Source organism: Heterodontus francisci, chromosome 11 (genome assembly GCF_036365525.1).
Source record: "Heterodontus francisci isolate sHetFra1 chromosome 11, sHetFra1.hap1, whole genome shotgun sequence".
NCBI classification, from domain to species: Eukaryota; Metazoa; Chordata; class Chondrichthyes; order Heterodontiformes; family Heterodontidae; genus Heterodontus; species Heterodontus francisci.
Genome location: NC_090381.1, coordinates 73,725,084 through 73,797,172, shown reverse-complemented (window position 1 = coordinate 73,797,172; position 72,089 = coordinate 73,725,084).

Sequence of the window (72,089 nt, the reverse complement as noted above, 5' to 3'; positions counted from 1 at the left end):
CTCCCACTGCAATGTAGAATGCATGGATGGAATTTTATTGGCACACCATGGTTTCCAATGTCGGGACCCAATGCAGGTCCTGAGCCCACAAGGGTGAATGGTGGGACTGCGGTGGCAATTTTACCAGCTGTGGCCAATTAAGAGGCTGCCACTGGGACAGCGGTCTCATTAAGGATGACTGCCTGCCTCTCCAAGCTGCCGGCCCAATCAGAGGATCAGCAGCTCTGCAGCCTTGGCAGCACCACCAATAGAGGTGGTTGCTGTTGAGGCTGAAAGGGGAAAGAGAGGGTACTGCCATATTGACCTTGATGGGCCAGGGCCAGGCAGGCAGACTCCAGCGTTTTGAGGGATGAACCTGCCAGCGGCGGCTTTGGGGTCACCATTTCCAGGAGGTGGGGGGATCCTCTGGGGGGGGGGGGGGGAGTGGAGGGGCCCTCTGTGGGTCATGGAACCTCTGGGAAAAGAAGGCCTTACCCTTCCCCCCCCATCCCAGGCCCCGGGAAGCCGCATGGAGTCTGCCTCGATGTAGCTGGCGGATTCACCATGGCGGAGGGGGCATGGTTCTGATGCTCCTGTCGGCGGGCAGCCAAGGCACTGCTATTCCCACTGTTGGGAATATCCTCTGCTGGGGGGGAACATGTTGGGCTTGCCTCCCGATGCCATTTTATCACCCCTGCTGCCTCCTAACCTGTCTCCAATGGACTGGTAAAATTCCAGCCCAGCAGACCTCCAATACTTTTATGATTGGTAAATTCTCCTGGATGAACATGAATGGTGAATGTTGAAGTTGTTGCCAAGCCTGATCATGTCTTTATCCAATGCCTGTAGAGGTACACTTTATAATAGGGGCATTGGATAGCAATCAACAGCGAGTATCTTGAGTGATATTTTCTCCTCTCCCTAGACTGGGGACACTGAGACCCATTCTGATGTCAACATTTACTGGACTGGTTTAGGTCAGCATATGTAGCACTGTCCAAGAATCATAACCAAGTATGATTCAATAGTACACCACCTGGTCCATTTCCAATTGACCTGTGCGTTATTAGAGCACACTCAGGTTTTAAAAATTAAGCAGTTTTTTAATGTTAAAAGTAAAAATAAAATGTAGTGGCGGATATGATTGGGTTTTTAAGGCATCATTTTTATACCGTCACAGCTTTCTTCATGTTTAGATTATATTATATACAGTGGCTGCAGATAAATTTCAACAGTTTTTTGTGTTTATAGTAAGTGCAAAATTCTTTCTAGCTCAGGGACTCACAGGTAACACAAGCTTCATTTGGGCCTCCGCTAGTCCCATTAATGGAATATTTAATCCTTATTTGGAATGATTTCAAAAGAGGTAACATCAGCTCTCATTACATAATGGGGTGTGTTAAAGCACCCATTGTATACAAAGCAGCCCTTATTAAAAAAGAAATATTTTAAAAAGTAAATTACTTTCGAAATAATATTTAAATAATTGATCTAAATAAATATTGTCATGACCAGCTGCGGAATATGATTCATATTTCTATTGATGAGTCTGACCATAATGTATGACTTATCCAGTCAAGGGTATTTATGAACCATGGCTGGCCATGACTGATCTTCCAGTCAGACTATCAATAAGAATACAGAACAGTTCTCAATGGTTGAGAACCATGGCAAAGCCCTTGATAAACAGAGGACACGTCATGACCTTCAGTGGGCTACTATGGACATTCCGAGGGTGAAATTGACTGAAGAACAGATAATCAATTACTGACTCAGTAATCAGGTTTTTCTTAGATATGGGAATCAAATGCCATGAATTACATGAAATATCCTGTCTCATACCACACTGAAGAAAAATGTAAAATGAAAGTAAAAAAAAAATGCAATTCACTTTGTCTTGGGTATCATCTATCATTTATAGTTAAGTAATCTAATATGAAGTGCCTCGTTCCCTGCTTGTTCAGTACAGTTCTGCTGTTGAGGTTCTGTCCTGGACCACATTGTTTTTTTTTCCATGGACCTACCAATGTCCAAAATCTTTTTCAACTTCTTCCAATGATATCTCAACATAAGCTCCTTCCTAATTTGGTTTCCCTTATAAATTTGACTATTTTGTTTTGAACTTCTAAGTTTCAATTGGGAACCCTTTTAACTATGTATATCAGGTCCTAAGACAGAGTTAGGAGCCAGATTGCAATTTTAAAGGACACCTGCATGCTCAAGGAAATGAGGCCCGGGCCTCCCAGCAGCAGGAGGAGGGCAGCCAGCTAACCAAAAGTTAACATTTATCCTACTGCTATGGTTCACTTAGTTTCTTATTAATTCACAGGAATGTGTTTATGACATGTGTCTTGGGGAGATTGCATAAAAAGCTTTCCCATCATTGAGCTGATTTCAGTTACTTCAAGTTCAAAATGAATATACTTAGAGTAGAAGCACCTTAGATGATCTCACCGTTAAGGATCCTCTAGGGAAGAGTGATCATAGCATGCTAGAATTTCAAATTCAGTTTGAGGGTGTGAAACTGGAGTCCCACACTAGCGTTCTGGAGTTAAACAAAAGTAATTACATAGGCATGAGGACAGATTTGGCCCCAGTGGACTGGGCAGGAAGACTAAAAGGTAGGACAGTTGATGAGCAGTGGCACATGTTGAAGGAGATATTCAATTCCTCCCAACTAAAATATATTAGAGAGGAAGGAAGATTCTAAGAGGGGGAAAAACATCTATGGCTAAGCAAGGAAGTTAAGGATAACATAAAGTCAAAAACTAAGGCATACCATATTGCAAAGGCGAGTGGCAGGCTGGAAGATTGGGAAACTTTTAAAGATCAACAAAGGGTTACTAAAAAAGTAATAAAAAGAGCAAAGGTAAATTATGAAAGAAAGCTAGCGCAAAATATAAAAATGGATAGCAAAAGCTTCTATAAGTATATAAAAGGTAAGAGAGTAGCTAAAGTGAATGTCGGTCCTTTGGGGAGTTAATAGAGGGGAACACAGAAATGGCGGAGACACTAAATCAGTATTTTGCCTTAGTTTTCACGGTGGAGGACACTAGTACCATCCCAATAGTAACAGGAAATGCAGAGGTTATAGAAAGAGAGGAACTTAGAAAAATCATCATCACTAGGAAAAAAGTACTGAGCAAACTATTGGGATTGAAGGCAGACAAGGTCCCCAGGGCCTGGTGGCCTACATCCTAGGGTCTTCAAGGAAGTGGCAACAGAGATAGTGGATCCATTAGTTATAATATTCCAAAATTCCCTGGATGCGGGAAAGGTTCCAGTGGATTGGAAAAAAGCTAATATGAAGCCCTTATTCAAAAAGGGAGGGAGGTAGAAAGTAGGAAACTACAGACCAGTTAGTTTAACATCTGTCATTGGGAAATTGTTAGAATCCATTATGAAGGAAGTAATAACAGGACATTTAGAAAGTCAAAACACAATCCATCAGAGTCAGCATGGTTGTATGAAGGGTAAATTATGTTTGACTAATTTGCTAGAGTTCTTCGAAGATGTAACAAGCAAAGTGGATAATGGGGATCCTGTAGATGTAGTATATCTGGACTTCCAGAAGGCATTTGATAAGGTGCCGCACAAAAGGTTAATACACAAGGTAAGATCACATGGGGTTAGGGGCAATTTATTAGCTTGGATAGAGGATTGGCTAGCCAACAAAAAAAGAGAGTCGGGATAAATGGGTATTTTTCTAGTTAGTAAGATGTATCTAGTGGGGTGCCACAGGGTTCGGTCCTCGGGCCCCAACTATTACAATCTATGTTAATGACTTGGATGCAGGGATAGAAGGTACTAGAGCCAAACTTGCAGATGACACTAAAATAGATGGAATGGTAAGTTGCAATAAAGAAATAAGAAATTTACCTATGGATAGGTTAGGTGAATGGGCCAAAATTTGGCAGATGGAGTTTAACGTGGTTAATTGTGAGGTTATCCATTTAGGTCGGAAGAATAGAAAGGCAAATTATTATCTAAATGGAGAGAAACTTCAGAATTCTTCGGTGCAGAGGGATCTGGGTGTCCTTGTGCATGAATCACAGTAAGTTAGTATGCAGGGACAGCAGGTAATAAGGAAGGCAAATGGAATTTTGGGATTTATTTCTAAAGGAATAGAATATAAAAGCAGGGAAGTGTTGCTGCAACTGTACAAGGCATTAGTGAGACCGCACCTGGAGTATTGCATACAGTTTTGGTCCCCTTACTTGAGGAGGGATGTGGTTGCATTGGAGACAGTTCAGAGGAGGTTCGCTAGATTGATTCCATGGATGAGGGGTTTATCTTATGAAGAGAGATTGAGCAGTTTAGGCCTTTCCTCTCTAGAGTTTAGAAGAATGAGAGGAGATCTTATTGAAGTATATAAAATGATTAAGGGGATTGACAAAGTAAACGTAGAGAGGATGTTTCCTCTTGTGGGACAATCTAGAATGAGAGGTCATAGTTTTAGGATAAGGGATAGCAAATTTAAAACAGAGATGAGGAGAAATCACTTCTCTAAAGGGTCGTGAGTCTGTAGAATTCATTATCCCAGAGTGTGGTGGATACTGGGACATTGAGTAAATTTAAGGAGGAGATGGACATATTTTTAATGAGTAATGGGTTGAAGGGTTATGGAGAACAGGCAGGAAAGTGGGGTTGAGGCCGAGATGAGATCAGCCATGATCGTATTGAATGGCGGAGCAGGCTCGAGGGGCTGAATTGCCTACTCCTGCTCCTAGTTCTTATGACCTTATAACCAGTTTTTCACCTGAGTGCTGACAGAGTACTGTTGTAAAACTTCAGCGGGCAATTTTTCAAAGTCTTGCAACTTTCATTTTCTTTCAAATCCCTCTTCATCCTCAAATACTACCATAAATCAGGCCCCATATTCTTCACAAAATGAACATATCCCAATTCATTTGAACAGCTCCACATTCTACCCTTTCAATCCTCCCGTACTGCAATGCCCTTTTCTCCAATCATCTCAGATATTCTCACCTTCCACACTGTTTTCATGTGCTTTGACATTCCTTCCCCATCCCAGCAATAGTCCCAGATCACAGCACCCCCACCACACATGTACTTTCTGAATGCTCTTAGATCCTAATATGCTATGTCACTGTTCCCAAACAGCACCCTTCACTTCCCATTGCTCCCACAACAGACTTAAAATGTTCCTAGACCTTTCAATGTTCACACCCCAGGATTTTCCTCCAAATTACATTAACTTTCTCCTGCAATCATGTTCCCAGTCCTCCCAGACCCTGCATCAGCATGGGATCTGTCTTCCTAGTGGCATCACATTACAAGACCATCTTCTCACCATTATTGTCAGTCAGCAACCCCTTCTCAACACTTCATATCCCAACATATCACTTTCAGACCCTGCAATGCCCTCCCACTAGACAGAAAAACTCATCTCATCAATAGTCTGACATCCTAACACCTCCCAGAGCCCTGCAGCACTCTCCCAATACTACAAAACCACTTCAATTCCTCCACCATTCCCAGTACTTTAAATGCCTTCTCATTGCAATCTGGCATATATTCCTTATTTTGTAGATTGAAACATGCTTGTAAGTTTCAGGTTGCTGCTCTGAAGTGTCTAACATTTTCAGATTCTTTTACATCTGTAACAAAATTTGATGTTTGGAGAGTAACCATCTGGAACATGATAGACGTGTGGACTAACAAACCACTTTTTATATACAACTAATGGGTCTCCTGTGGCATTTGTCACCGTGACTTGGATGAGACACTATTTAATGTTTTATATAGTTTGACACTACTATCAGGGTCAATTATATAAGGTGATTTAATCAGTGAAATTTGTTTATTACAAAGTATTATGAGAATGCCAGTGGTATTATTACGTACAAGTTAAATGCATAGTTAAACAAATATATAATAATAAGCAAGGTGACTGGTTTGCATTTTCCTTGCAAATGTGGACGTAATAGCATCATTCATAGATTTCCAGCTGGATACAACAACAGCTGGCCGTACAATTGGCAAGCACCCAGTTGACTGGCACCTTTTAAAATTAGAGTTTGAATGAAATTGACGGTAAGTAAAGAATGTACCAACTGTACAAGCAGCTGTTATGGTAACGAGGTGGAAACTGGCTTCACTCTTAGGCAGATGGAGAGATGCAGAGCACTGGCACGTTAACACATACTGTTGATTAAAACTAAAGTTTCATGTTGACAATAATGTGAATTTGCTAACATCAGATCCACTGACTTGCTCTGAGCAACGCCACAGGACAGGATCTACTGAATATATAAAATGTCTTGGAACTAGGATGCATTTGTCACATGCCAAAATATCATCATGTATTTAAAAAAAAAAGAGAAAATAGTAAGTCATTTTCTACTAGTTATATTTCCTTAATAATGTTACCTCGAGTTGTGTGTTTATAAGCAACTGTTGATCTGTTGATGTTTCCCTTACCAATTAGCCCTTCGGTGGCCTATGGACATGCCTATTTAGACAACAGGGAATAGCCTTAAAGGGACTAGCCAGGTTTAAAAAAAGCTCCATTTTAACAACTGAACATAATAGTGTTCTAGAGTCCTAAGTACTTGTGAGCGATACCACAGGAATATTATGAAATTAAAAATGTAATTGCAAAATGTAGCAAGAGCTCAAACTCAGAATAAAGAATCAGCAGGACAATGATCTTTTTATTTTTTCACAAAATACAATCTGTTCTAATTACATGGAGCAACTGATATGCAGGTGTGGTCACAAGGCAGTTATCTCATTAAGGGACTTTTGATAAGCTAATAAGATCTCGGTCTTGGATCACTCCTATGTACAGCTTTGTTTTACAGTATAGACTAAGGGAATTTTGAAATCACTGGGCAGAATTTTCCCAGCCTGATGGAGACGGGTTCGGGAGCCAGCGAGGTGGGAAAGTCTCAAAAATTGATGTCTGATCAGGATCTGGATGTGATCCTGCCCTCTTCTGGCTTTCCCGATGGTGAGATTGAAGATGATCAGAGAACCTTCTTGGATCTGTCGGGTAAGTAATTAAGAAGTTGCTGAGGTTGTTAAGAAACCAATTATGAGCTGCTTTAAACCTAAATCCTGGATTTCCCAGGCAGAAAATCTCTTGCCCACCCTGTTGGCAATTGAAAATTTCCCAGGCCATTTTTTTTGAGCGGCCTCCAGTAGTCCCTTTCATCACCTGATACAATTAGGTGGAGCATGCACAGTGCAAGCTCTGCTCATTTGTGCCCAAGTTCACATTGTAGGAGCCCAATTGGAATATTTAATGACTCAGGCAAGTGCCCAATATGACATCTGGCACAGTTCAGGCATAGCAGATCACAACACAAAATTCAAAGGTCGAATGCTGATATTACACTGGAAAAACATTTCTCCCCCAGAAACACTTACATTTACAAGTTAGAGGGTTTACATATCCAAGACATATTTATTGAATAGCTGAAACTATATACTGCTGAGTACATTTAAAGGTCTACAAGATTCCTGCTATCATGCTGCATGTTTTCTGATTTTCAATATAAGGTTTAAAAAAGCTTTCAAATAGGAGAATTATTTTACTCATCTAAAGCTCTATTTCTATGTAACAACAACAGGAGAAAGAGTTTGTACTTGTACAGTAGCTTTTAATGCATCAAAACCTCTCAAGAAGTATCATGGTGATGGTTGGGAGTTGGGTGGGGTAGCAGAGAAAGAACCCAAACAATAGTTAGGCAAGATGATTGAATGTGTTCTTGAAAAGATACATTTTTATAAATGTGAAATAATGTAGCAAGGTAGAGGTGGTAAGGTGTTACATTTTTATGCTATATATTCTATGTGCTTCAGCATCACTGACTGCTCCCATAAGCAGACGTTGCACCTCATATATTCTGGGATGTGCTTTTTTTGCCCATTCTCTAGGTAAACAATAACGAGACTCAGATCAAACAGAGCTCTTAGGAGACCAAGGCTAACCTGCAGCTGGAATGAACCTTTAGGGAGGTTGTACAGTCAAAAGAATTGAAAATGATCTCATATTTATTTATTTATTCTGAAAAACCTATTTTATCCAAGTTGGATAATTTCAGGTTTTTGTTAGCCCATTTAAAACAGAGGCATAGACCTATCTCCAGACATATATAACACCATTTACTTTGCTCTGATTTGGCTTTCCTGTCATATTGGTAAAGACCCGGCAGAACTGGCACAGTGGTATACAGTCAGGAGGGAGTTGCCCTGGGAGTTCTCAATATCGACTACGGGCCCCATGAAGACTCATGGCATCAGGTCAAAGATGGCAAAGAAACCTCCTGCTGATTACTACCTACTGCCTTCCCTCAGCTGATGAATCAGTACTCCTCCATGTTGAACACCACTTGGAGGAAGCACTGAGGGTGGCAAAGGCACAGAGTGTACTCGGGGTGGGGGACTTCAGTATCCATCACCAAGAGTGACTCTGTAGCACCACCACTGACCGAGCTGGCCGAGTCCCAAAGGACATAGCTGGTAGACTGGGTATGCGGCAGGTGGTGAGGGAACCAACAAGAGGGAAAAACATACCTGACCTCATCCTCACCAATCTACCTGCCGCAGATGCATCTGTCCATGACAGTATTAGTAGGAGTGACCACCGCACAGTCCTTGAGTTTCACTGAGCATTGAGGATACCCTCCATCGTGTTGTGTGGCACTACCACTGTGCTAAATGGGATAGATTTCAAACAGATCTAGCAATGCAATACTGGGCTTCCATGAGGCGCTGTGGGCCATCAGCAGCAACAGAATTGTACTCAACCACAATCTGTAACCTCATGGCCCAGCATATTCCCCACTCTACCTTTACCTTTACCATCAAGCCAGGAGACCAACCCTGGTTCAATGAAGAGGGCATGCCAGGAGCAGCACCAGGCATACCTCAAAATAAGGTGTCAACCTGGTGAAGCTACAACACAGGACTATCTGCGTGCCAAACTGCATAAGCAGCATGCGATAGACAGGGCTAAGCGATCCCATAACCAACAGATCAGATCTAAGCTCTGCAGTCCTGTCACATCCAGCTGTGAATGGTGGTGGACAATTAAACAACTAACTGGAGGAGGTGGCTCCACAAATATCCCCATCCTCAATGATGGGGCAGCCCAGCACATCAGTGCAAAAGATAAGGCTGAAGCATTTGCAACAATCTTCAGCCAGAAGTGCCGAGTTGATGATCCATCTCGGCCTCCTCCTGAAGTCCCCAGCATCACATATGCCAGACTACAGCCAATTCGATTCACCCCGCATGATATCAAGAAATGACTGAAAGCACTGGATACTGCAAAGGCTATGGGCCCTGACAATATTCCGGCAATAGTACTGAAGACCTGTGTTCCAGCACTTGCTGTGCCCCTAGCCAAGCTGTTCTAGTACAGCTACAACACTGGCATCTACCCGGCAATGTGGAAAATTGCCCAGGTATGTCCTGTACACAAAAGCAGGACAAGTCTAACCTGGCCAGTTACCGCCCCGTCAACCTACTCTCAATCATCAGTAAAGTGATGGAAAGTGTCCTCGACAGTGCTATCAAATGGCACTTGCTTAGCAATATCCTGCTCAGTGAAACTCAGTTTGGGTTCCGCCAGGGCCATTCAGCTCCAGACCTCCTTACAGCCTTGGTTCAAACATAGACAAAAGAGCTGAACTCAAGAGGTGAGGTGAGAGTGACTGCCCTTGACAGCAAGGCAGCATTTGACCAAGTATGGCATCAAGGAGCCCGAGTAAAACTGATGTCAATGGGAATCAGGGAGAAAACTCTCCACTGATTGGAGTCATACCTAGCAAAAAGGAAGATGGTCATGGTTGTTGGAGGTCAATCATCTCAGCTCCAGGACATCACTGCAGGAGTTCCTCAAGGTAGTGTCTTAGGTCCAATCATCTTCAGCTGCTTCATCAATGACCTTCCTTCAATCATAAGGTCAGAAGTGGGGATGTTCGCTGATGACTGCACAATGTTCACCAGCATTCGCAACTCCTCAGATACTGAAGCAGTCTGTAGAAATGCAGCAAGACCTGGACAATATCCAGGCTTGGGCTGATAAGTGGCAAGTAACATTCGCGCCACACAAATGCGAGGCAATGGCCACCTCCAACAAGAGAGAATCTAACCAGCTCCCCTTGACATTCAATGGCATTATGAATGCTGAATCCCCCACTATCAACATTCTCGGGGTTACCATTGACCAGAAACTGAACTGGAGTAGCCATATAAATACCGTGGCTACAAGAGCAGGTCAGAGGCTAGGAATCCTGCGGCGAGTAACTCACCTCCTTACTCTCCAAAGCCTGTCCACCATCTACAAGGCACAAGTCGGGAGTGTGATGGAATATTCTCCACTTGCCTGGATGGGTGCAGCTCCAACAACACTGAAGAAGCTCGACACCATCCAAGACAAAGCAGCCTGCTTGATTGTCACCCCATTCACAAACATTCACTCCCTCCACCACCGACGTACAGTGGCAGCAGTGTGAACCATCTACAAGATGCACTGCAGCAACGCACCAAGGCTCATTAGACAGCACCTTCCAAACGCACTACCTCTACCAACTAGAAGGACAAGGGCAGCAGATGCATGGGAACACCACCACCTGCAAGTTCCCCTCCAAGCCACACACCATCCTGACTTGGAACTATATCGTTGTTCCTTCACTGTCGCTGCGTCAAAATCCTGGAACTCCCTTCCTAACAGCACTGTGGATGTACCTACCTCACATGGACTGCTGCAGTTCAAGAAGGCAGCTCACCACCACCTTCTCAAGGACAATTAGGGATGAGCAATAAATGCTGGCTTAGCTAGCAACGCCCACATCTCGTGAAGGAATAAAAAAAAAGTGTGCAAATGGTTGTGGCTGAAATCATAGCACTTAGAGTCAGTGTATTACTTATTTAGCCCACAGGAGACACAACAGATTCCTACTCCTCAAACAGGGAAACACTTTAATCTCTAGCTGTCTGCTGTGTGCCTGGTTTCTGAGTAGCATACATGGTTTAGGAATATATTGATGCTCTTTGACAGTATAGGAAAATGTATAACTTGCCCTTTGCGATCAGGATTGAATTTTCTTAGCAATATTTTTTAATGTGAAATGTGGGCTTCTGAAGATAGATTCAAAGCCAATTTTTGAAGAAAATTGTCTTCTAATACTAACCAAAACTAGGATTATTGATCTTTGTAACTTCACCTTCCTACTTGCCACTAATTGAGTAGGGAACTCCCATCTCCCATCAGGTAACACAGATACAATCTCTATTTAGATTAATTGACCTTTTAGATATGTATAAATCCACCAACTCTGTGCTCCCAGTAGGGAGCTATGCTCAATTGAGACAGAGCTACAACACAGTTCTGTCCATTCTCCATTTCATACTCCATTTAAGTGTGGCTCCCTCCTGGGTGTATGGGATTGATGAATTTACTCGATAGTGTTTTCCAAGTAACTGTGCTAAAGTCTAAGCAATGACATAAACCACATAATTTACAAGTTATTAAGATATTTCAAAACAGAAATTCATTTGCAAAAGTAAAGTGACATAGGAACATAGGAAATAGGAGCAGGAGTAGGCCATTTAGCTCCTCGAGCCTGCTCCACCATTCAACTAGGTCATGTCTAAACTTCTACCTCAATGCCATTTTCTCACACTATCCCCATATGCGTTAATATCTTTAATATCTAGAAATTTATCGATCGCTGTCTTGAACACACTCAAAGACTGAGCCGCCACAGCCCTCTGGAGCAGAGAGTTCCAAGGATTCACCACCGTCTGAGTGAAGAAATTCCTCCTCATCTCAGTTCTAAATAGCCTACCTCATTTTCTGAGTCTCTGTCTCCTGGTTCTATACCCCTCAGCCAGGAGAAACAACCTGCCTGCATCAACCCTGTCGAGCCCTGTAAGAATTTTGTATGCTTCAATGAGACATTTTTGTCCCTTCTCTCTTTCTTGAGGTTATTTGTGAGCATCTAAAGACACTGCCTCAATTTAAGGTGTCATGTGAAAGATAGCATTTCTGACACTGCAGAACTCCCCCAGTAATGCACTGAAGGGTCAGCCTGAATTATTTATCCAAGACCCCTGAGTGGAGCTTAAACACATGCCCTTGCTGCCTGAAAGATGTGAGTTCTCCCACTGAGCCAAGTTTGACACCTTAGTTAGTAGAATTACTAAAGCAACAGAAAAGTAATAAAACTTCAAACAATCAATATATCAGAAGAAAGTTACTACAGGATGACATATACGAGAGATTCAAATTACATCATATGATACAGATACAGTTTAAAAATTTCAGCTGAGCCACAAAGTGCATTGCTCTCTTTAAGAGTCTCTGAGGTATCTATCATTATATCTTGCTCACTATAACATGGACCTTTGCAAAGCATTGCAGAAGAAATAATTGTGTGATATGAAAAAATGGACATATGCAATCCAGCAGCCTTTTTAGCAGCCTCACAATTGGAGGATATTCAAACTGTAGGCTGGATTTTATGCTCTCTCCCACAGCCCGTTTGAAGGTGGGGAGAGCATTTAATCTGGCAGGGTCCCTGCCACCTTCCTGCCTCCCTCCCCTATTAAGTCCTGTGGACAGCTTTCCTGCCCCACTGCCAGTTGAGGCCCTTAATTGGGGAATTAATGCCCAATTAAGGGCCTCATCCCACTGCTGCCGGGACTAGCCCAGTGGCAGGTGGGCCTGTCACCACACGGGAAGCATGACAAGCAAACCCGTGCGGGTTACCTGCTGGCTCCTGGGGGAGGAGAGGGGGGGTCTCTCATTCAAAGGCTCTTGTGACAGTCAACATAGAATAGTAAAGAGCTGAAATAAAAACAGAAATGCTGTAAACATGCAGGCCATCCTGATGTGGGATAGAGGTGAAGAAGGACTGAAGATCCATGGTGTAAAGGAGAATGTTAGGCCATGAAACTGACATTTGTATTGTTGTGATTTGTTTTCTTTAAAGTAGAACTTTTAAGCAGTTCAGTGAGTCTTCTTAGAGACATAGGCTAGACATTCAGGTTCAACACAACACTCTTTATTCCTTTAACTATTTACATTGTCTGAGATCTACACATTACTCAGGTCCAGGTCTTGTTCATGCTGCTGTGTGTGCTCTGTCTGGAGGCCATGTGTTTAGTATCCCCTTCCGAGATGGCGTCTCCTGCATGGGTGACAACATCAGTTACATCAGCGGCTTGATCTCAAGGGTAAGGTAACTTTAAGGTGAGGTCATCACTACACTACGTTACAACATCATGAAGGTTCATGGATATAGGTGAGTAGGGAATGAACAAGGAGAGGAAAAAAATGGAGTCGAGATAGGAGAAAATAAGTTATGTGGGGCAAAAGCAGACTGAAATTATAAGCCTACTGGGATAGTCCTGTTTGTGGCTCTTTGGAGGAGGTTAGCAATCTGAAATATTAACCCTACCTTACTTTCTCCATTGATACTGCCTGATCTGTTGAGCATTTCCAGAATTTTCTGTTTTAATTCCAAATTTTCAGCATCTGCAATGCTTTGCTTTTTATTTTATTGTAAGGAGCTAATTGTGTTTGAGGGACTTAAGTTACGACAATAGATTGGAAAAGCCAGGGCTTTTTGTTGATAGTTGATAGAGGTGTTTAAAATCAAGAGGGGTCTGGACAGAGTAGATAGGGAGATACTGTTCCCATTGGTGGGAGGGTTGAGAACCAGAGTTATTTAAGGCAAATGGCCAAAGAACCAAAGGCGACATGAGGAAAAAGTGTTTTTTTTACGCGGTGAGTGGTTAGGATCTGGGATGCACTGCCTGAGAGTGCAGTGGAGGCAGATTCAATAATGGTTTTCAAAAAGGTATTGGATAATTATCTAAAGAGAAAATAATTTACAGAGCTGTGGGGAAAAGGTGTGGGAGTGGGACTAGCTGAGTTGCTCTTGCAAAGAACCGGCACGGACATGCCAGCTGAAAAGCCTCCTTCTGTGCTGTAACTGTTCGATGATTCTACGATACTGTTCAAAAAATGCAATGTAGTTAGTCTGGCGTGTTTACAGGTTCAAATGATAGTGTAACATGAGAGAATTATTGTGAATGTTAAGACCTATGGTAAAGCATAAAATTACAAAGAGATATTGATGCATTGGGCTGAATTTTTCAAGCTCGCTGCTGATCTCGATGACGTAGAGTGGGAGGGTGCTCTGTCCCTGGCAACGGCATCTGGCACCACCGCGCAGGCGCCAGCGCCATTTTTAAAGGGTTTCAAGCCCTTCAGTGAGATTTAAATTTTTAAAGGTCCCACTGTCCAAAAAATAAAATTAAAATTTTAGTTGCATTTGAATCCCCTCTCCCATCCCCCCCACAAATGAGTAATTAATATGTAAATTGCCCTCTTGCCCCCCCCCCCAAATTTCTTTTTGTGATCCTGAACTTTCCCCCCCCGAATTTCATAAACTTTGACCTCAACCCCTTCCCACCATCCCCGTAACCAATAGGAACAGTTTTCCCCGCTCCACTGCCCTGCCCTGAAAACTTCACTCCTCCCCTCTCCCCACCAGTGTTAAGCCTCAGATCTCCAAACGGCGATCCGAAGGTACGGGAGTTCTGGCATCCGGCCGGAATTGGCATGGGACGGCCATTGGGACAAGGTAAGTGATTATTCATTCATTAACATTTATTTGACTATTTAAATTAAGGTTCTTTCGCCGGGCCGGGGTGGGGAGGTGCTGCCAAGAGGCCTCGCTGCCGGTAAAATGTGGCAGGGCCTTCCCGGCGTCAAGGCCCATGGCAGGCCTCTCCTGGAGGTTTTTTCCAGGCCCCCTCACCATGACCCCTGACATCAGTGGGGCTGGTAAAACTTAGCCCATTAAGTAAAGATGCAAATCTGTGGCAAATGGATTTCAATGCAGGCAAACGTGAGGTCATCTACTTTGGCCAAAAAGGATAGAATAGGTTACATTCTGATAGACGAAAAGCTAGAAATATCGGAGATCCAAAGAGGTTTGGGGGACCCAGGGCAGAATTTTCTCTGTGGGCTTCAGGACCCTGCCATTAGGCGCAAATGGAGGCCAGAAACCCACACCCTGGGAACCAATTACTCATCTGTAGTTTTCTCCGGATTGGCCAATAAATAGTCAGAGGGGGGATTGCCATCCAATTAAGGATGGTGAGTGGGCTCTCTAAGCTGGAGGGCCAATAGGAGGCCCACCAGCTTGGAAGCAGTAGCAGGATGCCATGGCAGGTAAGTGAGGGAGACGGCCTCCCAAAATGGAGGCCACCCTCTCTCCAACTTAGTTAAATTTAAAATAAAAGATAGATCCAGTAACTGGGCCACCATTAAGGGGATGGAACACTTGCACAGGGTAACCTGCAGCTGCACGTGAACCCGGCAGGCTGGCAGAGTCTCTAAGCCTGCCTGGAGCGCTGACTCCCTGTCAATTCCTAAAATTGGCCTTAAGTGGCCATTAGCAGGGTCAATTGGCTACCCAACGCTTGCGGGTAGATAGCTCTGCCACCCCCATCACAACTCCTGCCCATCCCGCCTTCAGGAAAATGGCCGGGGGGGGGGTGTGTGGGATGGAGCTGGGGAACTAGCACTCCGACTGGTAGCACTATTTTTAGTGCCTGCCTACCTCTGTGCCTAGTCCCATTAGGGCCTAAAAATCCAACCCCAGGCAAATAGATTATTAAAATATTATGAGCTGGTACAGAAAATAATCAAAGTCTCATGGAATGCTGGTCTTTACATCTTACAGACGAGAATATAAGGGGGTAGAAGTCATGTTTCAGATATACAAGGCCCCGATTAGTACCGCACGTAGAATACTGTGAGCAGTTCCGGAACCACACTTTAGGAAGGAGATGTTAGCCTTGAAGGGAGCACAGCATAGGTTTACCAGAAAGATACTGGACTTTAAGGGTTGAATTAAGAGGAGCAATTGCACAAACTAGAGTTGTATTCCCTGGAATTTAGAAAGTTGAGGGGTGATTTGATTGATGGTTACAAGATATCAAGGTGAACAGATAGTTTTTCTCTATCTACCTACCCTATTGCTGCTTTTTGGGAGTCTAAGACTGAGGCATAGTCTAATAACTAGGGCCACACCTTTCATGGGTGAAATTAGAAAACACTTCTATACGCAAAGGGTAGTAGAAGTTTGGAACTCTCTTCTGCAAACAGCAATTGAGACTGGATCAATTACTAATTTTAAATCTGTGATCTAATGGATGTGCTCACAATGATGAAAGCATTTAAGAGAATAAATAGTGAAATTATTTTCACTGGTCAATGAATTGATAACAAGGGGGCATAAACTCAGGATAACTGGAAGCAGGGAGAGATGGTAAGAAACTTTTTCATGCAAAGGTTTACTAGGATATGAAATGCTTTACCACAAGCAAACATTAAAGCTGAATCAATCATAATATTTAAGGGGGAATTAGATAAACACTTGGAGAAACATGTTAAAAAGGTACAGGTAAAGAGCAGGAAAATGGAATTCCAATAGATAGAGTTGGTGGGGTGCAGAGAGTGGCACAATGAAGTCAAATGTCTTCTGTCCTGAAATTTCTATCATTCTATGAAACTCATGAACAAAGTAGTACACGTATGGCTTTTTGCTGTAAGAAAAGAAATATTACATGTCTCTACAAGGACCATTCTGCCTTAAATCAAACCCTTGGGTAACTGCTCAGCCTGTTGATTCAGCCAAGCATTCTGGCTTATACTGACTTATGTTCAAGTCTCAATTTAATCAACATTTCTTTTGAAACAGTTTGTTAGTCACTTGTTGATGCACAGTATGCTTTCAGGAAGCTTCCAAATTGTTACACAGTGTTGACTGCTATTTAACAGCACAAGATGTTCTCTCTGCTCACAAAGCAACACACTATAGTTTTCAATAAAATAACTTTATTCTGCCCCTGCCTAATTAACCATATTCATTTTGTTTTTCTTAATTTTTGTAAGTATGCAACGAGCCACAACGGAGTAATTCACAGAATAACATCTGGAAAATACAAGCCACAAGGTTCCTCCCAATGCTATAAGTTGATTTTTTTTTTTAAGAATACCACACATGAATAGCTGAATACTATTCCCAAGTCAATTATTATTATTTTAGTACTGTGGTAGTGTGGTTAAGGTCCTTTTTCACATTGATGGGGAGTTAATGGTTAAGATCTGGGATCTCATGATTTCATCAAAAGTGTTCCTTTCAGGTCCATATTATCTCATTGAGCATAACCCATCAGCAATTCCTCACATATGCTATAAAAACCAGTAGTGCTCCAAATTGATCCACAAGGGCGTATATTGTTGCTTAATTGGAACACATAATTTATTCCATTACACAGCTAACTGCTGTTTAATGACTTCACCGATGACTGTTGGATGTACCAGCCAGTGACTGATACACCTGAAAATTCTATTTAATGACATTTGAAATGTATTGATTCTGAAGAAAAATATTGGTCACTCAGGACACTGCTTAATTGACATAGCGGAAAAACAAAATTGATTGTACATTGTTTCACGTCTCGATTATCTTGTAAATTGATGCAGGATATGATCATCATGTAATTTTTTGCTTTGACAATGTTTATAAACTGTAATATATTGCACAGATTTAGCTGATGTGGTAAATAGTTGAAAATGTTCCCATATTGAAATTAAGCTACATGCCCTTACTTGTGCACAGATTCAGATGCAGCAAAAACCCACAGAAATGTTTGTATAGCTGTTCCATAAGTAAACAGAAATCCTAAAATGTCAGCATTTTATCTGGCTTTCTAAACTCACATCTTGCATTATTTATTGTTGACCAGTTACCTTCCCTGGCATGATATTTCCATAGCTCCAGCATCTTGGCAAACTTCATTTTCCATATAGCATTCAATCATCTCTCTGTATTTGCATTTATAACCCTTAATGCCTTTCTAAAAAGGTATTCATCCTGCTCTTATATTACTATTTAAAATAGAATTCAGTGGTATTGGCGCCTATTCCACATTACTCTGATATAAATAAAGCTTTATCTCAATTGTGCTGACGTATTTTAACATTATAAATTCATGTTCTCCAGTTGGACTCCAAGTTAAATAAACTGCATGTCTATGTTATCGACTCCACAAATATTCTAAAGACCTGGATCATGTCCTTCCTCAATGCTTTCCCAAATAAAATGAAATTCAGTTTTGAATATCTCTCCATTATTTATAGTTCCACCAGAAAAAGGATAGTAAAATATGTCACTCATACCTATACATGAGAGCAAGTATGGGATTTTTCCCCTATCTTGATACTGTTTATGACAAAAACATACTCTCATTTATGTCTTTTGATGTTATTTAAGCTACAAACCTTTCTGAAATTATGTGGGCATTTTATCATATTTCCTTTTACTGAGATATTTCTTTTTTTTTACTAATTTATGGGATGTGAACACTTATCCCAAGGATAAGAAAGCTCTTGCACAATTAGATTTCTTTTACCAAGTTACTGGTGGAAAAAAAAAGTTTGTATTTATAGATTTTATAAATGATGGTTTGCTTTCTTCCATACTTATTGCTTTAGGTCAATAGATATAATTTGAAAATGCAGAAAATTTAAACCATTGTTAACATTTAGCTATAAAATGTATGTTTGAATATTTCAACAAAATCATATATTGGACTAGATCTTGCTGAAAAAAATAATGGTGAGTGAATAATGCACAGGTTACTAATGTACAAGTCCACCAGCAAGCTCAGGGGATTAAGAAATATGCTGTGAGTTACGAATCTCCAGAACTTGACAATCTATTTCTGCTGCACCACCTTGCAAAAACAGCATCTTGCTCTTGGCCTTTCTATTATTGTTAAGAACTTGCTGGATCTGCACATTAAATGCCCATTAAACTCGCCACAGAAAATTAAATCTAGTAATTATAGTGTTAGTACCCTTTTAATGACATTGTTAACTATCAACCTCTGTACCCAGAAAGTGAATAATTTAAACTATGGAGTCTCATCCATTCAGGTAGCAAATTGTTGGAGATTTTAAAAATGCCAAATTTAATATTTTTACTTTTTTTTCCTTACTTTTTCTGTTCTCTTTTGTACTCTCTCTCAATCAACTTTCTTTCCCTTTCTTTATTACCCTTTCTGTACCCGATTTGACTTTAAATTACTTTCGCTAATTTACATTCCTTCTCAGTCGTTCCTCTGTTTATTTCCAATCCTTAAATCTCTTGGTTAAGGTGATGCACTGTTAAGCTTCCCATGCACTGAGGCCCTAGATAGTCTGTTGTCCTTGCCACACCATTATCAAATTGTACTTGCAGCAAGTTATGGTGCATAAAATTTCAGCTGAAACGTGCAGAAAAAAAATTCACCTAACAGCACTGTGAAATACCCTGCTCCAGCAAGATCCAGCCCAATGCTTTTCAACATCGAAAAAATATCAGAAATCTAGAACCGTAACTTGCTTTAGTTTGAAATTCCAGATGATGTGACAAAACAACCATCCATCCAGATCTTTCTTTCCAAGTGACGAAGTAAAATTTGTTCTGTTGCTGACTCTTCTGATTTTAAGAAGTCCCCCGGAGGAGACGGGTAACCATAGGCAAAGATTCCAAAACGAAAAAAAAATCTGAAATTTCTCTTTCCTCCAAAGATAATTGAGTAAGAACTTAATCTTATTTATAATCAATATTATTTAATGTTTCTTGTATTGCACTCTATTAACACAACTTCTGTGAATTATTGCAGTATTAATAATATTTCATGACAAAAATACTTTGACCTGCATTCAATAGCATGCAAAAAAGCCGAAACTAATGAATTTAGCTAACCATGGTTAGTTTAGCTGCCACAATCCTGAGTAAATGTTTAACTTTTTTATTGTGATATTAAATTCAAGATCACACACTGTATAGGTTTTCTGATTGCTGTTCTGAGTAATATTGCCATTCTTTAAGACTTCCTGTAACAATAACATGTGGGAGAGTTTATATCCTGGTGTGCCATAAGATATAGTCTATATTCCCAGTTAAAGCTTTACCCTTTTTTCAATACAATTATATCTAACAATGAAAAACCTTTAAAATACATTAAAATGAGCCAACAGATACTTTTTCTGGTATTGTTGAAAATGTACAATGCAAAACATATACACTAATAGTATGGAAATGTGCTGTTAAATAATTGAACAACGGGTTTCAGATCAACAATGTCATTTAAATTTGAAGAGGTGCAAGATGTTAATACTTTGAAAGACAATCCTTCCTGATTACCCACACTGCCTAGTAATTCGCCAGCTCTATGCAGAGGCTAAATGCCATGAGTGTTTTATCCTAGTGTTGGGGAGAGCTGCAATCTTCCACAACAGAAGAGTGAGCACCTTTCCGATGGCGACGTTTAAGAGGCATCTTGACAAATACATGAATAGGATGGGAATAGAGGGATACAGACTCCAGAAGTGCAAAGGGTTTTAGTTTAGACAGGCATTAAGATCAGCGCAGGCTTGGAGGGCCGAATGGCCTGTTCCTGTGCTGTACTGTTCTTTGTTCTTGCAGCCAACAGAAAGATCTGTTAGCCTGAGCACACAAATCAAAATGAGGACTTGCTCGAGTACAAGTAGGATTTGAAAGCGAGGAACTGGGGTTTGTAAGGCTGAATGGTTGAATGTGAGACTAATCAGGGAATTGATGTATAATTAAAGGGAAGGCCAGCTTGCATTTAAATTTGGTCTTTGAGTTTAATTTGCAACAAACAATATAGATCATGAGGGTATGATGGCATTTGTTGCCTATGCATTGGAAAGGTATGATCTGGTCCATGTGGAACTGTTGGCCTAGTTTGATGATATTCTTGTCATGCCATTTACTATTATTTATTTGCAAACACTGAATTTATCCTAACCAGTATGATAAATTATTTTCTGAAGTATTTCAAATTTTCAGAGCTATTTAAATCACAACAGTGCATAATAAATTCTTCTGCTTTTCATTTTTAAAATGGTAGTGACTTTTAATTGCAAATAAAGTATTTCCACAGAGATAGTTGAGTTAAAACTGAAGGAATCAGCTGGTCTTGACATTATAGCTGCCCACTAGAAATGAAAACAAAATCAAATAAATCAGTGAAAGGTTTTCTAATGTTTACAACACCTGATGAAACCAAGCTTGCAATTTGACAGTTGACCTACAGATCACATGCATACTACAATAAATGGACTTTTTCATATATTAAAAGGTGGCTTTACTCAATGAAAGAATTCAAAACAAAACGTGTTCAGTCAAGATTACTTCCAAGACATTAGTAAAGGCTGTCATTGTACAAAGTATGCTGATGATGCCATTTAGCTACTGAGAAACTAAAATCTTAACCTGCCTTTTAGATGGAAGACTGCTTTGAAAGAGATGTCAAAATCTAGGAAAAGCATATGGCATGAAAAGTGACTGCAACAATTGTTGCACTGCCACAACCACAGCATGGTTTATTGCTGTCCCTATTTTCCTTTAGAAGCTCATACATGATGGATGATAATTTTTTCCCGTTAGTCTTACTGTTGTCCTTTTCCCCTTCTCCTTTGCAGTAGGGTAATAGCAATGGTAGTCATCTTAAGTAATTTGCCTGTGGAGACAGACTACCTTTTTGTGCTTGAAGGACAATTTACTCAAAGTTGATACAAGTGTAAGTCATTTTCCTCCAAGTGAGCTATTTAAGAAAACATATTCTTTTGAAAATAAGGCATGGAGGACCATTTACTCAGGAACACACTTTCTGAAAATGCAGAAAACTGTTTTCAATACAAGCAGAACCCTCCTTACAAAATAAGTGTGGAAAATTAATATAGGCTTATGTTTTAGAAAATGATGATGCTTTTCAGTTCAGAGTAATGCCTATATCTACTGCCTGCACATTGTCATGCAGGCTCCCCCCCCACCCCCACCAACTCCGCACCTGCCAAGACTGAGGCACACATTATTTTGCCACATGAACATTAAAACTTAAAATTGTAGCTGGGAAGAAAAGAGGGCCGATCACAAGTGTTTTATATGTATATATTGTTATAATATCTGTAAAGTGTTAGGAACTAATTAGCTAGGAACTAGTTCCTATGTGTAAGTGTTCCAGCAGGCAGCCACATTCACGGCTGCACTGGGGAGTCATGTTATACGTAACACAAGAACCAGTTGAACAGGTTCTACAGCACAAAGCATGGTGCTGAATTAAACAAGACTGACTCCAGCCTTTTCCAAGTTCAGAGTGTGATTCTTTCCAACATCTGGAAACCAGAAACAACATAAAGATGAAACATGGTGGCAGAAAGTGTCTGTGAGTAAACCTAAAACATTTTTAAAAGCATCAGATTGAGAAAAGTGACCGACCCAAATCAGTGCGAGAGAAAGAGACAGAAAAACTGAGTGACTCGTGCAAAAACTCTTTTTGAAAAAAAAAATCAATGTCAGCCGTGACAGGAATATATGCACAGCTACAGCCCATGATGAATTGGGGAGCTGATGATGTCGTAGAGACATTTGAGAAGTTTAAACAAAAGTGCAATTTGGCATTCAATAGTTTCCTAAAAGGCACTAGTGAAGAGGAGAGGGTCAGCTATATCCTTCTGTGGGCTGGAGATAAAGGATTAAATTTATTTAACAGCTTAGACCCAAGCAAAGAGGGCAGCAGAAACCTAGACAAAATTTTTGAAAGATTCAGCACCCATCTCCAGCCAAAATCAAATCATTGGATATACCAATATGAATTTCAAGGTCTCAGACAGGAACTAGGTGAGCCTATTGACAATTTTGTAGCAAGATTAAAAATGGCAGCCAGAAAATGTAAATTTAAGGAAACAGATGAATGGCTGAAAGATCAGCTCATTTGGGGTTCTGCACAACCTGAAGTACAGAAAGCTCTAATCAGACAGGACAAGCTCAGAATATCGCAGGCTGTAGACAATGCCAGAGCACATGAAGCCATGAGCAGCCAGATGAAGACTCTGACCTCCCAAAGGGCTAGCCTTGAGTTAAGCTAAGAGACAGGCAGCAGGGGTGATGCAGTGAAACAACAACTAAAGAATATACACCAAACAGAGAAAGATGTACAGGAGCTGCGAACAACCACATGAATTGACAAATAGAAGGAAATGTCCTGCATATGGATCAATCTGCTGAGCTTGCAGAAGGACCGATCACTGGGAAAAGATGTGCAGAACAAGGCAAGAAGGTGGTAGCTGAGTCATCAGAGCCAGAGTAACAGGACGAAAGAACAGTGAAAGAAACCAAAACATCCATACCCTGAAAGATGGCGATGGGTATGTCTATCATCATAGACATAGGAACCATAGAATTGTATGAAATGTCTGGATGTGACAGTTCCCAAAGAAAAGAAATTCACACAACTTTCAGATCGGAAGAGGCTGAGAAATAACCCTACAACGATAAATCTGAAGGTGAAGTTTGATACAGGAGCGCAGAGTAAGATCATCCCGCTCAGACTACACCAGCAGATCTTTCCTGAAAATTTGGAGGAAAATCATTATCCAAGGGAAGGTGCTCTGAAACCAAACAACGTCATGCCAACAGCAGAAGGGGGAACTGAGAGTCAAAAGCTAGGAACAGCCCAAATCAGAGGGACACACAAAGGAAAATATGTTTTTATTTATTTATTTAGAGATACAGCACTGAAACAGGCCCTTCGGCCCACCAAGTCTGTGCTGACCAACAGCCACCCATTTATACTAACCCTACAGTAATCCCATATTCCCTACCACCTACCTACACTAGGGGAAATTTACAATGACCAATTTACCTATCACCTGCAAGTCTTTAGCGGTGGGAGGAAACCAGAGCACCCGGCGAAAACCCACGTGGTCACAGGGAGAACTTGCAAATTCCGCACAGGCAGTACCCAGAATCGAACCCGGGTCCCTGGAGCTGTCAGATGGTCCAGCTATCCTGGGATTGAGCAGTTGTGAAGAGCTGCAGATTATCTCAGTAAACCATGAGGTGAAGGAGGCGACACTGAGGGTTGAAGATAGTACACCTGTTGAAAAGCGCCCTCCCAACAGAAGCAAAGAAGATCTGGTACAAATGTACCCAGAGTGTTTTGATGAGATGGTTGGATGCTTCGAAGATTTTGAGTATCATCACTATTGACCCAGCGATGAAACCAGTAATTCATCCCCCATGTAAAGTACCAGTAGACCTAAAAGGAAAGCTTGAAAGAGAGCTCCAAGAAATGGAAGAAAAGAAGGTGATTGCCAGAGTCACAGTGCCTACAGATTGGGTAAATTCCAACGTGGTGAGAGAAGCCAAATGACGGCTACTGGCAGGGGCAAAAGTTTTCAGCAAGCTTGACGCCAGAAATGCCTACTGGAATGTGAAGCTAGATGCAGAATCTTCACTGTTGACAACATTCAACATGCTCTTTGGACGGTACAAATTCCTGTGTCTAACCTTTGGCCTCAAAGTGATCCAGGATGTGTTCCAACAGAAAGTAGATGAGACATACAGGGGATGCAAAGGAGCAGTCGGCATAGCTGATATCCAGATATATGGTGTAGATGGAAAGGATCATGACATGATCATGAAGCCTTGGAGAGAACCAGGAAAGCTGGGATTAAGCTTAAAAAAAAAAGACAATTGCATTGTGAAAGTGACAGAATGCCAGTTCTTCGGAATGGTGTACACACCTGACGGGAGTTGAGCCGAGCCCTGAAAGAATCTCAGCCATCTCGGGGATGGAAACCCCAAGAGATAAGAGAGAGTTGAGAAATTTCCTTGGTTTGATACAATACATGAGTTCCTTTATTCTGCACATGTCGGAACACACAGCAAACCTGAGGGAGCTGATGAAAGAAGATGTAGAGCACCAGATGTCAGAGTAACATGACAGGAGTTTCAACAAACTTAAAGGTAGTATGCAAGTAGACAAGTCTGTCGTACTATGAAAGAAGGAAACCTGTCACTCTACAAGTAAATGTTTCCACAAAAGGACTGGGAGCAGCCCTGGTACAAGAGGGAAAGCCAATAGCATTTGTGTCCGAAGCTCTGACATCAGCTGAGACAAGATATGCTAACATAGAGAGCTTTTGGCAGTTGTGTATGGATGTGAGAAGTTCCACACATATCTCTATGGGAGAAAGTTCACAGTGGAGAGTCATCATTGTCTACTGGAGCAGATCTACAAGAAAAATCTATGTAAAGCACCAGCAAGACTGCAAGGGTTACTCTTGAGGCTTCAGAGTTATGATTTCACTCTGAAATATAAGCCAGGAAGAGAAATGGTGCTGGCAGACACCCTATATTGGTTGTCACCACAGGAGAAACAAGAAATAGAAGATCTCGGCATAAAGATTCATCACCTAGTGAATGTAACACCACTGAAAGTGAGTCAAATTAGATATGAGACTAGCAAAGATGAGGAATTACAAATGCTATCTCAGCAAGTGATCCAGGGATGGCCTGATAGGATATAGCACACACACATAGCAATATTGTACTGGTCTAGCAGAGATGACATCTCACTAGAAGATGGTGTTCTGCTGGCTGGATCCAGAATAATCATACCCGAAACAATGCAGGAAGAACTTCTCCAAAAGATACACGAAGGTCATATGGGAATGGAGAAGTGTAAGCTCAGTTCTGTGTACTGGATAGGCATATGCAAAGATATCGAACGTATGGTGTCTACATGCAACGTATGCTAGAAGTAAAGAAACTCATAACAGAAAGAGGAGATGATAGCTACTGAAGTACCACCCAGACTATGGCATACTGTAGCAGTCGATTTATTCACACACATAATCAAGAATGGTATCTCCTAGTTGTAGACGACTACTCAAAATTCCCCTTTATCTGGAAGATGAAAGACTTGAGATCCACAACAATCATCTCAGCAGTAAGAGTTCTGTTCGTTGAGCAAAGGATTCCTGAAAGGTTAGTATGTGACAATGGCACCCAATTTACCTCCAGAGAATTTAAGGAATTCGCTGACTAGTACAGCTTCAACACCATCACCTCATCACCACGCTACCCACGGGGATACGGATTTATAGAAAGACACGTCCAGAAGGTCAAAAGAACACTTGTGAAATGCCAAGAGATGAAGGAAGACCCAAACCTGGCCTTATTGTCACTCCGATCCACACCCCTCAAGGCTAACATGAAATCACCTGTAGAGCTGTTAAATGGAAGAAACTATAAGACAACTCTGCCAAGCAAAACACATCCTTCAAGTGACCAGGAGGAAGTGAGACAAACACTCACTGAAGCACAGGTAAGAGGAGAGCAACACTTAAACAAATATGTTAAATCCCTACCCAAGCTGTTGAAAGGACAAACCGTACATGTACAGGATCCAATCATGAAAACCTGGAGCCCAGCAAAAGTTGTTAGTGAAGCTGAGACTCCAAGATCATATATCATTGAGACCGAAACTGATAACCAAATGAGAAGGAACCAAAACCGTATTCGACCTACACCTGAGCTGGAACAACAGAAAAGACCATCAACAACACTGGAAACATCACTATTCAGTGAGACAACATTAACAACATCACCGGCAAGTGACACAACATCATCTGTACAGCGTGCCAACTCACCACTGAGAGCAACAAATGCCAAATCTACAAGATGGAGGCATAACATCTTACACCCCAAGCGATACTGTGAATAATATATTTTTAAAATACACGCTTTAAAGGACTCTTTAAGGGGTTCAGATTATTTCCACAAGTCGGATGATCTTTTTATTTATATTGACAGTTATATTGATATAGGGGCATTATGTTTTAAAGAAAGAGGGATTTTATATATGTATATATTGTAATACTATCTGTAAAGTGTTAGGAACTAATTAGCTTGGAACTAGTTGTTATGTGTGAGTGTTCCAGTAGGGGGCCACATTCACAGCTGCACTGCGGAGTCATGTTACATGTAACACAAGAGCCAGTTGAACCAGCATTGTGCTGAATTAAATACGACTGTTTCCAGCCTTTTCCAAGTTTAAAATATGATTCTTTTCCAACATCTGGGAACCAGAAACAACATTAAGACGAAACAACAAGGAATTGCCAAGCCCCTGACTGGAAAAACATTTGCGTGCTAGCAGACAGTATTGGAACCAGGGACCCAGTCCTTGCATCTCCAATACACAGAAGACCTGGTCAGGTCAGTTTAGTCACATGACTAACTGGCTGTTTGAATTTGAACTTGCGGAGAGAAAGAAACTCAAAGCTGTTAGCTCCTGGACTGAGAACACCTCTCTCCCGTCTGCTCCCATCTTTTTCTCACAGGATGGAAGACCCATTGAAGACACATGAACTCAAAGAGAAAAGTCGCCTATGTGAACAAGGTTTAAGAGGAATACTGGGCCCCAGCGAAAAGTAAGAGCTGTCTACAATCAAAGACTCTACGGCAAGCTGGAAACACAAACAGTAACAAGAAACCCCCTTCAGAGACTGCCTCAAACCTCTCTACTTTATTTTTCTTCTGCTCTCTTCTGTCCCTCTTTGCATGTGTATATCGCGTGTGCATGCTAGCGTGGGCGCATCATATATCTGTAGGCGTTAACCGAATTAGAGTTTAAGTAAGTTTAATAAATTTCACTTTTCTTTAAACCTAAGAAAACCTGGTGTGCTAATTTCTTTGCCTTATAACTGGAAATTGGTGAACAAGGATTCACCAAGGGGGAGTTCAAAATACAGTGTGTTTAAAAATCAAACCCTGTTACAATAAGATCATGTGAAGACAATAAAATACCCCTGGAGACCTTTTATCACCTGGTCGTAACAACATAAATGTATTATCTCTGACCCAAAATATAAAATGAGTTCAAACTGATATAGACTTCCTATTTATATTCAATCCTAGAAGATAAACTTACAACAGTACTGCTTAAATTTTGGTAATTCTAGTCTTCAGTGATCCTTTAAAATGACACAGTAACATCTGTACTTTATTTGCATTAACTTTAGTAATATTTTAACTTTGTACCTGGCAGGGAATAGTCATTAATAAATGAAGTTATTGGGTCCCGAACGGAGTACAAACTTAAGAGTCATCATTTATGACTGAATAAAATCAGATTATCATTACTATCATAACTGTAGTTCCCTACCTCACCACTAGGAGCCACATGTGCCCAAGTTACCATTGCCGCACAGGCAAACCGAGTTTAAAAAATGACTAAAATACAAGAACCTGAGCATCACTAAATCATAAAGTAGGTGTTCACTTCATTATTAAATTCATCAGCTATACTGTTATTGGTGCTATAAATGATAGCATCTTATTTTCTTACTGATTTTCAATTTCTAAATAATTTTCTTTGACATAAACAGTCTTCTGTATACAACATCTTTATTGTAAATGTTATGTATTAAATTAACTGCTTCAACTGAAGTTGATCATACTACAACAAGAAATCAATATGGCACTGAGCATCACTTTTTATGGCATGAATTAGTACAGGGATGAGGGATTGAGATTATTTGTTAGTTATGAAAAGGTTACAAGTCAAATGATATTTTGTTAGCCATGGAAAGAAAATTGGCAAAGGATGAAAGATACACTCCATTTAATAAAAATGCCCCCCATATATATTCCTGTCAAACACGATATTAAAAAAACAAGACAAGGATAAGAAAAGACGGTTCAGCCCCTCACAGCTCATTTTTCCAGTATTATATCCAACTGTATTTTAAACTCTTGATAATGTTTTTGCCTCTATTATTCTATTTCACTGCCAAATTTTGCTTTCAAAGGAGGACAGGTCTTGCCCAGAGTTAAAATATAAAGATTTGATATTGACTTTAAGTTTATTGTTGTGGTTCATTTAAAAAGAATATTTGTGTGGAAACATCAGACGATTAATGAGGGAAGTGGCTTGGAGCTGAAAGTGAGGCTCCTGCTGGGAGGAAGGTGAACAGACCTTACTGCAATCATTTCAAATAACCGGTATAGCTTCTATTAATGACAACAATATTGTTCTCAGGTCTGGAGGAATCACTTAGAATGTAGAATTAATTATCTTACAGCTGCTTCATTCAATCAGTTGAAATAATTTTAACACAACTGGAATCACTTCAGTATATGCATGTCAATTAGAAACACAGGCCAGAATTTTCTGGGCTATTTGGAGATGGAGTCAGAGGTGGGAAGGGTGGGTGGGCAGAATATCGGGATAGAAGACAGAGCAGAAACCCACGCCTTCATAATGTTCCCAATGGCGGATGACATGGCAGGAGGACATTGTGCCACATTACCAAAAGGATGTAGATGCTTTGAAGACGGTGCAGAGGAGGTTCACCAGGATGTTGCCTGGTATGGAGGGCGCTAGCTATGAAGAGAGGTTGAGTAGATTAGGTTTATTTTCATTAGAAAGACGGAGGTTGAGGGGGGACCTGATTGAGGTGTACAAAATCATGAGAGGTATAGACAGGGTGGATAGCAAGAAGCTTTTTCCCAGAGTGGGGGATTCAATTACTAGGGGTCACGAGTTCAAAGTGAGAGGGGAAAAGTTTAGGGGGGATATGCGTGGAAAGTTCTTTACGCAGAGGGTGGTGGGTGCCTGGAACGTGTTGCCAGCGGAGGTGGTAGACGCGGGCACGATAGCGTCTTTTAAGATGTATCTAGACAGATACATGAATGGGCAGGAAGCAAAGAGATACAGACCCTTAGAAAATAGGCGACATGTTTAGATAGAGGATCTGGATTGGCGCAGGCTTGGAGGGCCGAAGGGCCTGTTCCTGTGCTGTAATTTTCTTTGTTCTTTGTTCTTTGAAGGGCAGGAAGGTAATTGTACTAATTAATTGGCCAATTGAGAGTGATAAATGTTTTTTCAATTTTACTAATGGGGTTTCAGACCCTCACCTGGTGGAAAGAAGGCGGCAAGGAAGTAGGGGAACATGGTGCTAGTTTCATCCGGCAGCCATCGAGAGAGCCAGCATAGCGTTTCAGGGAGGGTGGAGCAGCACGGGCACTAGCGAGCAAAGGCTGGAATGAAGAAAAAGGCGCCAGCACTGTGGGGGTGTACCACCCAAGTCTCATCTGGTCATTGGCCCGAGCACAAGAAACTGGGGAGAAGGAGGAAGGGGGCGTGTTTGCATAAGAGGCCTTGGAAATGGAGAGAGGCCATTTGCTATGGGCCTCATTCACCCAGGCTTCAGGGCCCCCAGTAAGGAGGAGCAGAAGAGAGGGAAGGAGATCAGCAAACCCAGCAGAAAGGCCTGCCTTGGGGTGGTGAGGGAGGATAAAAGGTGCACTGTGAACAACCTCCTTGCACGGAAGAGGCTACCCTTCAGAGAGGGCCTACCATCTGAGGTTTAGCTACCTACAAATATCCGAGCAGCAGTGTCTCTGAAGACTGTGCCTTTTCAGGGAGATCACTGATCAGTGTGCCATGCTGAAGGAGCTGAGCCCAATGGGAGGTGATGGCCACCCAATGCCAGTGACACTGAAGGTCACTGTGATACTAAACTTCTGCGCCTCCAGATATTTCCTGGCATCCACTGGAGATATGTCTGGGATCTTGCAGTCTGTGGCGCATCAATGCATCAAGGTGGTGACCAATGCCCTGTTCAAGAGGTCCAGCGATTATGTCCGTTTCAGCACTGATCTGGACAGTCAAGCTGAGAGAGCAATTGGGCTCGGGCTCATCACTGTATTCCGCCAGGTGCAGGGTGCGATTGACTGCAGGCATGTGGCCTTCATCAACAGGAAGGGCTTCTATTCCATTAATGTTCACCTAGTCCGTGACCATTGCAGATGGATCCTTCAGGTGTGCGCACAGTTTCTAGGAAACAGCCACAGCACATGTATACTTTGGCAGTCCAAGACACCACAGTTTTCTGCACCCCCCCCCCCCCCCCCACCCACCATGCATCTTCAGGGATGGATGCTGGGAGACAAGAAGACCCGAGGTCGTGGTTACTAATGCCTGTGAGAACCCATGCACGGATGCAGAGGTGAGGTACAACATCTGCCACAGGTCACAAGAACACAAGGTTACAAGAAATGGTAGCAGAAGTAGACCATATGGCCCATGAGCCTGCTCTGCCATTCAATACGATCATGGTTGATCTTAGGCTTCAATTCCACTTTCCCACCTGCTTGCCATATCCCTAGATTCCTTGAGAGACCAAAAATCTGTCTATCCTGGTCTTCAATGTATTCAACGATGGAGCATCCACAACCCTCTGGGATAGAGAATTCCAAAGATTCACAATCCTTTGAGTGAAGTAATTTCTCCTCATCTCAGTGCTAAATGATCACCCCCTTATCCTGAGACCATGCACCCAATGTTTTAGATTTCCTAACCAGCAGAAACAATGGGCTGAATTTTTACAGCTTGCCGCTGATCTCGCAGGCGTGGTGCCATTTTTAAAGGGCTGCAGGCCCTTCCGTATCACTTAAATTTTTAAGGCGCAGCTTTTTAATATATAAAATTAAACACTTATTCACAGATCCAATCTTTTCTCCCACCCCCATGACTAATCAGTTTATTTTTCATTCTCTTCACCCCCCCCCCCACAAAAAAGGTAAACTCTCGATCCTGACTTCCCCCCACCGCCCCAACTTTCTTTACTTTAACCTTCAACCCCTTCCCACCAAACGTATTAGTTTTTGCCATTCCCCCCTCACCCCGAGAACTTCACTCCTCCCCCCTCCCCACCAGTGTTCCACCTCGGAACTCCAAATGGAGATCCGAAGGCACAGAAGTTCCGGCTGTTGGTTGGAATATCGGAGCGGGATGGCTGTCGCTACCTGGTAGGTCATTATTCATTAACATGTTAATTTAAATTACATTAGGTCGCCATCTCCGAGCGGCAGGGGGGCTGACACGAGGCCTCATTGCCACCAGTAATATGAGGCCGGACCTTCCCAGCATTGAGGCTCATGGTGGGCCACTCCCGGAGAAGTTTTCTGGGCCCCCTCGCCCCCACCATGTTGGGGGGCTGGTAAAATCCAGCCCAATCTCTCAGTGTCTATCCTATCCAGTCCCTTCAGAATCATGTATGTTTCAATAAGATCATCTCTCATTCATCTAAACTCCAGAGAGCATAGATGCAATTTACTCAGCCTCTCATCATAAGATAGCCCCTCATTCCAGGGATGAATTTAGTGAACCTTTGCTGTATCGCTTCCAATGCAAGTATATCCTTTCTTAAATGTGGAGATCAAAACTGCACACAGCACTCCAGCTGTGGTCTCACCAAAACCCTGCACAATTGTAGCAAAACTTCTTTATTTCTGTACTTCAATCCCCTTGCAATAAAGGCCAACATGCCATTTGCCTTCCTAATTGCTTGCTGTACCTACATGCTAACTTTCTGGGTTCCAAGCACACCCAAGTTTCTTTGAACATCAACACTTACAAGTTTCACACCTTTTAAAAACTATGCTGCTTTTCTATTCCTACGACCAAAGTGAATAACTTCACACTTCTCTACATTATACTCCATCTACCATCTTGTTGCCCACTCACTTAGCCTATCCATATCTCTTTGCAGCCTCTCTGGCCTCCCCACAGCCTACCTTTCCACCTATCTTTGTATCAGCAAACTTAGATACTTTACTCTCTGTCTCTTCATCTAAGTCATTAATATAGATTGTAAATAGCTGAGGCCCCAGCACTGATCCTTATGGCACCCCACTATTCACTGCCTGCCAACTTGAAAATGCCCCATTTATGCCCACTCTTTGCTTCCGGTCTGTTAACCAATCCTCTATCTATGCTAATATATTATCCTCAACTCCATGAGCCCTTATCTTGCCTATTAATCTTTTATGTGGCACCTTATCAAATGCCTTTTCGAAATCCAGGTATACTACATTTACTGGTTCCCTTTCATCTACCCTATTAGTTCCATCCTCAAAAAACTCTAATAAGTTCGTCAAACGATATTTCCCTTTAGTAAAATCATGTTGACTTGTTCTAGTCTTTTCTAAGTGCATTGTTAAGACTTCCTTAATAATAAATTCCAGCATTTTCCCAATGATTGAGAGGTTAACTGGCCTGTAGTTAACTGTCTTCTCTCTCCCTCCTCTTTTGAAATGCAGTGTAACATTTGTCAGCTTTCAATATGATATTGTTCCAAATCAAAGGAATTTTGGAAAATCATAGCTAGCACATCTCTGCAGCTGTCTCATTGAGAACCCTAGGGTGTAGGCCATCAGGTCCCGGGGATTTGTTGGATTTTAGTCCTTAAGTTTCTCCAATACTTTTTCTCTGCTGATACTAACTTCAACTCTTTTTAGTCCCGAGATTACCATATATTTCTGGTATGACACTTGTGTCTCCAACCTGAGTGACCATTGAGCAAGCCATAGTGCTTCTGAAGATGAAAATCAGGTGCCTTGATCAATCTGGTAAGCCCTTCATAACGGCCCAGCCAGGGTCTCGTGTATCGTAGTAGTCTGCTGTGCATTGTACAACCTGGCGCTTCAGAAGGGGGAGGCGTTGAACAATGAGGATCTTGTGGATTGTAAGGCCTCCTATGATCAGGATTTGAAGGAGGCTGCTGACCAGGCAATGCATGATGAAGGATCCCAGGGACCACAGGCAAGGAACAATGAGATATGCAAAGGGAGGCTCGGGATGTGCTAATACAGACATTTCATATGACTCCTTCTACTTGTTGGTTCCATACCAATAAATCTTTACTTTTCTGCAGCCCTGCTGTCACCTCTTTGATTTACTATTCCAGCACCATGTACCCAGTTGCACATCGCACAGCGGCATGGTCCCTCACAACCAGCTCCTTGAGGGAGACAGGGTATAACAGAAGTGCCAAACGGCAGCAAAAAAAAATGGAAGTCGACGTACCACTAATACATTAATCCTTTATTAAATGGCACCTGGTCTGGCCTACATGTGACTCCAGATCCACAGCAATGTGGTTGACTCTTACATGCTGTTGAAATGGCCTAGCAAGCCATTCAGTTCAAGGGCAATTAGGAATGGGCAATAAATGCTGGCCTGGCCTGCGACGCCCACATCCCATGAAAGAATTTTTTAAAAATGCAAGGTTTCACAGTTTGATACTCTATTCACCTGTAAACTCCAAGTGCAGCTAGGTACTCTTAAATTTCTTAGGCGTGCTCCTACATGGTGCTCTCCATGCACTTGTAGCTGAGATGGAAGCAGGCTGCTGATATTGCTGCCTGTGGCTTGGGAAGGCCTTGGCAGTCGTCCTCTGGCTGCCTGAAGCCTGGAGTACCCCGGCACATTGAGGGCCTCCTGCACAGGTGCAGGACCCTCCTCTGACATTGCGACTACTTGAGGCGTTGTTGCCACTGGCAGAGGGGCTGAGGAGCCTCTGTCCACAACAGGAGTGCCCTGAGGGGAGTCCACAGATGCAGAAGGCTCCTCCCCTCTTGCAAGGCACACTTGTACTTACTTGCTGACCTGAGAAGTGCAAGGACCTAGTGGAGACTTCAGACGTTCCACCCCCCCTCCCCCTTGCCCAGCCACTGCTGCGCAGAGCTTATGGATGAGGCGATGTCATGAAGATCCGCACGCATCTCTGGCATCCACTGAGTGGTTCGTTGGATCTGGCTCTCCACGAGGTTCCCCAATCTCTCAATGGAAGAAGCCAAGTGTGCACCTGTCAGAGACATGGCAGCACTCAACACCTGGATGGGCTGTTCCATTGGTCCGTGCTTGGGTGCGCACTGCCTCTGGAAGTTCTGCAAAATGTTCCCTTACCACACGCCACAGCTCCATTTTACTGATGAGTCCTGAGGCACATCAGCCTGCGACTCAACATCACCCTCACCTTGGACAGTCCCCAGTCCATGGCCTCAGCTGTCACAGCCTCCGTCAGCTGCTCAGGCGCGTCTGCTGTGCTCACCAGCTTGTGTGTCCAAATCTAAGTGTGAATGGATACCCACTGACGTCTTGGGTATCTGCACTTGAGAGTATGGCAGAATGATGTGACAGTGCACCGTCTGAGAAGCCCTGTACCCCTGTTACTACACCTCTCTGCTCTTGGGGCTGACCTGAATGAGAGAACAGATAGATTAATGGGTTATGGACTTCCCATTGCAGCCTTCCAACTACTCCTAATGTGAAGCTCCATTTGTCCAGTGGTGGCCACATGAGCACTATACCTCATGTGCCCCAGAGGCTCCTTTGTGCCTTTGCACTCAGCTATTCACTCTCTTGTGTCTTCACACCTGTCATCTGCGGCGATGGAGTGGCCACCGTGCTGCTCAACTAGTTCTAACTCCTCCTCGTCCATTGGGGGCATGAATGGAATGCCTCAGCTGGTCTTGGCCCATTCTTTGAATTTATGGGCTGTCTTCTCCTGCAAGCAGAAAGATGAATACTCTTCACCTCCCCACAAAGACGAGCACAATGCCTAAGCTGGTGGGATCCCAGTTGCCCAGAATGGGGTCACACAAATGCCTCCTGCATGCGGCCACTCTCGAGGGACCTTGTGGGGGTGGGCAATCACAGACTGGCACCTCTCACTGAGATGCAGCCATGCCTCTGACAGGATACCCCATTGCCACTGACTGGGTGATCACTACCTCTCCACCAAACTCGCCTTCTCACATTCCACATGCAAGTCCCAAAGAGAAAAGAGGAAATGGAATAGTCACCTTGGCAGAACGAATAAGATTATTGACATGCTTGTGTCACTAGATCCACGTTCTGAAGGTGGACTGAAGGTGGACATGGCTGCTGACCTCCCCTGCAATCTCCGTCCAGGCTTGCTTGGTCAGTCAAGCTGGTCTACTCTTCCCATCTCTGGGGAACAGGACCTCCTGCCTTGCCTTTGCAGCCTGGAGGAGAGCCTGCAGGGAGGCATCGCTGACCTGTGGAGCAATCTGGGGTCTTCCTTCTGTCATTCTCGCTGCTACTTTCCTTCCTCTCCTAAGATTTTCAGGCAGTCCCCATTATATTCTGTGCTGGCAACAGTTTAAATATGATGCCAATACCTGCCACGGAGTGACCCGACACTGCACCTTCTGCTTCTCAGCCTACTTCCACACCCACTCCCTCAGTGATGGCCCCTGTCTCCTGACTGTTAATTGACTGGCCGCCGGAAGATCATGAGTGGCCGGCCGATTCCTGCCCAAGCCGAAGGCGCTCTGGCTTCTGGGCCTGATGTCAGCTCCTGCAGCCCAGCTACAAAATTCAGTCCCAAGTGTGGGATTTATTATGGCTAAAATGTTTGTTACAATTCCAGGGGTTTTTCCCTGTGAGATTCCGGATCCCACCTTCAGGCTCAAATGTGGGGCAGAAGCCTGCACTGGGTTGGACTTTGTGCTTGGTCTGAAGGTGGATCTGTGACGGGGGGTGGTGGGGGGGGTGCAGATGAGGAGAATTAGCGTACATATATCCGCCATGGAACCCGATGCCATAATGCTGTCTCTGGTTTTCTCGGAGACAGCTAAGTTCCATGCTGGCAGCTCTGCCGCTCTGCGACAAGAGCATACTTTAAATATGTTAAATACAGTTTTGCATGAATTAGAATGTAATCGCCACAATCCTACCAGCCGTTCACAATCTTCTACATGATGTGTGGCACTCACATGCCTTTAATTTCCAGTCTTCGAAAAGCTGGCGCCACTGAGGCGTGAGCCACTGGTGCCTACAAAGGTTAGGTTAGTTATGCCTTGTTATCCTGTTGAATTTGTTTTAACATTGGACATTGCCACTCTGGTTAATCTGCAGATGTGAGAGGAGGTTGGAACTCTACAAGTTCATACTGTTGGGGGGGAGTGGGGTGATGGAGGGGAAATTCTGCAATCAGGGGACGCCATAAACTGTGTCACCAATGCCACTCCAGCACATGATTGGCGGGTGCGGGGGGAGTGGTGGGTGGGGGGAAACAGCTGCCAGCCGTCGGCCGTGTAATCGCAGTGGCGTGGGTGCGAACATCACAGGTGGGATGGCTAACATTTTGTGCACCCGCCGCTAATCCCAGCAGTGCAATAACAAAATCCAGCCCACTGTGCAGGAAACAGGTCAGTCAATGTGATTTTTCCCAGAGCAACCAATTAATGGCCAGAGGGCAGGCTCACCATCCAGTTAAGTACGGTTGGTGGGTTCTCAAAGCTGGAAGGCCAATCCGTGGCCTTCTAGCTTGAAAGCAGCAGCAGGATGCCATGGAAAGTAAGTGAGGGAGAGGATGCTTCAAAATGGAGGAGCCCTCTCTCCAACTTTTTAAAATTTAAACAAAAAAATGTTTTTGGCAGCCAGACCACCATTGTGGTGGGGGTGGGGTTTGTTGGGAGGAGTCCCTCGACAGGTTTGCTATCCTGGCCCCCACCAGTCGGCCTCCGTTAACAGGCCTTAATAAACCAATAATTACTTTAATCGGTTACCTGCCACAAGCAGGTAGTTAGCCCTGCCGCACCACCACCACCACCCCCCCCCCCCACCACCACCACCCTGCCGCAATCTCACCTTGAGGAAAATGGCCTGGGGGTGGGTTGGAGCTGGGGAACTGGCATACAGGTCAGCGTACTATTTTTAATCGCCCATCTGGCTCCATTCCTGGCCCCAGCGGGCATAAAAATCAGGCCCCAGCATTCTCTGTGCATGTCTAAAAGAGACAGAAAATTGTTGTTCAGCAAGTCATGACATCTTAGTGCCTTTGTACCTTTTAAGATCTTTGTATGCTAATAAGATAAGTGCCAAGATGTAGTCATGTGACTACATGCCAGTCATACTCTGTAACTGTAACACCAAAAGACAAGTCCTGTAAATAGTTAGCTCTGCATTGCATATACTTGTTAACTGTAAATAAACCTGTTTGCGATCTTCAATCAACTAAGCTCCATGCATCTCATTTATGTTGCATCAGATAACAGACAAAGCTTCTTATTACACATAGTAGCATTTTCTGGTTACGAACTGCTCATACATTAAAGCACAGATTTATTTTACAAAATATCAAAATAAACATAGCAATACAAAAAAAGTTTCATTGCAAAATGTTCAGTACCATTCACGACTCCTCAAATACTGAAGTCCGTATGCAGCAAGACCAGGATAACATTCAGGATTGGACTGATAAGTGGCAAGTTATTTGTGCCATAGAAGTGCCAGGCAATCTCAAACAAGAGAGAAGCCAACCATCTCCCCTTGAGGTTCAATGGTATTACCATCGCCGAATTCCCCCACTATCAACATTCTGGAGGTTACCATTGACCAGAAACTGAACTGGAGTAGCCACATAAATACTGAGCCTACAAGAACAGGTCAGAGGCTGGGAATTCTGTGGCAGGTAACTCACCTCCTGACTTCCCAAAGCCTGTCCACCATCTACAAAGCACAAGTCAGAAATGTGAAGAAATACTCACCAATTGCCTGGATGAGTGCAGCTCCAAAACTCAAAAAGCTCGACACCATCCAGGACAAAGCAGCCCACTTGATCGGCACCCCATCCACTACCTTAAACATTCACTGCCTCCACCACCAATACACAGTGGCAGCAGTGTGAACCATCCACAAGATGCACTGCAGCAACTCACCAAGGCTCCTTCGACAGCACCTTCCAAACCTGTGACCTCTACCACCTAGAAGGACAAGGGCAGCAGGTACATGGGAACACCATCACCTGCAAGTTTCCCTCCAAGCCACACACCATCCTGACTTGGAATCGTATCTTAATTGAGTTTCTCGTCTGGGATTGAATCATATTTATTGGGGGCTCGCTCGAGATTGAATCATATTTAATTTGGTGGCTCGCATCTGGGATCAGAATCAGACTAATTTGGAGGGCTCACATTTGGAATCATATTAATTACTCGTTTCTGAGATAACATATTTAAATTGGGGTCCTGCATTTGGCGTCATATTTAATTGCTCTCGCATCTGGGATTATATGAATTGGAAACTCAATTGTTGGGATCTAAATCTAACGCCAATTACAAAGAAATAAGAGAACCAGGTCTCTTGTATAATAAGGTACAGTCTATACCATTGTAATGGCATTAGTGGTCGTATCAGAGTTTTTGGGAAAGCAGAATGTTTCCCTGAGTGACTTGATAACTTTAAGAACAAATTAAAAGAATTGGCAGCAAAATTGGGGTTAGAATTGAAATCAGGTGCCAAAAAAGTAGAGATAATTGACATAATAGCTGAACATCTGGAATTAGTAGAAGATGATGATGATATTGATGAAGGGGAATAAGAGGAACAAGAAAGGGAATACAAGAGCCAAAAAGGTAGTAGGTCCAAGAGTGATGCAGTGGTATTGGCTAGGATTCAGTTAAAAATGAAAAAAAAACTTGAGGCAGAAAAATAATTAGGAAAACATGAATTGGAAAAAGAGGAAAGGGAAAAAGAAAAAGCAACAGCAATAAGAAAACTTGAATTGGAAGACAAGGAGAAAGAGAGGGAATTTAAGTTAAAAGAGATGGAACTAAGACAAAAAGGTAGCCTTGAATCCGGGGAAAATTCGGTTCAGGAAGAATCTGAATTTAGATCAGAACCCAGCGAAAAGTTGTTTAAATTTATATAGGTTCTTCCTAAAATCGAGGAAAGGGATGTTGAGGCATTTTTCATATCTTTTGAAAAATTAGCCAAATAGATGAAATGGCCGAAAGAAAGCTGGATATTGCTCATGCAGAGCAGGCTGGTAGGCAGAGCTCATGAAGCTTTTTATGCCATGCTTCCTGAAGAGGCTTCTGCAGATTATGAGATGGCAAAAAAGGTTATTCTGGCTGCATATGAGTTGGTCCCTGAAACTTCTCGTCAGAAGTTTAGGAACTTACGAAGATTGGCTGGGTAGAAATATTTAGAATTTGAGAGGGTGAAGCAAATTACTTTTGACCGTTGGATATGGACATTTAAGATAGAAGCCACATATGAGAACCTTCGAGAATTGATTCTCTTAGAAGAGTTTAAAAACTCCATTCCTTCAGTAGTGAGAACTCATAGATAACCTGACGTTTTGAAAGCTAGGCAAGCAGCAGAGATTGCTGATGATTTTGAGCTTGTGAATAAGCCAACCTATTTTGTCTGTCACCCCCATAAACCCGAGAAGGATAGTAAGTGGGAGAGTGCAAGGAAGGCAAGTAACCGGGGACAAGAAGGAACAGCTGGGACTGCCCCAGGATCACCTCCTCAGGTCAGAAAGGAAGGTGCTGAGGGTAGAAGTGAGGTTCACAAGCCAAAGTGTTATCATTGCAAAAAAACAGGGCATCTTCATTCAGAGTGCTGGAAATTGCGAGCTGAACCCATAGGACTTGTTGCCAAGTTAGTGCAGAGGAAGATAGTCTGACTGAAAGTATAGCAGACCAGGCTACAGCTTTAACAACAGCTGTGACTGTGAAACCAGATACTAAAAGTAAAAGGATGGTAGAGGTTAAGAATAAAATACCTGAGAGTGAGAATGAATTTTTGTCAAAGGGGAGAGTAAATCCATATCCTGTAAGTGAGGCAGGAAAACCTATTATACTCAGGGACACAGGAGCAACCCAAACACTGTTGCTGAGGACAGATATGAGGTTTCCACCAGAGAGCGCCTTGAACGCTAAAGTTTTAGTTAATGGTATTGGTGGGGAGAATATACCCGTACTTTTGTATAAAGTATGCCTAGACAGTGACTTAATATCTGGAATAGTAACTGTAGGTGTTGTCCACAGTTTACCAGTAAAAGAGAATTGATCTACTCCGACAAAGTGATTTGGCTGGATCAAAAATATCAGTTTCTTCTATAGTTACAGAGGAACCAAGTGAAACTAAGGAAACGGAGCAATTACAGGAACAAGTTCCGGGAATATTCCCTGCGCGTGCAGTTACCCAAGCAATGGCTAAATAGGATCCATTGTTGGAGGTAAAAGGAGCAGCATAAATAGATAGCCAAGTACCTGAAACATTATTTGGGGATTTAGATAATCCAAATGAGATGTTTAACATATCGTCTATCATTGCAGCACAGCAAGCTGATCCAGAGATACACCGAATAGTACAGATGGCTCTGTCAGAAGCTGAGGTGAAAGGAGTTCCAGAAGGCTATTATATGACAACAGGGTTTTGAGGAGGAGCAAAGAACAAAAGAACAAAGAACAGTACAGCACAGGAACAGGCCATTCAGCCCTCCAAACCTGCGCCGATCTTGATGCCTGCCTAAACTAACACCCTCTGCACTTCCGGGGCCCATATCCCTCCATTCCCTTCCTGTTCATATATTTGTCAAGATGTCTCTTAAACGTCGCTATTGTATCTGCTTCCACCACCTCCCCTGGCAGCAAGTTCCAGGCACTCACCACCCTCTGTGTAAAAAACTTGCCTCTCACATCCCCTCTAAACTTTGCCCCTCGCACCTTAAACCTATGTCCCCTAGTAACTGACTCTTCCACCCTGGGAAAAAGCTTCTGACTATCCACTCTGTCCAAGCCGCTCATAACTTTGTAAACCTCTATCATGTCGCCCCTCCACCTCCGTCGTTCCAGTGAAAACAGTCTGAGTTTTTCCAACCTCTCCTCATAGCTAATGCCCTTCAGACAAGGCAACATCCTGGTAAATCTCCTCTGTACCCTCTCCAAAGCCTCCACATCTTTCTGGTAGTGTGGCGACCAGAATTGCACGCAATATTCTAAATGTGGCCTAACTAAGGTTCTGTACAGCTGCAACATGACTTGCCAATTTTATACTCTATGCCCCGACCGATGAAGGCAAGCATGCCGTATGCCTTCTTGACTACCTTATCCACCTGCGTTGCCACTTTCAGTGACCTGTGGACCTGTATGCCCAGATCTCTCTGCCTGTCAATACTCCTAAGGGTTCTGCCATTTACTGTATACCTCCCACCTGCATTAGACCTTCCAAAATGCATTACCTCACATTTGTCCGGATTAAACTCCATCTGCCATTTCTCCACCCAAGTCTCCAACCGATCTGTATCCTGCTGTATCCTCTGACAATCCTCTTTATTATCCGCAACTCCACCAACCTTTGTGTCGTCCGCAAACTTACTAATCAGACCAGCTACATTTTCCTCCAAATCATTTATATATACTACAAACAGCAAAGGTCCCAGCACTGATCCCTGCGGAACACCACTAGTCACATCCCTCCATTCAGAAAAACACCCATCCACTGTTACCTTCTGTCTTCTGTGACTGAGCCAGTTCTGTATCCATCTTGCCAGCTCACCTCTGATCCCGTGTGACTTCACCTTTTGCACCAGTCTGCCATGCGGGTCCTTGTCAAAGACTTTACTAAAGTCCATATAGATAACATCCACCGCCCTTCCCTCATCAATCATCTTCGTCACTTCCACAAAAAACTCAATCAAATTAGTAAGACACGACCTCCCCTTCACAAAGCCATGCTGTCTCTCGCTAATAAGTTCGTTTGTTTCCAAATGGGAGTAAATTCTGTCCCGAAGAATCCTCTCTAATAGTTTCCCTACCACTGACGTAAGGCTCACCGGCCTATAATTTCCTGGATTATCCTTGCTAGCCTTCTGAAACAAAGGAACAACATTGGCTATTCTCCAGTCCTCTGGGACCTCACCTGTAGCCAATGAGGATGCAAAGATTCCTGTCAAGGCCCCAACAATTTCTTCCCTTGCCTCCCTCAGTATTCTAGGGTAGATCCCATCAGGCCCTGGGGACTTATCTACCTTAATGCTTTGCAAGACACCCAACACCTCCTTTTTGATAATGAGATGACTGAGACTATCTGCACTCCCTTCCCGAGGCTCATCATCCACCAAGTCCTTCTCCTTGGTGAATACGGATGCAAAGTACTCATTTAGCACCTCACCCATTTCCTCTGGCTCCACGCATAGATTCCCATCTCTGTCCTTGAGTGGGCCAACCCTTTCCCTGGTTACCCTCTTGCTCTTTATATATGTATAAAAAGCCTTGGGATTTTCCTTAATCCTGTTTGCCAATGACTTTTCATGACCCCTTTTAGCCCTCCTAACTCCTTGCTTAAGTTCCTTCCTACTGTCTTTATATTCCTCAAGTGCTTCATCTGTTCCTCGCCTTCCAGCCCTTACAAATGCTTCCTTTTCCTTTTTGACAAGGCTCACAATATCCCGTGTTATCCAAGCTTCCCGAAACTTGCCAAACTTGTCTTTCTTCCTCACAGGAACATGCTGGTCCTGGATTCTAATCAGCTGACGTTTGAAAGACTCCCACATGTCAGATGTTGATTTACCCTCAAACAGCCGCCCCCAATCTAAATTCTTCAGTTCCTGCCTAATATTGTTATAATTAGCCTTCCCCCAATTTAGCACCTTCACCCGAGGACTTTCTTTTTTTTTCTTTTAAAAAAAAAAGAAAGTCCTCGGGTGAAGGTGCTAAATTGGGGGACTACTCTTATCCTTATCCACAAGTACCTTAAAACTTATGGAATTATGGTCACTGCTCCCGAAATGCTCCCCCACTGAAACTTCGACCACCTGGCCAGGCTCATTCCCCAATACCAGGTCCAGAATGGCCCCATCCCTAGTTGGACTATCTACATACTGTTTCAAGAAGCCCTCCTGGATGCTCCTCACAAATACTGCCCCATCCAAGCCCCTAGCACTAAGTGAGTCCCAGTCAATATTGGGGAAGTTAAAATCACCCACCACTACAACCCTGTTACCTTTACATCTTTCCAAAATCTGTCTACATATCTGCTCCTCTACCTCCCGCTGGCTGTTGGGAGGCCTGTAGTAAACCCCCAACATCGTGACTGCACCCTTCCTATTCCTGAGCTCCACCCATATTGCCTCGCTGCATGACCCCTCTGAGGTGTCCTCCCGCAGTACAGCTGTGATATTCTCCTTAACCAGTAATGCAACTCCCCCACCCCTTTCACATCTCCCTCTATCCCGCCTGAAGCTTCTAAAGCCTGGAACATTTAGCTGCCAATCCTGCCCTTCCCTCAACCAAGTCTCTGTAATAGCAACAACATCATATTTCCAAGTACTAATCCAAGCTCTAAGTTCATCTGCCTTACCTGTTATACTTCTCGCATTGAAACAAATGCACTTCAGACCATCAGTCCCGCTGTGCTCAGCAACATCTCCCTGCCTGCTCTTCCTCTTAGTCCTACTGGCCTTATTTACTATGTCCTCCTCATTTACTTCACTAGCTGTTCTACTGATCTGGTTCCCACCCCCCGCCACACTAGTTTAAACCCTCCTGAGTGACGCTAGCAAACCTTGCAGCCAGGATATTAGTACCCTTCCAGTTTAGATGCAACCCGTCCTTCTTGTACAGGTCCCATCTGTCCCTGAAGAGAGCCCAATGGTCCAGATATCTGAAACCCTCCCTTCTACACCAGCTGCTCAGCCACGTGTTTAGCTGCACTATCTTCCTATTTCTTGCCTCACTGGCACGTGGCACAGGGAGTAATCCAGAGATTACAACCCTAGAGGTCCTGTTTTTTAATTTACTACCTAACTCCCTAAACTCCCCCTGCAGGACCTCATCACTCTTCCTGCCTATGTCATTGGTACCGATGTGTACCACAACCTCTGGCTGTTCACCCTCCCCCTTCAGAATGCCCTCTGTCCATTCAGAGACATCCTTGACCCTGGCACCAGGGAGGCAACATACCTTCCTGGAGTCTCTTTCACATCCACAGAAGCGCCTATCTGTGCCCCTGACTATAGAGTCCCCAATAACTATTGCTCTTCTGCGCTTTGTCCCTCCCTGCTGAACAACAGTGCCAGCCGTGGTGCCACTGCTCTGGCTGCTGCTGTTTTCCCCTGATAGGCCATTCCCCCAAACAGTTTCCAAAACGGTATACTTGTTCGAGAGGGGGATAGCCACAAGGGAAATCTGCACTGACTGCCTGCCCCTTCTAACGGTCACCCATCTATCTGCCTGCACCTTGGGTGTAACCACTTCTCTAAAACTCCTGTCTATGACGCTTTCCGCCACCTGCATGCTCCTAAGTGCATCCAGTTGCTGCTCTAACCGATCCATGCGGTCTGTGAGGAGCTGCAACTGGGTACACTTCCTGCAGATGTCGTCGCCCGGAAATGGAGACCGCCTAATAGACCTGCCGATGAAGACTGGACAGTTGTTGAACATGTAGTGGTACCACCTAAATATCGACAAGGATTATTAAGGTTAGCACACGACATTCCTTTTGCAGGACATAGGGGAATTCGGAAGACCAAATCAGACATAAGCAAACACTATTACTGGCCAGGTCATACAAAGGATGTGAGACAATTTGTAGGACATGCCATAACTGTCAAATGGTGGGAAGACCACAACCTGCCATAAAACCAGGGGATGAAGTATTAGTGCTGTTAGCATCACAGGGAGAACCAGTGAAAGCATGGTTCAGTGGCCCCTGTAGAGTGATCAAAAGAGTGGGTAAGGTAGATTACTTGATTGACATCCCTGATTGCTGGAAGAACTGGTTGTGTCACATTAATATGCTCAAACAATATTACCGAAGGGAGGAGGATAAGCCAGTACAGGTATGTCAGGTAATCGGGACTGTTGAGAAGGAAAAGGATAGTAAGGATGAGGCAGAAGCAAGCCTAGGAAATTCTCAGATTGAACCTCCAACTATCCAATTAGCGAATACAGAATGGCCAGGAAAATTAAAGAACAGGCTTTTACAATTAGAGGCAAAACAGTGTGAAGTCCTAACCAGGGTTTTCACAATGTTTCAAAATGTTTGTCGGGATAAGCCAGGTTGTACAACCTTAGTCACACATGTAGGTATAGGGAGAACCATTCCTTTAAAACAATATCCTTGTCACTTAGGTCCAGACAGACAGGCCCAAGTGGAAGCAGAGGTACAATGCATGCTGAAGGGCAGCTTAGCTGAACCTAGTCAGGACAGCTGGAATTCGCAGATGGTCTTGATGTCTAAACCTTGTGGGACGGCTCCAATTGGCATAGACTATAGAAAAATCACTACGATAAAGAAGGCAGAGTCCTACCCAAATTTTCATTTAAAGGACTGTATGGACAGAATGGGCAACACCATGTGTCTTAAAGAGACAAATATGTTGGAAGAAACCTGTCAAATTCCTTTGACACCTTAGGATGAGAAAAAATCAGTATCTGTTACACCAGACAGGGTTTTTCAGGGTCAAGTGATGCCACATAGGTTAAGGGGTACTCGAGAAACTTCTCAGAGAATAGTAAACCCAGTAGTGGTCAGTGCTCCTAGCTGTGTCGTTCACCTGGCTGAGGTGATAGACAATAGGGACACGTGGAAGAAAACACAAAACAATTGGAAGACTATGCTTGGAAATTTGAAATGGGTTAATTGGAACAACCTTTTGAAAAATTAAAGCCAAAATGTTCTGGTGGAACTTATTGTTGTAGTCTTAACATTTTAGAAAAGTATATGCCTGTAAATGCGAAAAAAAAGTGTTAGCGTTTTTTTCAATTTGTATTTTTTGCCCAATGTAATGAAATGCATTTCAGGAATGGTGTTTCATTCCACCAGGGTGGAGGTGTTATGATACTGTAGTTTTGTTTCGGGAAGAATGCTGTGTGCCTTTAAGGCTGGAAAAAGAGCAGTACTGCTTTCAGGCAACAAGCTCCAGAGACTGAGTCAAAGAATGCATTCTCGTTGCCTGGGATACAGCCACTCAGAACCAAAACCACGAGATACATTGTTGCTGATTGACATTTGAAACTAGCTGAAAAACTGGCTTTTAACAGAGACACAGACAGCTGGACCAGCATATACTGAAGGAAATGAGAACTCTCTCTTGGTTTATTTAAACCTTATTTATGATACTCTCAGAATTCTGATGTCAAGCCAGATTAATTTCTTAAAAGAAAATGACCAAATTCCTTGAACTACTGAACTATAATTGTTAAAATTCATCGGTGGAAAAGAAGAGCATCAATTCAACTGCTGAACTAGACTAAGGACTGTTCTACTATTGAAGAATCTTTTCTCCCCCTCCCCCCCCCACCCACACCGGACGGCTGTGAGGACTTCAAGCAGCCTTGGACTATTCCACATTGGAAGATTTCACTTCGGCAGGAGCATAAATATGCAAGGACTCTAATTTTTTCTATTTTAAATGTTGTTTATATCTTAGTAGTGTTTAAGAATTTAGTTTTTCTAATAAAACAGTTAATTTGTTGATCTAAAGACACCTGGTTTTGTTAGCCTCATTCGGGGGTTAGTAGATGGTACAATTTAGCTGGGTCTTTCTTTAATTTGGCAAGTTTAAAATGATATGTTAGGCAATCTGTGGAGGGACAGGACTGAATCAATGGTGCGTTTCCCCCACCACAATCAGAATCGTATATTTTGATTGGGGATTTTGACTTGAGCGGTTGGTCGTAACAAGGTCAAGATGAAACTTGGTCAAAGTGCAGTCATCAGATTTGCGGATAAGTTGATACATCTGCCTAATATTCTTCTTCTTCTTTGGCCTCCTTGTCTCGAGAGACAATGGGTAAGCGCCTGGAGGTGGTCAGTGGTTTGTGAAGCAGCGGTTGGAGTGGCTATAAAGGCCAATTCTAGAGTGACAGACTCTTCCATAGGTGCTGCAGATAAAATTGGTTGTCGGGGCTGTTACACAGTTGGCTCTCCCTTTGCGCTTCTGTCTTTTTTCCTGCCAACTGCTAAGTCTCTTTGACTCACCATTACAATATATCTCAATGTGTTGTTTTCTAGAAGACTATGTCACTCCTTATACTACCTGAAGTAAAGATCTCGTGATGAATGTATGATTTTGATCTGTGGTAACTGGAAGATGAGAAAACCAGTGCTTTGTTTGGGTTCAATCTGGGCCAGGCTAATCCCAAAAAGCTTCTGCATCCAAGTTATAATTCCTTATAGATCCATAATTTTCACCTGTATTAGCTGAAGACCTTTCTGGAGCCCATCTCCACCCAAAGATAATAGGCTGGATTTTCATTATGGAGGAAACAGGAACCAGGTCTGGTTTTGGGTCAGAAATCCATCTCCTGTGGGGAAACTGATGTAGATGGCAATTTTCAAATGGGTAATCCCTTAATTGGTATGAAGACAGGTTTCCTGTCCACTTAGAGCCTGTGAGATTGAAAATGGAGGTGGGTCAGTTCAAGTGTGGGGCTCATGTAGACACCCTACAGCAGCCATCACTGAGGCCACCTGGTTGTCCTGAGGGAGAGATCTGTGTTTTGTGCCAAAACTTTCCACTTCACCAGAGGGAAGCAAGATGTCACAGGGGAGCTGCAGGCCTGGAACTAGGGGCTGGGCAAATCTTTGCTTCATTGATGCCCACCTGGATCTAATGCTGCAGACCATGAGGAAGAGGAAGGAGTTCCTTTCTCAGAGTGTGGCAGGAGGAGGCCAGCTATTTGTGCAGCAGGGACACCTCTGTTCAATATTATCCCCCTCCACCGCCTCCTCTTTTACCTCATGCTCCTCCCCTGATGAGCTGTCTCCTTCTTGGGTTCTCACTGTCCTCGAGGCCCAAACCTCTCTGGAGGACCATGTTATAAAGAGCACAGTAGACCATCACCATGACCACGATCCTTTCAGGAGGGTATTCAAGGGTGCCACCCAACCAATTCAGGCACCGGAATCGCATCTTCAGAAACACAATGGTCTGCTCAATGGTTGGCCTGCTGAGCAGATGGCATTGGTTGTATCACCTCTGTGCTACCATAGAGGGGTCAGTAACCATCTCTTCAAGGGATCTCCCTTGTCCCCTTAGATCCATCCATGGCTGGATCAGTGGAGGATGAAGGTGTCATGGTAGCTGCCAGGAAAGCGAGCATGTACATAGAGGAAGCTCTTGCTGTGGTTGCGGACCAGTTGGGCATTGAGGGAATGGGAGACCTTTCTGTTGATGTAATCTCACTGGCCGGTCGCTGGGTGGCTTGATGGCCACTTGGGCACAAGCAATGATACCCTGCACCTGGGGAAATCCAGCGATGGGGCTAAACCCAATTCCCTGTGCCTGCATAGGCCCATCTGTGTCAAAGTGGGTGGAGTCTCCTGCCCTCCTGTAAATGGCATCCATGACCTGCCTGATGGCCTAATGAGCTGCCAACCAAGAGATGCCACCTAGGTCCACAGCTGATCCCTTGAACGACCCAGTTGCACAGAAGTTTAGGGCAACTGAGACCTTGATGGCTGCAGGTAGGGGACTTTCATGGGGGCCGTGAGACCTCAGGTCATTGTAGAACAGAGCACATGGGACAGAGATCATCCACCTGGATCGGCGCAGGTGCTGGTGCTCCCTCATTTGTAGGTAGGTGACGCTCAGACTGTGCACCCAATGTCTTTGGTTGTGCCTTGTTACAACCGAGGCGGGAGGAGTGCACTGTTAATTCAGCCCCACTTTTCCACAGGTCGAAACATATCAATAAATTTTCTCACTTACCAAAATAGCTAATTAGATACTCTATTTGTCCCCAGAATAAAGTACACCAACCAGGTTTCTTCAACAAAAAACAAAACTAACCAATAATGAAGTAAATATATACGCAAATTGAACTATTAAAGCCCGTTATTATTATCTTTGCCCCCACGCACATACAGCCAAAAAATGGTTAACTGGGAAGAAAGGGATTTTTGTTTACTGTTGTTACAAAGAAATAGAAGTAATAAAAAAAAACTTCTACTGAAAATATCTGGAAATCCTTTTTTTGGCGAAGTGTCCCAAAGTCAAGTAGTTGGATGCCACTCAATCTTTCCAGGTGAGGTTGATGAACAGTCTGTTTTGGGATGGTGTTCAAAAAAATTCAACTACAGTAGCTTCACATAGGTCTTCCATCAGATGTGCAGCGACAGAGGTATCAGTTCTCATACACATTCGATGCAAATTGCCTTTCTTAAAAAAGATGCAAGGTTTCTGCAAGCATTCAGGATGTCTTCAAAATTACAGGAGGCAACTGTACCACTTCATACAAGCTTTCGCTTTTCCAGAGCAGGGATTCTTTAAAGAGAGTTAATCGTTGTCTGATTGTTCTTCTGATCTCCTGGCAGGTCCATATGCAGATTCCAACTGCCTGCTTTTAGTCCAGATGCTAGCATCTTTTAACAGTTCAAAGTGAAACTAATTTTCTAAGCAGGTCTCATGTTAAGTCATAAATTCTTTCTTGTCACAACAAAGGATAACTCTTAGGTCAAAACCCCTTGCTGGTTTCCTTGAAATCACCTGTTTTCCAGTATTTGTTTACTGGTCAAAACCAGGAATCTCTTGTTGACCATGCTTTTTTTTAAAAAAAAAAGCATCCATAAAGTTCAACTATCTCCAGATGTTTCAATGTCCATGAAATTTTTTTTTTAGTTTTTAATAATATAGATTCCAAGTTTTAACAAAATAAATGGACTCTCGCAATAGCCTTCATCCCCTTGCAGCCCCTCGTTGTGCTCCTCTGACCTCCTGCTGTCCAGGAGTTTGCACCTGACACAGCTCATCCTGGCTGCTCTGTCCAATGTCAGAGTAGCCCGTTCCCATCTGAACTCCGTCAGCTGGGCTTTGTGCATCCACCAGGCCTTCCCCTGCAAACCGCAGCTGCCCCAGTGATGCCAGCGACCTCACGTCCCTCTCAGGATTCCTGCTTTTCACCACTGAGAAAAGCAAGTCTTACAGCGGCAGCAGTGGCTACTCTGTGGCACTTTTGAAGCAGTTGATCTTTACTTTGGGTCCTTTCAGTATTTTAATAAGCCCTTCCCATAGGCCTCATCAGACCCCACAGTGTTCATGACCTGAGCACCCTGCCTTCTTCCCCAAATGACGTCCTCCACATTCCCCGGTAATGTCCTTTGGCTGTTGAATTCATTTTTGCAGAGTTTCTGCTGAAATTACAGCAGGGGATTGGCAGAATTCAGAAATTCTACTCTGCAATAACTTGCTGGGGCATAGAATGAGAACAAATATTTTAAGGTTCCATGTTGAAAACTTCAAAATCTAGTTTCCAAAGAAAATAAGTTCAATTTCCTTTGTATTTCCTTATAAGTTAATTTGTTGATATCCCAAATAATATTTGTTACTTACTTCTATACCAAGAATAATATACTTCCTAATGTTAGAGAACTGCATACAGCATTCTATATTGGACTATGCAATCAATATGTTATATATCAATACAAACTCATTAAATTTTTTCTCTGTTCCTCTGTTAATACAACACAATAGTTAATTTGCTTTTTATTTAAATATAGCTAAACACTATGCTGTTTGTTCCATAGATTTTGCTATTGTTACCTCAATCTCTTTCTAGATTAGTTTATGCACTGTTTCACATAGCAAATACTTGTGCTTTTAGTCGCCTGCTTTCATTATGAATTATGTTGAACTTATCTACAATGAATTATAGCCAACACTCATGGACCCAGTTATCTCAAAGATCTAACTAAATTTGCATGGTTTCTGATTATTTGCCCTGACTTCTATTCTATGTCTTATCTTCCAATTTTTAGATTAAACATGCCCTTGTACAAGTCATTCATATGGCAAAGGATGGTGAGACTGACCGAGAGTATCCTGCTGATTATCTCTTTCCACATATATTGCTACCCTCTGTTTCTTATAAAGCATTGCAGTAAAACACACAAACAAGGTATCATGAATCAACAAAAAAATGATTCCTTTAAGCCATCTTTATCTTAGAAATGGGGTTGATTTTTGTCATACACAGGCTAAATAAAATGGCTGGCTTTATATTGCATCATTGATTCAGGAACAGAGAGTCACACAATTTGCAAAGTCACCATTCACATCTCATTTCTGGCTGGCAATAAGTTAATGCATAGTTAATGAAAAGGTAACTTTTATATTTTTAACAGTATGGAATGTATTCTATTCAAAAATATTTTGATCAAATGGAGTGTTAGATCAAAAGCAATCATCAGTACTATGTCCAGTTATATGCATCACCTTAATAAAGATGCAAGATTTTGCTAAAAATGTGACATGATGAGAAGTTGAGGTAATACAAGATTCTGGTTTGTCAATCCTTCAGTTTATGTTTGTAGATCTTGTGCATAATATCAAAGACTAGTGATATTACTACGCATATTGCGTTGGCAATAAATATATTGAAACTCATCTACTTAATGCACAGTATATTCAGCATCTCTTTACAACTAATATATGCAAGTGCAAGTAGAACACGCTCCAAATTTTAGGAATTTGGGGACACTTCACTTTCGACATTTCTGTAACCAGTAGTTTGACAGCAGTAAATACCGTTCACAATTGTGACAGAATGATAAGCAGTAGCATCTGTGGCTGTCTGTGTTTGTTTGCCCAGTTACTCATCACAAGGACAATCTATTTTTTCCCGTTTACTGAAGCAGACAGATATTACTGAGTAGCTATACATGGCCTTCTGTCCATCAATAACTGAGACATAAGCCATTATAAATAAATGCTCACTACAGATCATGCAAATAAACTTCCAGAATTTGACCAAACCTGCTGCTGTGTTTATCAAGGTTTATTACAATTATTCTGTTCTAATTACCTGGATTACTTTGATCTGTGCAGCATTTGACTAAATGTAGTGCACCTGTTTTTCTGAGCGCCTCAAGAAACAGCCACAATCTATTCTCAAACCTAACATATTTCTGAAAATGACTGCATCTGGAAGCCTCTTAATGTTGCCATTGCCAATAGTGCTAATAACAAGTTATCAGTTTAAGCAATGGATGCTCCTAGGTAAAATAACTATCGTTAATTTCAGTCATACTCACCATAGTTGACTTTAGGTCTTCACATCCCTATAATTTTAAATTGATCGCACAGTTTTCTGATGTAAATTAATTCTGAAAGTGGCTGTTTAACTCTCACCCACTCAGAGTGGAAAAAGTAATCAGAGTTTTCTCCTAAACATGGTTACCAACTTACCTCAACAATTGCATAATTTTTCCTTGCCCAACTATATATCAGTGTAGACTTTATGGCCCAGAAATTCAGGTGTGCATGTTTTTGACCATCGGGTCCTTTTAATGTGGGAGGCTAGGAGCAGCCCTTCCTACTTTAGTTACTTACCTACTTTGTTGCAGACTATCCTAGGGCTGGTTTCCCGGAGGGCAAGGACTTCCTCAGGGCAAACTAATTTTGTAGAGGGGACCTCACACAGGTAAAGAATGCCTCCAATTTGTCCTTGCCCAAAATGGTGGGCGTTGTACTTTCGGCTAGAAATCTGCACATGCTTCCTGCCCGCCATATTGGAGCCTGAGTAGCCCAAATGTCCTCAGTACCTTGCTCTACGGCAGCGAGGCCTGGACAACGTACGTCAGCCAAGGGCGACGTCTCAATTCATTCCATCTTCACTGCCTCCAGAGAATCCTTGGCATCAGGTGGCAGGACCATATCTCCAACACTGAAGTCCTCGAGGCGGCCAACATCCCCAGCATATACACCCTACTAGGCCAGCGGTGCCTGAGATGGCTTGGCCATGTGAGCCGCACGGAAGATGGCAGGATTCCTCCCAAGGACACATTGTACAGCGAGCTCGTCACTGGTATCAGACCCACCGGCCGTCCTTGTCTCCGCTTTAAAGATGTCTGCAAACGCGACATGAAGTCCTATGACATTGATCACAAGTCGTGGGAGTCAGTTGCCAGCGATCGCCAGAGCTGGCGGGCAACCATAAAGGCGGGGCTAAAGTGTGGCGAGTCGAAGAGACTTAGCAGTTGGCAGGAAAAAAGATAGAAGCACAAGGAGAGAGCCAACTGCGTAACAGCCCTGTCAACCAATTTTATCTGCAGCACCTGTGGAAGAGTCTGCCACTCTAGAATTGGCCTTTATAGCCACTCCAGGCGCTGCTTCACAAAAAACTGACCACCTCCAGGCACTTACCCATCGTCTCTCGAGACAAGGAGACCAAAGAAGTAGCCCAAATAGTGCCTGAAAAATGAGTGCTGCTCAGACCAATTTCTAGGTCTATGTCTTTGTAAAGCAGAGTTTTGCTGATAATTTTTTCAGGTTAAAGTGAACATTTAGGAGTTATTTTCTTTTCTTTATCAGCATTAATGCAATGGTCCTGACTGTTGCATGAAATCTCAGAGGAAATTCATTTGGCTATCAGTGTGGATTTAATGTTTATAATTTTATTACTCAAACTGAAGTATCAAAGTAGTTTGATGGCACACATTTCAGTATTTGAGGAAATGTGAATATTTTTGGTGACATTGTCACCAGTTCTGTTTTTCTGTTGTTTGAATTGACAGTAATTTAGTGAGGGATTTGAAGTCTCCCATAGTATCTATTTTGGAGAGTTAGGGAAGGATATAAAAGCAGACCAAGGCACTATCTGACAATTGATAGATGATTCAATGTTTTTTGAATAAAGGTTTTGGGCTGAATTATCCCCACTGGAGATGGGTTAGAATGCAGGACAGGAGCCTGATGTCTTCCTGTCACCATGCCATATTGCCAGTGGTGGGAACATTGGCGGCACAGCCACCATCTGGGCAGCAATTGAGCCACTTAAGTGGCCAGTTAAGAGCCACTTCCGCCCTCATGTGCATTTTGCCTGCATCGGGAGGGCCTGGCACCACATGGGGAGACTGCCAGAGAAACCATGGTGGCCTCCCAGTGGGTTCCGGGGGTTGGGGGGGGGGTGCTTTACCGGGCGCTCCATGGCCCACAGAGAGGCCCCCCCCACCAGCAGCAATGGCCACTCTCACAGCAACAGAGCTTTCAATGCACCATGACACACCACACCGCTCCTACCCACCCACCCACCCCCCCCGACACACACACACCGCCAAATACCAGGCACTGCCTGCTTGGCCCCAGCTTCCCCCAACCAAACTATGCTCTCTTCAAGGGCACCCTGCCATTCAGATGTCCTTTCCCTGGTGATGCAGCCTCAGCAATGGCCACCAGTAGTCAAATGGACGGCAGCCCCAGCATGTCCTGTTAATTGACTGTCGCTGCCAAAATATCGCCTCAGGGTCCCACCACCCACTAAAGCGGGTCACCTCCCACTTTCGTCCCCAGCGGCAGGACATCCAGGTAAACTGAAAAATTCAGCCCTGTATATCATAACAAGATATTAAAATGGTTACCTTCGCAAACAATGTTTTTCTTCATACATCAGTGGATCACTTAATATGTCATGCATGTCACTTTTAACTTATTTATGTTCTCAAAAAAAATTCATTGCCAACTGCCCCAAGCTTTGTGTTTACAGTCACAGCTGTAACCTTTAGATCCAGACATCAAACCAACAGTGATGGTATGTGTCTCAGAGACCTCTCAGTTATCAGCTGTGACTAAAGCAGCTGCTCGCAAGTGAAATTCACACTGTTGAAACCTACATACACATGAGCATTGATACTTGCAGTTGGTTAAAATCCAGACTCATGGGTTCCAACAACAATTATCTGTTATTATACAACTATTTTGCAAGACAAAACCTAATTTTAAAATCACATTAGATTTTTTTTTCTCTATTTCCCATGCTCTGAAGTCTACTCATTCCTAAACATCTTTCTCCAGGGATCAAGTGAAAAATTATGCGATAAGAGTGATCCCTCGACCCCTGCAAATACACAGCTTGTGTCAACTCTAATCCCAACCAAGCATCATTTTAAAGACTATTACCAAATTATCCTTGTTCTGGTAAAACAGCCCCAATTTTTCAGGTCTCAGTATTTATATTTTTTCGTACTAGGAAGTATCCTAATGAATCTGCACTGTACTTTTCCTACTACTTTAACATCCTAGGGTAGGTTCGAAAACTGCACATAGTACTGTAACTAAAATATTTTATATAGATTCACTATTACATCACTATTACATATTCTGTACCTGTTTCCATAAAACCCAGCATTTAATTAGTTATCTTTAAAGTCATATTCACAAAGTCTTGTGAACTATTTTTCCCAAATCCCGCTATTCTTTCACCCAGCTTTCCAACAAAATATAACCTTTTTTTCAAAAAAGCCCGTCTACCACCTCACATTTATTGACATTGAGCTGCATCTGCCACATTTTTGCCCATTCCAGTATCTTATCAATATATTCTTGCAGTTTTCTTTGGTCATCAAAATTATTTACTAAGTTTCCTATTTTAGTATCATCTGCAAAGTTGGAATACAATTCTCATTAGTTCTCTGTCCAAGTCATTGACATACACATTGAAAACAAGCAGTCCCATCCAGAACACTGTGCACACCGATACCCACTTCCAACAACCCTCTACAGCATGTATTCATTCCTTCACCAATATTCCTCTCTTTTCTTACCTGTTGATCCATCCTAAAAATATATATTTCAATATGTTTATTTTCCACTCCTGCCCAGTTTCTGTTCCTATTTAGTAATTTTCATAATTTTCACTGCCCCTTTCCTTCCGAGATTAAATTACTCTTCAGGTCCCTTTTCATCCATTTTGTCAGTTCATTATTTCCCTTCCTGTATAGATTCAGTCCATCTCTGCAGAATAGCTCTTATCTTGCCTGGAACTGGTGCCAATGTCCCCAAAACAGAAACCCTATTACTGGCAACATTTCCTTTGTCACCTGTTGAGCTAACTAATCTCCCTAATCTTTCCTATTCTGGCACATGGTTGGGGGAATAATCCAGAGATTATCACACTTTAAGTCTTAATCCTAAACTGGCTTCCTAATAGTTTAAATGCCTAAAATATTTTTGCAAGACTTCAAACCTGTCCTATTCTATACTCCACTGTTCCTTCCATTCCATAACCTTTTCCAATATGTCTCTTACCTCAGTCTGGCATACAAAACATAGCTCTCTAATTGTTGAGTCTGATTTTCCCAATGTATTCCTAACTGAATTACTAATTTTCCCATCCAGCACCTTGAATCATTTTTTTGGTGCTATTGTAACCCATTTGATAAAGCTGCCCAGAGTCCTCATTGGCCCCCTCGTGGAACTAGTGCTTCAAATTTGTTTTCAAGGTTAATTTGCTCAGGTGTTCCTCCTCCAGCTATCCCCTTCACTTTTCCTTCAACTGTGGATAATCACCACTCCTTCCTCTACCACTGCTAGAGCTGATGAAAGGTCGCTGACCTGAAACATTAACTCTGCTTCTCTCTCCACAGATGCTGCCAGACCTGCTGAGTATTTCCAACATTTTTTGTTTTTATTCCCATTACAAAAGTATTGTTTTTCATTCAATTCCCACCTCACTCCATTACCAGCTCCCTCTGGTGTGCTGTCAGCCTGAGCAAGATACCTACAAGACCCAAAATGGAAACAAAAGGGTCTGGAGCAGAGATGTGTCTGTAAATTATCACTGAGGGAATCCTGGCTACTTAAACATAACAGAATAGGTGAGGAAGGGGTCTTAAGTAGACAAAGAGAGGGAATTCACTCTAAAAAAGAAAAAGCTGAGGGATAGAGGCTGTGCTGGGATGACTTCCGATTGCAGGTAAGTGGGTTGAGGGGTGGGAGGGTAAGTGCAGCCACCAGCCACCGCAGTGTTGTTGCTCAGGCACCCATTATTGAAAAAACAATTTTTCTTGGCATTGGTTTCTATAATGGGCTCCCGACCTACAACACCAGCTTTACTTTCTGACTGTAAGTTGAAAATTGCACCCATAGAGTTAAGGTAGATGCTGGGAAGAACTTCTATGTCGAATGTCCTCCCTTGCCTATCCAATTCAAATAATCTGTCCACTCGGGCAGAATATAATACCTTGAAAGCCTCAATCACATAAATTCAGTCTATGCCTTGCCAGAGTTAAAAATAACTCTGTGATGAGAGAAACAGTGTGAACTGGCTGGGTTTTAAGAGCCCGTCGCTGAGCAGATCTCGATGGCGAGCTGAAAAATATGGCGTCCCACATGCCAATGAGCTGCTGCGATCTTCAGCGCAGTGGCTCATTAGCATGCCTGGATCAGCTTGGCTCCACCCCCCCCCCCCCCCACCACATCACATGGAGGGGTTGGGCTGTGCAACGCCGGGAATATCGTTAGTTGACAAGTCAGCAGGTGCTGGCGCCATATTTAAATGGTAGACAGTCCCGCATGCAAACTCTTGTACATTTAAACCCTTGCTGCTGGTGCTGACCAGCCAGCAGTGACATCTGATGAGCCCCATTTGCCAAAGAACTATCCCTGCAAGGCAACGGAGAAATCGGAGGTGCGAGGAAGGGTGGCCCCACGGTTCAGCGATGCTTCCCTGCTCACTCTCCTCCAGGCTGCAAGGGAAAGGTGGGAGGTCCTTTTCCCCAGCGATGGTAAGAAGAGGCCCTCCCACCTGACCAAGCAAGCCTGGGTGGAGATGGCAGAGGAGGTCAGTAACTGTGGGGCCATCCGCCTAGATTGGGTCCAGTACCGCAAGAGGATGAACGATCTCATGTGCTCTGTAAAGGTAAGTGGCACTTTGTTGTATGGCTTCCATTTGACCTTGGTGTCCCCACACAGAGTGGCACACGGGTGCCACTGCCACGTCATAGACAGGGAGGTCTGGCAGGGAGGATTGATGCCACATGAGTGGCTGCATGTGTGAAAGAACTTAGATTGTAGTGGGTAGAACAAGACCCCGAGTATAATTAGTATTTTTTAATTAAGGGAGTAATGAATTAATCTAAGGGTAAATCATGGCAGGAGAGCTCAGCCCTGTGATCTGCTCCTCCTGCGCCTCCTGCGCGATGTGGGAAATCAGGGACGCTTCCAGTGTCCCTGAGGACCATGTGTGCAGGAAGTGTATCCATCTGCAGCTACTGGCTACCCACATTACGGAGCTGGAGCTGCGGGTGGATTCACATTGGGGCATCTGCGATGCTGAGGACGTAGTGGATAGCACGTTTAGTGAGGTGGTCACACCGCAGGTAATGGCTGCACAGACAGAAAAGAGATGGGTGACCACCAGACAGAGTAGTAGGCGCAGGTAGGTAGTGCAGGAGTCCCCTGTGGCCATCCCCCTCTCAAACAGATATACCTTTTTGGATAATGTTGGGGGGGGATGACCTCCCAAGGGAAAGCAGCAACAGCCAAGATCGTGGCACCACAGAGGGCTCTGCTGCACAGCAGGGGAGGAAAAGGGGTGTAAGAGCTATAGTGATAGGGGATTCTATCGTAAGGGGTGCAGATAGTCATTTCTGTGGCCACAAACAAGACTCCAGGATGGTATGTTGCCTCCCTGGTGCCAGGGTCAAGGATATCTCGGAGTGGCTGCAGGACATTCTGAAATGGGAGGGTGAGCAGCCAGAGGACGTGGTCCATATTGGTACTAATGACATAGGCAGGAAAAGAGATGAGGTCCTGCAAACTGAATATAGGGAGTTAGGCAGAAGGTTAAAAAGCAGGACATCGAGGGTTGTAATCTCAGGATTAATCCCTGTGCCACGTGCTAGGAAGGGTAGGAATAGGAGGATAAGGTTAATGAATGCGTGGCTGAAGAGCTGGTGTAGGAGGGAGGGCTTCAGCTACTCGGATCATTGGGATCTCTTCTGGTGCAGAGGTAACCTGTACAAGAAGGACGGGTTGCATCTAGACTGGAAGGGGACCAATATCCTTGCTGGGAAGTTTGCTAGTACTACTCGGGAGGGTTTAAACTAGTTTTGCAGTGGCATGGGACCCAAAGTAGTAGTCTCTCAGATGAGATAGTTGAAGCAAATGTAGAGGTTAAAGCAAGCAAGTCCATTAGGGAGGCCGGGCAGGGGCAAGACAGGGAATGTGGAAGGTCTGGTAGGCCAAACTGCATTTACTTTAATGCAAGAAGCCTTACAGGTAAGGCAGATGAACTCAGAGCATGGATCGGGACATGGGATTGTGATATTATAGCTATTACGGAAACATGGTTGAGGGATGGGCAGGACTGGCAGCTCAATGTTCCGGGGTACCAATGCTTCCGGCATGACAGAGGTGGAGGTAAGAGAGGAAGGGGAGTTGCACTATTGATTAGGGAGGACATCACGGCAGTATTTAGAGAGGATATCCCGGGGGGAATGTCCAGCGAGACCATATGGGTAGAACTTAGAAATAAGAAAGGGGTGATCACTTTGATGGGATTATACTACAGGTCCCCCAGTAGTCAGAGGGAAGTGGAGGAGCATATATGTAGGGAAATCACAGATAGGTGTAGGAATTATAGGGTTGTAATAGTAGGTGATTTTAAATTCCGTAATATTGACTGGGACTGCCTTAGTGCTAAGGGATCAGATGGAGAAGAATTTGTTTAGTGCGTCCAGGATAGTTTTCTGAAGCAGTATGTGGATGGCCCTACTAGAGAAGGGGCTACACACAACCTCCTCTTAGGAAATGAGGATGGGCAGGTGGTTGATGTGTCAATGGGGGAGCACTTTGGGACCAGTGACCATAACTCTATTAGCTTCAAGATAGTTATGGAAAAGGATAGGACTGGTCCTCAGGTTCAAGTCCGAAATTGGGGGAAGGCTAATTTCGATGGCATCAGACAGGAACTCTCAAAAGTTGAATGGGAGAGGCTGTTTACAGGTAAAGGGATGTCTGGCAAGTGGGAGGCTTTTAAAAGTAAGCTTGGAAGAGTTCAGGGCCAGCATGTTCCTGTTAGATGGAAGGGCAAGGCTGGCAAGTTTAGGGAACCTTGGTTGACGAGGGATATTGAGGGTCTGGTCAGGACAAAGAAGGAGGCATATGTCAGGTATAGGCAGCTGGGATCAAGCGAGTCCCTCGAGGAGTAAAGGGGATGTAGGACTACACTGAAGAATGAAATTAGGAGGGTGAAAAGGGGCCAAGAGATTTCCCTGGCAGATAAGATAAAGGAGAATCCTAAAAGATTCTATAAGTATATTAAGAGTAAAAGGGTAGCTAGGGAGAGAGTAGGTCCCCTTAAGAATCAGTGTGGTAATCTATGTGTGGAGCCACGGGAAATGGGCGAGATCTTAAATGAATACTTCTCGTCTGTATTTACCGTGGAGAAGGTCATGGAAGCTAGTGAGTTCAAGGAAGGGAACAGTGATTTCCTGGAGCATATCAACATTACAAAGGTGGAGGTGTTGGAGGTTTTGAAGTGCATTAAGATGGATAAATCCCCAGGGCCTGACCAGGTGTATCTTAGGATGCTATGGGAATCAAGGGAGGAGATTGCTAGGGCCCTGGCAGAGACTTTTGTATCATCGTTAGCCACGGGTGAGGTACCGGAAGACTGGAGGATAGCTAATGTTGTGCCTTTATTTAAGAAGGGCAGCAGGGATAAGCCAGGGAACTACAGGCCGGTGAGCCATACATCAGTGGTGGGAAAGTTATGTGAAGGGATTCTGAGAGACAGGATTTATATGCATTTGGAAAGGCATGGTCTGATTAGGGATAGTCAGCATGGCTTTGTGCGTGGGAAATCATGTCTCACGAATTTGATTGAGTTTTTTGAGGAGGTGACCAAGAGGATTGACGAGGTTAGGGCGATGGACGTTGTCTACATGGACTTTAGCAAGGCCTTTGACAAGGTCCCTCATGGTAGGCTGGTCCACAAGGCGAACACATGGAATCCAGGGTGAGCTAGCAAATTGGATACAAAATTGGCTTGGTGATAGGAGGCAGAGGGTGGTAGTGGAGGGTTGTTTTTCAGATTGGAGGCCAGTGACGAGTGGTGTGCCGCTGGGATCAGTGCTGGGCCCTCAGTTGTTTGTTATATATATTAATGACTTAGATGTGAATGTAGGAGGCATAATTAGTAAGTTTGCAGATGACACCAAAATTGGTGGTATAGTGGCAAGTGAAGAAGGTTGTCTAAGGTTACAACAGGACATAGATCAACTGGGAAAGTGGGCAAGGGATTGGCAAATGGAATTTAACGCAGACAAGTGCAACGTGATGCATTTTGGGAAGTTAAACCAGGGCAGGACATATACAGTGAATGGCAGGGCCCTGGGGAGTGTTGTTGAGCAGGGAGACCTTGGGGTGCAAGTACGTAGTTCCCTGAAAGTGGCAACACAGGTAGACAGGGTGGTGAAGAAGGCATATGGCATGCGTGCCTTCATCGGCCGAGGCATTGAGTACAAGAGTTGGGACGGTCATGTTACAGTTGTACATAACGTTGGTTAGGCCGCATTTGGAGTACTGTGTGCAGTTCTGGTTGCCGCACTACAGGAAAGCTAGATTAAGCTAGCGAGGGTGCATAAAAGATTCACAAGGATGTTGCCTGGTTTGGAGGGCTTGAGTTATAAAGAGAGATCAGATAGGCTGGGTCTGTATTCCCTGGAGCGAAGGAGGATGAGAAGGGACATGATAGAGGTATATAAAGTAATGAGAGGCATAGATAGGGTAGATAGCCAGAGTCCGTTTCCCATGGTATGGGTGACTAAAACTAGAGGGCATAGATTTAAGGTGAGAGGGAGGAGGTTTAAAGGGGATCAAAGGGGTACATTTTTCACACAAAGAATAGTGGGTATCTGGAATGAGCTGCCTGAGGAGGTGGTGGAGGCAGGAAAAGTAGCAACATTTAAGAGGCATCTGGACAGGTACTTGAATGAGCAAGGCACAGAGGGATATGGAATTAATGCAGGCAGGTGGGATTAGTATAGATAGGCATTGTGGTCGCCTTGGACGAAGTGGGCTGAAGGGCCTGTTTCTATGCTGTACGACTCTATGACTATGACTCTATGACCCGTTGTACCTCTGGGAATCCAGTAATGGACCCAAATCTGAGGGCCCTGTGGGCCTGACTCTCAGGGTCCATCCTGAAGTGAACATAGTCACCGGCCCTCTGGTACGAGGCATCAGTGACCTCACTGTTACAGCGGTGTACTGCTGACTGTAAAACCCCACATAGATCACCAGTGGATCCCTGGAATGATGCACAGGTGTAGAAGATAAGAGCCGTGGTCACTTATAGGACCACAGGTACAGGATATCCACCAAAGCCCATTGGCTGCATGTCATCATTCAGCAGCGCACAGAGATGTGTCACCACCTCTCTGGTCATCCATAGTTCCCTCTAACATGGTGCTCTGACATCTGCAGGCATGTCATGCGAGGCCTGTAGATCCATTGCATTCTGTGGCCTCGAATGCACTTTGGTGGCTGCTGCTGCTCGCGTCTGGGAGCTTCCACATGGGCTGCGCCTGCATCTTGGTTCTGCCTCCGGCAGATATGGCTCCTCTCGAGACGTGGATCAATAAAGACAGGGTGGACCATCCTCATCTCCACGCTGGAGGTCAACTCAGTTCCTTCAGTAGGTCAATGGCACCTATCAAGGCAGATGTGAATTGGTGCTCCAGCTGCATTCCAACATCACCTATATGGTATGGCATGACATCGCCCGTCTTAGCTTTAAATAAGAGTGAGATAGCATGACATCACTCATATTATTGCAGTTGCCTGGATTGGCCAACCAACAACATGACATTAAACTGGCTACCATTTGTGGCCCTCATCCCACATAAAGGAGTCATGGACTGCCATTGTTCCCCCATTCTCCCAAACATTCATGGGCGCAGAGTGGCCCCCTTTATGGAACAAGGGTACGGGGTACCTCCATTTGAAAGTGCAGAGCTCAGACCCCCTTCACAACACACAGCCACCCACCTTCCTTCAAAACTGTAGAATTGAGACCCTTTTCACAACACACACCCACCCACCTTCACAGGCTCCGAAGACTCTCGTCTCGGTGCCACCGGTTTTTCACAGACGTGAAATTGAAGGCACGTGAATGCCACAGTCCAGCTGAAGGTCGTGAACTGATGGCTGAATCGCAGCAGCATGTATAATAATGTATATTATATGTAAGAGGCTCTTTACATATTCAAATCTGGGTCCTGTCGCTGAGCGGCGGGGTGATCGTCGTGGAGCTTCACCACTGCCAAGAGGATCGGGCTGGGCCCTCCCGGCATCGAGCTCCATGGTGGGCCACTGCCGCAATTTACTTCTGGCTCCCGCTCCCGCCATGGAGCCTGACGTCGTGGGCTTGGTAAAATCCAGCCCAACATTTCAGATCGATGATCTTTCATCAGAACTGGGAAAAGTTACAAATGTAATAGGCATTAAGCAATTGGGAGTGGGGGAGAACTTTCACTCTCCCCTCTCTTTCACTTGCTTAAAACCTATTACATCTCTAACTTTTCCCAATTCTGATGAAAGGTGCTGAAACATTAACTGTTTCTCTCTCCATAGGTGCTGCCTGACCTGCTGAGTATTCCCAGCATTTTCTGTTATTATTTCAGATTTCCAGAATCTGCAGTATTTTGTTTTTGTGTTAAAAATAACTCTGGTTATCTAAGCCGATTCTAATAACTAAGGGTGCTTAAACAACATCAATTGACTGGCTCTCTCCTGGATCATTTTCAGGACCTCTATTCACGTCTATGTGAGGAGACCATAATAAGATGTAGTATTGTAGATGTGGCCAAAATACAGCCCTGTACAAGGTGATAATTTTACTTCTGGGTTTATATTAAATTGTCCTAGCTATATATTCTAACACCTTACTTGGCATTTCTCTAACAGCCTGTAGCATTGGCCATGAACCTTTAGTATTTTTTGAAGTACACCCTTCCCTCACTCAGCAGCCTTCAATGGGGCAACCCTGCATGGTGCATACTTGGCAAAAATTACTTCTTTCCAAGAGCATTATGCTGCACTTGTCTACATAGAAAGCCATCTGCCATACAGGGACCCATTACCCAGTATCTAGATTTGCCTGCATACGTTTTGGGCAGGAATTTCTCATGGGCTTCAGGACCCCGATGTTGGGACCAAATGGGAGTCATAAGCAGACACTTACTGGGATCCAGGCCCGCAGAGCTATTTTCTCGGAGCCAGCCTCCTAATTGGCCGCCTCTGAGCTCACCATCTAATCAAGGACGGCGGGAGGTCTCCCAATGCTGTTGGCCCAACCAAAGGGCTGGCAGCTTCAGTGCCTCGGCAGCCCCACCAGGAGAGGTGGGTGCTGCTGAGGCAGGTAGGAGAACACAAGGATCAAAATGGAGACACCCTCGGAGGGGTGAAAAGTAATATATTTTTTAGAGAAGGCAAGCAGGCAGGCCTCTCTAATTGGAGGGGAAACCTTTCCGGCAGCAGCGTTTGGGCTGCAGGTGCGGCCTTTGCTGCTGGCGGCCAACTCTTTGAGGGATGGAGCCTCTGGCTCCTCAGACTGCTGCAGGGAGGCGGCCTCCATTAAGCTGTCAGTTCTGCATGCGGTGGGGGTTGCTCTGCTGCCAGCAAGCAATCTAAATGGGGCCTTAAATATGCAGATTGGCTGCCCACCACCCTGCAGCAGGCTGATGATCCACGTGCCAGCCCACCCCCGGTAAACCTCCCCAGTGACAGAAATGCATTGGGGAGCTCCCTGCTATTTCGCCACCCGCATCTCCAATTTCATTTCAGTGGCCCCACAGGGCTGGGAAAATTCTGTGCTTTGTTTCAGATCAGGTCCAAACTCTTATATGTATCTCCATATCACCAGAAAACTTGCCCTGATGCTTTCAACTAGATCATTAACAGAGATGGTGAAGTTCTGAAAACCTTTGTGATTAATTAATGACCATCTCCCAAGCAGAGCTGCTGCCAGTAATAAATACCCTCTGTATACATAAATGCAACCAGTCCAACCTAAGATTTTCCTAGCAATCCCACATTCCCACCTTTCTGAAGACACTGATACCTCATTCCTATTGGGCTGGATTTAGTGTGGCCGTTTGAAGCAGATATAAAGGTCTGGGGGGGGGCAGAGAATAGCAATGGACGCATCCACCCGGAAATCCAACATCATGACGTTGGTTCCCGATTTGGTCAGCAGCGATGCTGCATTGCTGCCCCGACACTACGGGACTGCCATTTGAATTGTGGCACAGTTAATTGTTAATTGAAAGCAATTCAATGGGGGGCTCAGTGCTGGGATGGGAAGGCAGCCATGAACAGTGCTGGATAGGTAAAGTGGGGGGAGTGGCGGCCATTATCGGTCTGCAGTTCTATGTGCTCTGCATGGGTGGTTTGGTCTCGGGTGGTTGGCACGGGTGGCTATACTGCTGAGTGAGAGAGTTAGTTATCAGCAAGGGTAGCCACTAAGGGCCATCAGTGTGTAAGCAAAGAGTTAGCAAAGGCAGAGATGCCAAGGCAACTTCATCTCTGCAAGGACAGCGCTCTGGAGGCCTATTGATCATCTGGCATGGGTTTCATACACCCTGTCTTTGTCGACCCCCATGGCATGATGCCAATGGAGGGATGGCCAGGAGGCAAGAGATAGTCTCATATTTACCTGCTTCCAGCCACCATGATGGCCTCTCAGAGTGAAAGCAATAAAAATTTAGCTAAAAGCATTCAGTCTGTTGTCTCCTTCCAATTTGGCTTCCGTGTCTAGCGCCCATCTTAACCACATGCTCTTGCACATCAGAGGCGCTTACCAAAGGAGGTCTGTGCCTACACTGAGCATGCACTAAGGGAGAAGGGTGAAGTCAGCATCTCACAATTAACACATGAAGGAATAAATATTTTCCACAATGAATGTTAACTTCAAAAGCAAAAAAACTTTATAACAGCAAACAAATGGGAAATTTCAAGCACTCCAAGTTTGTCTAGGTGGTTCTCTTTATACATGTTCAAATGCTTCTATGATGTGGGACCCCTATGATAGCAGCTGACGTGGAGGCAGGCTGCTAATGAGGCTGCCCCTTGGCCTGGGATAACTTTGGCAGGCGTCCTCCAACTGCCTGAGCCTGGAGGGCCCCAGCTGCCTGCACAGGTACAGGACCCTTCTCAGGTGTCGCAGCTACTGGACACTAGTGGAGGGGCAGAGGGGCCAATGTCCACACTCAGAGCACCATGAGGGGAGCCCCCAAATCTGGAGGTCAGCCTCTTCTCCTCTCTTTCAAGGCTCACTTGAACCTCCCTACTCACCAAAGAAGGATGAGAAGCCAAGGTAATGGTGTACAGGTCTGTGTGCATCTGTGAGATTTGGCTCTCCGTGATGGTTGCCAATTTCTCGATAGAGGAAGCCATGTGCTCACATGCCTGAGACATGGCACCACTCATGGCATGGATGAACTCCTCCATCATCTGCTCATGGCTGCGCATGGCCTCTGATATCTCCACCAGATGTTGCCTTACCTCGATCTGCAAATCCAGCATGCCCTGTGCTGTCCACACCAAATGCTCATCATCAGCCTGGGGCTCAACATAGGCCTGGTCACCCCCAGTCCTCCGACTGTCAGAGGTCTCGGCTGTCTCAGCCTCAGACAAGTGCTCGAGTATGTGTGTGGTGGTCTCACCAGCATGTGACCCCTATTCTAAAGCCAAGCACAAACCCACTGAGATGAAAGTATCTGCGCTGATGGAAGGTGCAGGAGAGTCATGGGATAGTGCATCCTCTGTGTGCTGCACCTCAGAGGTTAACTGCTGTCCTCATTTTGATGGAATCTCCTGCAGATGGCGACCTGCCTGACAGAACATAAACACATGTGGGTTAGACAGTTGCAGATCTTGTTATGAGATCCATGCACAATGTGGATCTCCAGAAGTGTGTTGGATGTTGATGAAAGATGATCCTCACCCTCTTGCGCGGAGACTCCAGTCTCAGAATCCGCTTTTGAGTGGCCACTCTGGGTCCCCGCTAACTCCAGTGCTTCACTGCCAGCTGCTGAGAGAGGCCATATGTCTACAATTCCTCTGCCAGTCCGCGAGGTCTCCTTGTTGTTATGGGCCCTCTTGTCCTGCAAGTGGAAAGAGGGAGATAGTCATACTTCACAGGAAGAGCTACAGGACAGGTGTGCTATTGTCAGCCCCTTGTCCCCTGCTGGGGTTTCCTACATGGCTCATCCCCCTGTCAGCTCACATGGGAGGTAATGGGGGTGAGCTGTGGAAGAAGGTGGCCTGTGGCTGAGATGTTGGCATGCATCTGGCAGGATGTGGTGATGCCGAACTCTTGCTTTTGCCAGTTCCTTTGTGGTACCTCCCTCTCCATGTCACGCAGGCTCCCATGTAGCCACATACAATACCCAAATAGGAGAGAGGTATGGAGCACTCACCTTGGCAGAACGAAGGTGGTTATCGACTCTCTTTCTGCACTGGACGCGTATTGGGGGGGTGACCCCCCCCGCTGCTGACCTCCTCTGCGATTTGCATCCAGGCTTGCTTGGTCAGGCGGGAGGACCTTTTCTTGACATCGCTGGGGAAGAGAATTTCCTGCCTTTCCTAGTATTTTGAGGGGAAATTTCAAGGAAGGCATCATTGAACCGAACACCTGTGATTGGCTGGTAGGTCTTAGAGGCAGGATCCCTGTAATAAAGTCTTTAAAGGGACAGGGATCCCGTCTCCTAAAACTTTGAGCCCAAAAGCCTGGAGGATTGCTCCAGGGGGCCGTAAAATGCAAAGGTGAGTTTTCCCTGCCTTTTCGGCCCAGCGCTGGGAGCGCCGCCTCCTACACAAAATCCAGACCCTGGTGTCTTGTCTGTGCCATACTGCAGTTTCCTTGGCAGGGGCGTGGGAGGTCCAGGAGTCACTCCAGTACCAGTCTTAGCAGCAAACAACAAATGACACTAAGGTAGCAATGAAAGCTGGGCTGGCAGGTTTTTAAATATGATGCCAGCACCTTCTCCAGAGTCTACCAACGCAGCATTCAGCATCTTGAATCCAACTCCCATTGCGTAATTAGCTGGGCCCACACCTCCATTATTATAATTGGCCACCCGCTCCGTGATTGTGGTGAGCTGGCCACACACGTGATGAGTAGCGCCCACTTCAGGGTCTGCCACCAGAAGCCGCAATGGGAACTCTAAATCCAGCCCATTGTTTGCTGCAGTGCTTGCCTATAGTACCCACTCAAATGGTCATTATTCATGTGTGACCTTTATGGGTGTGTGTCTGCAGTTATTCATATGGGCCATCACTGCTAAATCTGACTCCTCACCCAATAACCACAAGCATTAATGGGTAGCAATTAGGAGAAGGAACCATTGGTGATTTTCTCTGTCTAATTGTGTGGTTAAGAGGTCAATTATAGGATCCTTGCTGCTGTTTTAGCAGAGATTTGTCAGCTCGGCATCATTTTACAATCAAATCAATAACTATCGCTGAACAAACTCCCAGAACCATTGAAGGAGCAATTTGTATTTCATCCTGAATCATTAATTAATGTATCTGGTGTTAGGGTGTCTTGCTAGATAAATCTGTGAACTACCAGGACAATTTTATTTGAAGAGCAAAAAATATGTACAATATATAGTATTGAAGCATGAAAGGGCAAATTATTCGCTTCAGACGCAATCAGCGATTCCAACGCAAATTGCACCCATAATTGTGCCTGTTTTGAAAAGTGTTTTTTTCCTTGAATTTCTGCTCAATTTCTGCACGTTTGCCTAACACCAAATGCAAAATCTGCCATGAGCTCGCATAATTGGACAGAAAAAAATGTATTTAAAAAATATTCCTTGATCTATTTGAGAATGGTAACTTGGTAAAGTTTGAATAATACAGCTGAAAATGGATTCATCACAAAAAAGTAAGCATTTAAAATCAGTGTCAACCACCACCTGTGAGCAACCCAATTTTAAATCATTGAAAATGACTTTTTTGAAAATATACAAAACAGTTTTCCAGTTATATTGGAGTACAATAATCAGTTCCTTAGTAAATTTTAAAATAGGCAATCAAAACCTTTCAAACCGTACAGTTAGGGCCGAATTTTATGCTCTCGCCCATGACGAGTTTGAAGGCAGGGAGAGCATTTAATTGGGTGGGAAGCTGGCACGGAGGGACGCTGCCAATTTCCTGCCTCCACCGCAGTTAAGTTCATAGCTGGAAGGCCCATGGAGTGCCATCCCACCCTACCGCAAATTGAGGCCCTCAAGTGCTTCCCACTGCTGCCGGAATTAGCCCAGCAGCAGACAGCCCTGTCGCCAAGCAGGGAGCATGACGAGCAAACCAGTGTGGGTTGCTTGCCAGCTCTTGGTGGCGGGGGTGGGTGAGTGGAGTGGGCCTTCGTTCAAAGGCACAAGTGTCTGATTGAAGGACCCGGCATCAGGAAGTGGGGGCCTGTTGAGAGCTGTTTATGTTTATGCTGGGTTGCTGGATATAGTATGTATATCTGATTTATCTCTGAGCAATGCAGATATCACACTTGTATTAAATCACCAACTGGTTTATTTCCAGCACTTTAAACTATAATAGTTCTTACATGATCTCAGTACAATGTCTCCTCAGAGCAGTGTGTTTTCTTTTGCTATAGAACCTTCTAGTTTCAGTTTTAACTCTTAAGCTCCACCTATAGGCTTAAGCGATCAAACACAGTGAACAAAGATAGGTGGACAGACTAATACAATCAAACCCAGATCAATCAAACACTGCAAGAGCCATCTTTCTGCCCTTGCTGCCAATCTCCTGCACCCCCTGCCCCCGTGAAAACCCTCCCACCATCACTCACCTGTGGCCTGCGTACATCGACAATCCTGGGCCTTGGGTGGGTGCAGTTCTGGTAGCAGCCACCACCTCCACGGTGGCACTACTGAGCAAAAGAGCTGCCAGTCTCTGATAGGCTGGCAACTCTCAGTGGGTGGGACTTCTGTCCCTTGGGTCCTTAATCTCGCGAAGGCCTGCTGCTGCCCAGTTAAGTCCCTGATTAGCAGTGGTGCAGTGGGTCTTCCCCAAAGGAGGCAATGCGGGGCTCTCACCGGCTCTTCAGCCAGTGGGTGAGACCCCCCTGTCACCTCCACTGAATACTGCCCTTAGTGTCCTTGCACCTAAATGTTCCAGCTTAATTTTTGGATACTCCTCGAAGGCCTGCAAATGAACACAATTAGCAGAAAATCACAGTAGTGATTAATTTACCCTGGGGACATGTGGCTAGTTTTGTGAGTGGGGTCTGCTTCTAGCTCAATGTTTTTAAAACTAGCGCAATAGATCATGGAAACTCGAGTTGTGCTGAATGCAATTTGTGCAATCTTTTGCGCCGGTTACGTCGAATCAAAGAGCAGAATTGAGTTGGAACTCCAAACCGAACTCGCTTTGAATAGTCTGATAGATTTACAGTCATACAGTAAGAAGGTGACCAAGGAATACATAAAAAGCCATAGTTTTGTCCTTCGGTCAAGCTGACGCTCTGTTGTGACCTGCAGTATTCCTATTTGTGCAGTATTGATTAAATAGGAAGAAAACTCTAGGGTTGAGTATTCTGAATTGTAAAACTTCTCCCAGGTGGATCCTTTGGAGTTTTATTTATTTATATATATATATATTTATATACACATACATACATATGTATATTATATATAGTTCTTACGTCTATATCCCATTTAAGCTGTCAAACAGTAACATTGATGAGCTGCAGTGAATCAGCTAAGAGAATCCCCTTGGAGAATGCTGCTTCATTTCGTTGGTGTCAGCATGTTTGCTCTGTTTTCAAAACAATTATGAGCTGTCATTTTGAAAATAGATTCTCCCAATTTCTGTCAAGCTTTTGTTTAAATACCCCTTTGCCAAGGAAAAGCGACTAGCAGAGCTACACAAAGAAGTCGAGCTGGATTTTGTGCTGGACTCCTGAAACCGGGCCGAAAAGGAGGGGGATGCCCCACCCCGGCCTTTTTTCACTCCCCGCACAACACACCCCGCCTCCCCAGAGCGATCCTCTGCTTTTTTAACCTCTACGTTTCACGAGCCAGGAACCTGGTCCCTTTAAAGATGGGGATCCCTCCAATCAGAGGGCCTCAGCTCAGCAATGTCAGCAGCACCACTGGGAGCAGTACTGCAGAGTCCTCGGCCCCAGGCCCAGCACTGGAATCCCAGACCAGAGGGAGGTGAGGTGGGCTCGCCAGGGCCAGTCCGGAAGGCCCAGTGAGGTGGGATGGGGGTGGGGGGGGGGGGGGTGTGCAGAAGCGAGGGGATGGTCATGCAGTCCAGGGAGAGAGGGGTCCCGGAGGGTAAAGTGGTTCCCGGTGAGTGTCCTCCGTGGGCCACAAATTGCTCACAAAGGAGGGACTTTCCTTTACCACCGTGACTGCAGGGAGGGTGCCTCAGGTTCCAGGGCGTCCTCCTCGTGTGGTGGAGGCACCCACCGCCACTGGTTAGATCCCGGTGGTGGTGGGAAGAGGCCTTTAATTGGCTGTTAATAGACCACTCAAGGATCTCAATTGGCCATTGGTTGGGAAAGCCATCATTGGCCTATCCTGCCCCTTGGCGATGGGGAGGCAACAGGCCCTCCGCACCCCCCCCCATCCCTCACCACCCATCACAATACTCCTTGCCCCCTCTCCACCCTCCCTCCCCCGCCTCTAACGCTGCCTCAGGCGGCCACACAAAATCCCAGCCGTCCTGTGAATTATGTTAATTTACAAACAAATGGTATTAAGAAATAAATAACCACCTGAGGCACATTCAGAAATAAGTATTTAACTATTAA